At 39.5% G+C, this 70013-nt stretch overlaps 3 protein-coding genes, 1 non-coding gene and 1 pseudogene across 4 annotated transcripts; 1 reads left to right on the top strand and 4 right to left on the bottom strand.

Annotated features, from left to right (window-relative positions):
• Nucleotides 1–1374: 1374 nt before the first annotated feature.
• On the bottom strand, nucleotides 1375–1481 carry LOC142441927 (U6 spliceosomal RNA). Its single transcript, XR_012783205.1, has one exon. It is a non-coding gene; the product is annotated as a U6 spliceosomal RNA (small nuclear RNA).
• Nucleotides 1482–10768: 9287 nt separating this feature from the next.
• HMMR (hyaluronan mediated motility receptor) lies at nucleotides 10769–46622 on the bottom strand. Its single transcript, XM_075541927.1, has 17 exons — nucleotides 46489–46622; nucleotides 40585–40683; nucleotides 36939–37018; nucleotides 31882–31929; nucleotides 28236–28424; nucleotides 23899–23985; nucleotides 23706–23806; nucleotides 18964–19038; nucleotides 18667–18845; nucleotides 17615–17763; nucleotides 16279–16493; nucleotides 15050–15193; nucleotides 14172–14318; nucleotides 13977–14076; nucleotides 13175–13351; nucleotides 12280–12442; nucleotides 10769–11580 (listed from the first exon to the last, which is right to left on the bottom strand). The coding sequence occupies exons 1-17, from the start codon at nucleotides 46532–46534 to the stop codon at nucleotides 11561–11563; spliced, it is 2019 nt and encodes a 672-aa protein (XP_075398042.1). The 5' UTR covers nucleotides 46535–46622; the 3' UTR covers nucleotides 10769–11560.
• On the bottom strand, nucleotides 42947–43512 carry LOC142441107 (non-histone chromosomal protein HMG-17 pseudogene; annotated as a pseudogene).
• Nucleotides 46623–47083: 461 nt separating the features above from the next.
• On the top strand, nucleotides 47084–58037 carry NUDCD2 (NudC domain containing 2). The gene is made up of 4 exons (XM_075541926.1): nucleotides 47084–47313; nucleotides 49226–49274; nucleotides 49892–50043; nucleotides 54038–58037. The coding sequence occupies exons 1-4, from the start codon at nucleotides 47125–47127 to the stop codon at nucleotides 54119–54121; spliced, it is 474 nt and encodes a 157-aa protein (XP_075398041.1). The 5' UTR covers nucleotides 47084–47124; the 3' UTR covers nucleotides 54122–58037.
• Nucleotides 58038–58713: 676 nt separating this feature from the next.
• On the bottom strand, nucleotides 58714–66727 carry CCNG1 (cyclin G1). Its single transcript, XM_075541925.1, has 6 exons — nucleotides 66495–66727; nucleotides 65201–65461; nucleotides 61806–62059; nucleotides 60512–60590; nucleotides 60326–60421; nucleotides 58714–60107 (listed from the first exon to the last, which is right to left on the bottom strand). Exons 2-6 carry the CDS (start codon nucleotides 65459–65461, stop codon nucleotides 59916–59918), a joined length of 882 nt encoding a protein of 293 aa, XP_075398040.1. The 5' UTR covers nucleotides 66495–66727; the 3' UTR covers nucleotides 58714–59915.
• Between the last annotated feature and the right edge of the window lie 3286 nt (nucleotides 66728–70013).

Raw genomic sequence — 70013 nt, 5'->3', positions numbered from 1 at the left:
AAGGCCAGTCACTGAAAAAGAACATGCTTGGCAAAGTAGAAGGGCACGGACAAAGAGGGACACTCTCAATGAGATGGATTGGCATGGTGGCTCCAATAACGGGCTCAAACCTAACAATACTTGTGAAGTTGGCACAGTAGCAGTGTTTCATTCTATGGTACCTATGGTCACTATGATTTAGATCAACATGACACACCTAACGAGAACATGTTTAGTCAAGGGAAAAGAAACTATATATACCCAAACACATAAGAATATTCATATCAGATTAATTAAAAAATAGCCTAAGAACTGGAAACAATTCAAACACCCATCAACAAGTATATTTATATTCAATTTTACTCAACTGTAAAAGAGCCCTGTACTGGTGGCATAGTGGTTATCTGTTGGATTACCAACCACAGGGTCAACAGTTTGAAACCACCAGCCACTCCATGGGAGATGAGGCTTTCCACTCCTGAGGGTTACTGTCTCAGAAACTCACAGAGGCAGTTCTACTTTGCCCTATAAGGTCACATTATGGGTCAAAATCAACTCAATGGCAGTTAGTTTTGAATAAGAGCTATAACATAATACTATAAATGGATAGCTTAACAAATAGGAATTTATTTTATCTCAGCATAGGCCAGAAGTCTGAATTCAGAGAGCCAGTTCTTGAGTAAGGCTTTCTATTTTGGCAATAAGAGAGTCTTTGCCTCCTTTCAGCAGCAGTGGGCCCACCATTCCATAGATCTTTCACGTGTCTGGGCATCACACTTCCCCTGAGTATAAGGGGTTTCCAGCAAAGGGGTCCAGGTCTAAAGACAGTATATTAGTCTGGGTAGACTAGAGAAACAAATTCATAGACACTTATTGGATATTGAGAAAACATCCTAGCCCAGTCCAGATTAAGTCCATAAATCCACTATTAGCCCCTATGTCCAATGTTAATCTATAAATTGCTCTTCAGACTCATGCAACACATGGCAATGAAACCAAATGCAGGAAGATGACAGGCCAGTGGGTGGAAAGTCTTGTGGCTCCAGTAATGGTAGAGGCATCTCAGCTCTGGCAGGGGTCTCCATATGACTCTTTCAGCTCCAGGGCTCTAGGATATGTCCATGTGTCTTGTCAGCAAGCATGTCTCACAGGGAGTGAGTGTGTGTCCCGCCTCCAGCGAGCTAGAGCTATTTATCTCCTTTGCGTCTCCAAATGAGGTCATCAGGGTGTGACCTGATTGACAGGCTAACCCCACCCCTTCACTCTTAAGTCTCAAATTGACAACAGATTATGTAACCACTACAGACACATTCCATTCCTGGTTCTTCTTTCTTTCTTTCTTTCTTTCTTTCTTTCTTTCTTTCTTTCTTTTTTTTTTAATATGGAACGCTTCAAAAAAATATGGAACGCTTCATGAATCACCATGTCATCCTTGCGCAGGGGCCATGCTAATCTTCTCTGTATCGTTCCAATTTTAGTATATGTGCTGCTGAAGCAAGTACCCTAGTTCTTCTTTCTTGGGAATAGTAAGTTCCTTGATATCTGCTCAATTGTTTATATTATATATCAAAAAAAGCTTGACTCGCTAGGGTGTATTATAGCACCAACGAAACACACATTTCTCTAATTGTTTAATACTTCCTCCCATCTGACTATTATGACCCCAGTTCTACCTTAAAAATCTGACTAGACCAGAGCATGTACACTGGTACAAATAAAAGCTCTCCATATATATAATCCAAGAGAGATAAACCCCTCAGGAACAACAATGTGAGTAGCCATACCATTAGGGTTTGGGGATTGTGGGGGAAAAGGGGGAACCAATTGCAAGGATCAATGTATAACACTCCACACCCACCCCAAGGGGGACGAACAACAGAAATGTGAGTGAAGGGAGACAGTAGATGATGTAAGATATGAAAATAATAATAATTTACCAAGGGGTCACGATTGTGGGAGGGTGGTGGAGGGAGGGAAAAAGGAGGAGCTAATACCAAGGGCTCAAGTAGAAAGAAAATGTTTTTAAAATGATGATGACAACAAATGTAGAAATATGCTTGACACAAATGATGTATGGATTGTTATAAGAGTTGTAAGAAACCCCAATAAAATGAATTTTTAAAAATTTCACTAAAGGTATAGCATAATCCTATCGATTATATTTTGCCTTATTATCCTAGGTGATTACATCAGATTACAAAATGGAGGATATCAATTACATAATTCAGAGTATCGTGGCCTCGCCCAATTGATACATAGTTTCGGCAAACATAATTTAATCCATAGCATTACCCGTGCCTCAAAAAAATAAAAAATAGCTGAATGTTATTTTAAGACAGGGAAAGTATTAAAGCCACCTTCTCTCCTGTAATAGAGTGCAGTGCACCTAGCTGAGCAAATTAGACTTGTGATGGAAAATCAGGTGATTCTCAGAGGACTATTGAAAGAGACGTCAATCTCAACGCTGACCTTCGTCACAAAGGTCAGTTCCTCATAGCAGAGACCCACACCGGGTCAATGCTGGATCATTCTCTTACACAGTCGCCAATTAGGGGCTGGGGGCATCCTCTGTTTTAGTTATTGAGTATTCAGCAGCGAGAAGATAACTTTAAGGGAAGGGCTCCAGGAATCATGAAGAAAGTAGAGAATTTTACGCTCTGGCTCATCATTTCACCAGCATTAAAGACAGGCACCCTCTCGAGATTGAGGGTGTTGTCAATTGATAGGGCTGCACTGGGCTCGAGATGGTCTTCGGAGCCTAAGCCTCTGAACACTGAGGCCTTTACTTCCTAGTCTTGACACAAAAGCTAACCTTGCATATTTCCTTGGGAGCTGGCATGCCAAAACCTGGGAGAGTTAATAAACAGTTCAAAATTCTGTTCATTCCTTCCAGAGTTGTTCCATATCCACCTCCAATACCTCAGAGCTCAGAATTCTCTTAGAAGTATATCTCATTCATACCAGGGCTGAATTTTGAATGGTCTCAATTTTCTCACACATATCTTTCTTTTTTTATATATAATTGATGTGTGGATTGTTATAAGAGATGTAACAGACCCAGTAAAATGATTTATTATTATTTTTTAAAGAGAGTCTCAGGAACTCACACAGGCATTGTACCCTGTTCCATACGGTCACTATGAGACGGCATCACCTTGGTGGCAATGAATTTAGTTTGGGGTTTGAGGTTGCAGAAACACAGCTGGGTCTCAGGTTTGGGAGGGGAAGGGACACTTCAGTCCCTGCACAGGTGTCCCTGAGGCCCCCGTGCCCTGAAGAATGCAACTGAATAGGGACTCTGAGTTGAAAGATATCTTTCCAAAATCTCCATCTTGAATGGGGGTACCTCTGCAGGGGCCAGGCGACCTGGGGCACGAGCCCCCAGACACCAAAACCAAAGACTTCAAGTGGGACAAGACCAGGGGCGCATGTTGGCTGGAGTGGTGGGGTCGGAGACCTCATCTCCAAGCTTAGCAGCCCGAGTTCCTGCTAGGCCTGGGGTGTTGGGGAGGTGGTAGGTGAGATTCAGATACAATGGGGACACTTCGCATTCTCGGAGACGCTCGCTGGCTCCACTTGGCGGAGGCGAGGAGCAGTGTGGACCCCTCGGGCGAGATGCGCCTTGGCTTCCAAGAAAAGCAGCCCTTCCCCAGCAGGAGTCCCCTGAACGCAAAGTCAGGCAGTACCATGCCTGTTACACACGTGGGTAAATCGAGGCCCAGGACACCTACAGTCAGTTAGCTGTAGGACACTTAACCCCTCACATCTTGGAGAACTTCGAGGGCGTTTCGAAAGAGCCTAAAGAGAAAGTGAAGCCCCAGCCCAGGCCCCTCTCCCAGAGTGGTTCACCCACTCACCCTGAGACAGGCGCTGCCGGGGATGCGCGCGGCGGGACCCACGCGCCGTCCTCTCAGTCCAGGAAGCCCCAGTGGTCCTTTCCAGCGCATTTGGGCGCCCAGAAGGGATTGCACGCTGGCTCTCCTAGGGGAGGACAAGAGGTCCCCCGGGTCGCCTGCATGGGAAGGATGGAGCCGGGCGCGGCATGCACACCGGAGGAGCTGGGCAGAGTCGGAGAAGGAAGCAGCAGGAATGGAGAGGAGGCCAGTCGCCGGGCACGCCGCCAGGAAATGGTTCCACATATTTTTCTTTTAGAGAAAGTCAGAACATCATCTTCTTCTTCTGATTTTATGGGAAATGAACTGCACTGACTACTCACCCATGTTGTGCTTGGCATATACCTTTGCCCGTCTTTGTTTAAATCTGATGTACTTTCATCCCTGTATTACTCACAGAGCTATCAGCTTCGAAATCCATGATTATGTTTCTTGCTAGACTATAAACTGTATGAGAGTAAGGAGTGCCTTGTATGGTGAAGTGAAATTTCTTAATATCTATCCATATCTCGGGAATCCTGGTGGCATAATAGTAACACATTGGGCTTCTAATCGCAAGGTCAGCAGTTTGAAACCAGCTGATCTGAGGGAGAAAAACAGGGCTTTCTACTCCCATGGAGTCTCAGACACTCACAGGGGCATTTCTGTCCTCTCCTATACGGTCACTATGAATTAACATCAACTCGATGGCAGGAAGTTTGTTTTTTTATCCATTTCTTTGCAAATTCAACCAAGTGATTGGGTGGGGCTATGAAAATAGGGTGTGTGAAACACAAATAGAAGGGATTGGTCAGTTTCAGTTGTGACTCCCCTTGCTTTAAGAATAAGCCATCTCACCTTTCTACACGATTACTGAAGTCGAAATGAGTACATGAGCAAACGTGAAGAGAACTGATGATGCCCTGCTATTGAAAGATATAGTGTCTGGGGTCTTCAAGACTTGAAGTTAAACAAGTGGTAATCTAGCAGGGAAGTAACAGAGCCCATCTAGGAGAAGTACAGCAGCCCATGATCAGGTATCAGGAATCAGAAGACCCAAAACAAACCCAATATCGATAAATGATGGGGGTCAGAGTAGAAACCTAAAGCCCATTTGTAGACAATTAGACATTCCCTCACAGAAGTGTCACAAGAAAGGGACAAGTCAGTAAAGGTGAAGTATAGCACTTATGAAATACACAATATTCCTCTTTCTTTAACGCTTCCTCCCCTTCCACTATCAGGGTCCCAGTCCTACCTCACAAATCCAACTAGAGCAGAGCATGTATATTGGTATAGATAAGAGCTTGGGACACACAGATAAACCCTTCAGGAACAATAATGGGAGTAACGATAGCATTAGGGTAGGGGGAAAGTGATATTGAACCGATACCCTCCACCCATACTCCCCCCCCCCCCACACACAAGGGGATAAACAACAAAAACATGGGTGAAGGGAGAGAGCAGACAATGTAAGATATGAAAATAATAACAATAATTTATAATTTATCAAGGGTTCATGAGAATGGGAGGGTGGAGAGGGAGAGAAAAAAACAGGAGCTGATACCAAGGGCTTAAGTAGAAAGAAAATGTTTTGAAAATCATGATGGCAACATATGAAATGTGATTGATGCAATTGATATATGGATTGTTGTAAGAGCCCCCAGCAAAATGATTAAAACCTTTAAAAAGGAAAAAGAAGAGCTACCTCAGAAACAGGGATAGAAAACTCTCCGTATCAGCAGAAAGAAGAGTCACTAACAGAGCATTTTTGAAGATCTCTCCTTGCCTGTGTGGTAGCAGTCGTAGGGGTCATGCCATCCCCAAACCAAAGGCAATCGCCATAACCTTCTGAGCTGACCTCTTTACCTTGGATTTAACTGGCCCAACAGAGTTCCTTAAGCCACTGATTTGATTGAATTTTCTTCTTCTTTCTTTTCAAGACACCTTAAGGAGACTAAGACACTTGTATGACTAAGAACATGTTATCAAGGAGGGGCTGGTCATGGAAAAAGGACATTCTACTTGGTAAAGTTGAGAGTCAGCATAAGAGGTGTATTGATACATTGCTACAAAAATAGGCTTCAACATGAGAGTTGTAAGGATGATACAGGGTGAGGTAGCATTTCATTCTGTTGTACATAGATGACTTTTGATTGGATGGCCCCTCAGAAAACGAACTAAAGCAAGAAAATGATATAGACATTCCAATACGCAGAAGAAGCAACTGCCACAATCCAACACCCATTCCAAAACTCTTTAGAGTAGAAGTAGAAGGAAACTTCCTTTATCTATACAGGGAATGTCTATAAAACATCTATAAGTAACATTATATTTAATGGCTTACACAAAGGCTTTCTATTCAGATGTGGAACAATACAGGGTTGTTTGTTTCCATTATTTCTATTCAACATGGTAATGAACTTGCAGCCAGGCCAAACAGACGGAATATAAAACTGGGCATTCAAACTGGGAAGAAGTAAAACTGCCTTTATTCACAAATGATTAGAAAATCTGATGGATCTGATGGATATCGACACAAAAGAGCTACTAGAATAAAATTCATTCAGCAGTGTTGTAGGATACAAGATCAATGTGCACAAATGAGTTGTCCATTTCATATTTCTTCTTAAATTTGAAGACATAGCTGTTCATATTTTATTATTTTCATATTTACACTGTAGTGTCATCTTTCTGGTTCCTAATTTTGGTATCATGTCTTTCCTCATCAAACTGGAGATTTATCAGACTTATTGACTTAAAGAACTATTTTGATTTTTTCTCTTATTTTTTAAAGAGTTCATATTTTTTTCCCACTTGTTAGGTGCCATTGAGTGAGTTTCAACTCAGCGACCCCATGTGCAACAGAATGAAGCTCTCCTAGTTTGTGTCATCCTCACAATTGTTCTTATGCTTGAGCCACGCTGTCAAGTCATCTTGTCAAAAATCTTCCTCATTTGTGTTGCCCTGTTCCTTTATCAAGGATATCCTTCTGCAGAGTCTAGTCTTTTTGGACATGTCCAAGGGACACGAGGCGAAGTCCTCCCATCCTCTAAGGAACTCTGGCTGCACAGCTTCCGACAGACTTGTTTTCCATAGATTTAATTTCCACTTTGCTCTTTATTTCTGAGTTTGAATTTGACCTTTTTCCTTTTTTAAAATCATTTTATTGGTGCTCATACCACTCTCATCACAATCCATACATACATCAATTGTGTAAAGCACATCTGTACATTCATAGCCCTCATCATCTCAAAACATTTGCTCTCCACTTAAGCCCAGGCATCAGGTCCTCATTTTCCCCTCCCTCCCCACTCCCCCTTCCCTCATGAACGTTTGATAATTTATAAATTATTATTTTGTCATATCTTGCCCTGTCTAATGTCTCCCTTTACCCACTTTTCTGTTGTTTATCCCCCACGGAGGAGGTCACATGTAGATCTTTGTAATCAGTTCTCCCTTTCCAACCCACCCTCTCTCTACCCTCCCAGTATTGCTGCTCACACCACTGGTCCTGAAGGGATCATCCACCTGGATTCCCTGTGTTCCAGTTCCTATCTGTACCAGTGTACTCTGGTGTAGCCAGACTTGCAAGGTAGAATTGAGATCATGAGAGTGGTGGGGAGTGGGATGAGGGGGAGAAAGCAATCAGGAACTAGAGGTAAGTTGTATTTTTCATCTTTGCTACATCGTACCCTGACTGGCTCGTCTCCTCTTGGAGACCTTTCTGTAAGGGGATGTCCAGTGGCCTACAAATGGGCTTTGGGTCTCCACTCTGCACTGCCCTCCTCATTCACTATGGTAAGATTTTTTGTTCAGATGAAGCCTAATACCTTCGACACCTCGTGATTGCACAGGCTGATGTGCTTCTTCCATGTGGGCTTTGATGCTTTTGAGCAAGATGGCCACTTGTATACCTTTAAACCTTTAAGACTCCAGACACTATATCTTTTGATAGCCAGGCACCATCAGTTTTCTTCACATTTGCTTATTCACCCGCTTTGTCTTCAGTGGTTGGGTCGTGAAGGTGAGCATCATAGAATGCCAAATTTAATAGAAGAAAGTATTCTTGCATTGAGGGAGTACTTGAATGGAGGCCCAATGTCCTTCTGCTACCTTAATACTAAACCTATAAATACATGCACATAGATCTATTTCCCCATCCTCATATATATACTTGCATATGTACATGTGTTTATCTAGACCTCTATAAATGCCCTTTGCCTCTCAGCTCTTTCCTCTATTTCCTTTGACTTTCCTCCTGTCCCACTATCATGCTCAGTCCCCACCTGGGTTTCAGCAATTCCTTTTGGTTACATTACTCTTGATCATGCCCTACCAGGCCTCCCACACGCTCCTCACCACCGATTTGGATCACTTGTTGTTTCCTTGTCCCTGGGTTTGTTAATACCACTATCTCCCCTCCCCCCCCCCCCTGCCCACCTCTGTCTCCCTGGAACTGTTGGTTCTATTATTTTGTCTTCAAGATTGTTCATCCAGCCTATCTTTAGACAGACCTGCGGAGATAATAACATGTACAGAAACAAGATAGAGAAACACCAAGCAACAATATACAAAATAACGAAAACAAAACAATATACAAAACAATGAAAACAAAACAAAACACAAGAAAGAAAAGCTTGTAGTTAGTTCAAGGACTGTTTGTTGGCCTTTAGGAGTGTTTTCCAGTCCAGTCTGTTGGGCACCATGCCCTGGCCCTAAAGTCCACCTTCAGCATTCCCTGGGGACCTTGCTGCTCCATTGTACTCCCTTAGTGTTTGCCTTGGTGTGGCGGGATCAGATCAGGTGCAGTTCCCACACTGTGTCTCTGGTGTTGTCCCCTCTAGGGCTATGGATCAGTGAGGGGTGTGATGTCTCATAGTGGGGCTGGCCATGTGGTCCTCAACCTTTTTCTTTTTCTGAGGTGAAATTTAAATCTTTCATAAAAATGAGTATTTATTGTGGTATATTTCCCCTAAATATGCTTCATTATTCCATGCATTTTGATATGTTGTATATGCATAAATCATTCTGTAAAGAATACTAATTTCCTATCAAATAAAAACAACATTGGCTTATTTAGAAGGGCACTAATTTTCAACCTGTTGATTTTCTTAAGCTGTTAATGATTTCTGATTTAACTTCATGTGAGCAGGTAACACACATGGCCTGACTGGAATCCTTTTAGAGGCTAGAATGTAACCAACCTTTATAAATTCTATGTATGTACTTGTAAAGAATGTTAATTCTGACATACTTGCCTGGGATGTACTGTCAATGTCAATGTAATCAAGTTGGTGCACATGGTGTTCAAATCTTGCATATTCTGATTTCCTTTATTTTTACCTATTATTTATTTTGGAAGGCTGATATCTTTAATTATAATTACAGATTTATCCATTTCTTCTGACAAGTATATCAATTCCTGATTCACGTATTTTGAAGCTATTGTTATGTGCAAGAATGTTTGGATTTTGTTCTCCTAATGACCTCTTTATCATTAAAATAGAAGTGTATTTTGTTACCGATATTCTAAGTCTTTTGCTCTGATATCTCTTTTGTCTGGTATAAATATAGCTACTCTAGTTTTGTTAGTGTTAGTATATCTTTTCCATCTTTTTATTTTTAATCTACTTGTGTCTTTATACTCTGACTAGTGTTATAAGATATATAATAGTCTTGCTTTTTAAATCTAATTTGGTAATTAGGGGTATTCAGACAATTTACAATGAACATTGACAGTTGCTATATTTTATGTCCACCATCTTGCTATTTATTTTCTTTTGGCACCAAATTTGTTTTAATTCTGCTTTGTTTCATATTAAATGTTTTATGATTCATTTTTATTAGCATAACTCTTAACAGTTGCTTTTAGTATACTATAGTGCTTGTTTTGGGATGGTTGTAGTATATTTACTTATCACAGTGAAATAAAATTATAAAGCTTTACATACAAATTGTTGTTGGTGACATTCCTCAGTGTGGACATTCTCATTGTTTCCACTGTGGTTGTTCTGTTTCCATTAATCTAGTTTCCTTGCTCTATTAGCTTCTCACTTTGTTTTAAAGTATTGACCAGTTGGTCTCATAGATATACTTTAAAAAAAAAAATGATCCACAGTATTCACAGATGATTTTCTTTATTTTGTGAACCAATCTGTTATATAGCAAAAAAGTGACCGCTGGGCTGATTTCAGTTGTAGATCTCAGTATTTTGATGAATACTCGTGAGGGACTCTCTGCAGAGCTCCGGAGTCACTTCTCTGTACAATTCTCTAGTTTCTGTACTTGTCCTACCAACTCTAGTCCTCTTAATGACTCCTGATCTCAGCAGAAACTACCTATTTCCCTCTTCCTTGCAACTGCCTGGGATTTCTCTTAAAGTAATCAACTGGGGAAACTGGTGCTTACCTACGTGGTTTCCCATCTCTCATGGTTATTAAGTGTCAGTGCTAATGTACAGTGTCTTGAAAGTCATTGTTTTACATATTCTGTGTAGTTACCAGTTGTTTTAGACATGTTTGTAGCAGCAGCAGTAGCAATACATTTTTTCCTTGTTACTCCATCTTAGCTAAAATAATGTCCTTAGCGATTTAATTTTACCAGACAAGTTTTCAATTTTCACATTCCTGCTGAACTTGAATGCTCACATCTTAAAAATCAACCATATATTAAAATTTAATAAAAAATAATAATCTATTGTGTTGTGATGGTGTTTGCTAGGCCATGAATAGAGAAGCATTGTAAAATAAGATGGCTTATTAATATTCTAACCAACTGTGCAAACCAGACATTTCAAAGGGAGGACTATCACATTCTTTATGCTATCAGTTGTTATTCTGGGATGAGTAATGGTGGAGAACACATAGACAATAAGAACATCTTAAACACAAAATGAAAACTCATGTAACACAAGGTGAAGAATTGGTTCAATGGCTTACTGTGTGCTTTATTTCACACTATGCAAATACTAAACACCCAGGAGGCAGATGAAAAAGTAACAGGAAAAAAAATCTCTCCAAAGAAGTTACAATCGGAATTTCTCAGATACTAGTGGTATCCAAAAATTAACTTCAGTTTGTTAAGTCAAAATTTATAGGCCAAACCCGAGAATTTAATTTAGTTAATTTGTGATGGGGCCTAGTGAACTTCAGTATATTATTAAACACCCCCATGACTTTTGTAAGCGAAAGAGATGACTGTAGAGTTAAGCTTGTTCTTATTTCTTATTTGACTGAGCAGATAGATGACTTTTAGGACAGAATGATAATTATTAGCAGTCAAAGTAGATCCAAGAATAAGGCAATTTCTTTTGCTGAACTAAAAAAGTAGATTCAAAAAGAAGCTTCCAGAATCCATCAAAAAACCCTAGGAGATTAGAAGCTTGAAACCATCTAAGGTATAAGATAATGACAGTGTATTTTAAATGAAGTTGATTTCATGGGATGAGTTATAAGCCAGAAGTCCAGTTAGAAAATTTAAGATGAATTAATAAATATGAGCAAAAAGGAGGCAGTCACAACAGAAAATAAAATGTCAGAAGGAATATTGATAAAAATGTTGACTCTCTTTCCCCATACTAAATGATGGGCAGTTAAAATTATATACAACAGTATAAAAAACATAATAAACATCATAATAACAATAAAAATAGAATAAAATCATCTTCAACAGGATTTTCACTTGTTTACATGCATGATTCTTGGACTTCAGTAGCAGTTTGTATTACCTAGAATTATCAAAAAGAAGGATCAATATTTTATTTCTCATCATTCATTTTATTGGGGGCTCTTACAGTTCTTTTAAGAATTCACATATCAATTGTATCAAACATATTTGTACATAGGTTGTCATTATCGATTCCAAAATATTTTTTTCTAGAGCCCCTTTTTATATCAGATATCCGCTCTTCCTTTTCCCCCTCCTTCCTCTAGTATCAATACTTTAAATTGAAATGAATTTAATGATCTTTATATACTTAAAACCGATTTCCTGACTGCTTTCACAAAGGTGAAGTGATGTTTGTGTTCTGCAGCAAGATTTTACTCGTTAACTATTCTGATTAACAAAAATACAGATTTGGTTAACAAAGAGAGAATTTCCTTCCCCAAACCTACAAATTAGAAAATGCTTAAGGATCTACCAGGCACTTAAGCTAATGTAACAAAGACACAAAGAAGACACTAATTTGGGCTAGTATGTTAAGAATAAAAACAGCCAGGGCAGGTCGCTGTAGTTTGAAAGAAGCGTGAAGAACAAGCAGGGTCTGGACACAGGAAGAGCAGTGAAGAGTGAAAGCAGCGCGCACACAGAGCCCCTCCCATCCGAGCTCTTGCAGCAGAAGTTGTCAAGGTATACCAGTGCACAGAGTGCGATGACAGCAAAGCTAAAGGGACCATATACGTCCAGACATCTATTCACGCCTTACCTTCCTTTAATGGGGTTTTCACGGCAAAATTTTCTTTACTTTCATGATGAAAAGCCTTTGAAGGATCAAAGTGCTTGATACCCAGAACTTTATTCAATTCCTCCTGCAGTCGTGTCTCACTTTGTTTTTTCTTAGCAAGCTGGGAGCGGAGCTTAGACACTTCCTAGCCAAGGAAAAGGTGTACATAAACAATTATGAACAATTATTCCCATGCTGGTGATATGTGTAGTCACCGTTATTGACAGGCTTTAATGTGATGAATTCCAAAATAACTTTGAAGCGCCGTGTCAACAATGATGAGTCATTTACAGTTAGCTTCTCATCTGCCGAGGAGCTCTGGTGCTGCAGTGGTTAAAGCGCTATGCTGCCAAACACAAGTTGACAATTCAATCTACCAGCCACTCCATGGGAAAAAGATATGGCAGCGTGCTCTGCAAAGATTTCCAGACCTGGGACCCTACGGGCAGTTGTATTCTGCATCATAGGGTCACTACGAGCCACAATCAATTCGATGACAGCTGGTTTGGTGTTAGGGGTTCCACTCAAGATGTAAGTCTGTTTCTGATAAAAGTGAATTCAAAGCACACAGCTACTTTTGAACACTACCGTTATATCTCTATCGATATCTTTGTTACCTTGCAAATAGAATTAGATGTATAATGCCTTATGAAGTTTTCTAATTAAACCGTAACTTTCAACAAACTGAAAAGTAGTCCAAAACCTGAGACCATCATTCAGCCACCTGGTCAACACGATAAAATAAATTCACAACTCTGAGATGAATTCTCCCTTAAAATGTTAGTTTTTTCTAATTCCAAAGATCTTGGTTGTACTATGAGTATTAGAATATAGTCCCAGACCAAGTATTAATGAAGGTAATTTTTCTTTAACAAACCGATTTGAGCTGGCTGTTTTCATCTTTTAATTTCACAACATGCTTGATTTTTTGCTTTAGATTCTGATGACCCAGTAACTTGGCATAGGAATCACTTAGTTTATTCAGCTGGTCCTGCGCTGCACCGTGCTCATTCAACAAAGCCTGTCTCTCCGCTTCAAAGGCATCCAGTTGCAGCTGAAAAAGATTTTTTTCACAAGGTTAAGATTTAAAACTCTTAAATCTTTATTCTTTCACATAAGCCATAAAGGAGCTAAGCAAAAAACAAACAGAAACAAAATGTATTGATATATTCTCAAGACCATCTAAATTCCCTATGGAAATATTTTAAACTTTGTTGTTTCAGAGATCATTAAAATGGAAAAGAAAGTCTGTCAACTAGTCTACTCTGTATCAGCTAGGGGTACATTGTAACTGAATACTGTACTTCTAGTGCCCCAATTGGTATTATATAGTTTTTTCTTTGAAAAGATCAGCATGTTAATCTGAGAAACACTGAGAGAGATCCAACATATGTGCAAATATACACTGATTAATTTATATTAGGAAAGCTCGTTTCAGGAGTGCTTTCTAAGCTATTAACTTTAAATCCCTCATTAGAAGATTTTTATTAATCTATAAAGGTTACATTGAGATTTATTACCAATAATAATTTAATATTATAGATAGGCTCCTTTAATGACATTACATTGAATTATAAATGACCTGTAGAACAATCTTTTAGAAAAACCAGGTCATTGTTGTGACCGTAATGGAACACAATGAATTCCTAAAGCAACCACCACTGTTTTCATTTACAAACCTGAAAAGGCTTTGTCTTATTATATAATTCTTCATAAAGGAGACGCCATTTATTAATTTCCTCAGTTAGCTCTACCACTGTATTTTCATTTTCAGCTTTTCTGTTTGGAAAAATTAAAATGAACTATTAGGAAATGTAATTTTAGAAAAAAATAAAATTGAGTTACATTCCACTCAGGTGATAAATCTAGAATACCTTGCTTCTTCCATTTGTTTTTTAAAATCTTCATCTTGTTTCTTCAGCTGGTTCTGCAAATCAGTTATTTTTTTAAGAGACGTAACAGTCACTTCTTTAATTTCTGCTTCTTTGAGTGCTGATTTGGTCTGCAGATCTAGAAGCATCCTTGGGTTTGAGAAAGAGTCCATTAAACACTTATAACCATTTCAGTTACTTTTGTTCCCTCGCTTCCCCCCGCCCACTTTTCCCCCCCAGTTAATGGATTTACATTATCCCAAAATGGGCTTTGAAATCCTGTCCCTTAAACCTGTAACATGCTGGTGGTGCTGCATGTCAGGCCTTAGGCTACTAACTGACAGGTCAGTGGTTCTAATCTACCAGCCACTCGCAGGAGTCCTCAAACATGCGGCCCGCCGGGTGTTTTACTGTTTGTTTTTTACTTCAAAATAAGATATGTGCAGTGTGCATAGGAATTTGTTCATAGTTATTTTTAAACTATAGTCCAGCCCTCCAACGGTCTGAGGGACAGTGAACTGGCCCCCTGTTTAAACAGTGTGAGGATCTTGCTCCCATAATGTTTCCAGTCAGAAACCAGTGGCTTTGGTTGGTGAAACCTGTAAAGATCCTGTGTGGAAAGAGGGGGTGCTCGGCTGTTAATCAGGTCATATTTGAGCAGCATGGGTTGTAAAGCTAATGACTTCCCAGTTTTAACAACCCCAAGGTGAGGATCTTTTAAAAGCCAAAGACAATGCCCAGCGCTTCATACAAGAAAGGAATCTACAGGCCTATCATTTTCGTCTGTACAGCTGTTAAAAAGTAAAATTTCTGTTCTTGAATATAAGTTGTAGTACTGCCTCAGCCTACCAGTGTGATTTTGCTTCATTTCATCTACAAACCTTGCATATTCTTGATTTGTGTTCTCAGTTGCCAAGATCTGATGTTGAGCTTCCTCTGTACATTTTTCAGCCTTGGCCACTTTTTCCTGCAGTGAGGAGTTCTTCAGCTTAAGGTCCTCTAGCTCACTAGTTAATGCTTTATAGCTAATTAGAAAAAAAAATCAAAATGGCTTTCTAAATACAGTGTAAATGATAGATTTTAGTTTATCCACTTTCAGTTGAAGTATAAATATCCTCATTATAAGTTTATTATTTATTACAGATAAGAATTTGGTGTGCCAAGGTCAGTACTGATGAGCTTAAATACCATATATTTACTGTTCATTCAAAAAACAAACAAAAAAACCCCCAAGGCCGACAATGTCCAAGAAGCATGCAAAATATAAAAAACCAGCTTTCGAAACATGAAAATAATTCTTAAAAAACAATTTCTGCACTTATTGTCCAAGAGTTTATGATCTTGTGATTAAGATAAGAAAATACTTCCTATCAGTCTACATAAAACTAGATAATAATGTATTGAATTCCTGGTAAGTGCTACAGAGGTAGGGGAAGGAACCTTAAGGAAGAAAAAATGATCATGAATGACTCTAAGATTTACAGAACAAAAAATTGGGAAAGTGAGGAAATTATTGGCAGATATTAAAAAAAAAGAGCAACACAAGTGAAAAAGAGAGGGAGGAGTGGAAAGAAGACCAAGCGTTGTCTTGGGAAGGTGGGAGCGCTGCTTGAGTCCACGGGGACTGCAGCCAACACATCTGGCGAGGCAATTAAAACTTCGGTCAGTGTGGCCAGATAATGACCTTATCAATATCCAATTAAGACGTTGGCAGAAAAATAGGCTTCTCACCCACTTTAGAGGCATGAGATCTAAAGGCACAAGATACACACTGGGACCTGACTTACAGAAGGACAACCAAATGGAAGCAACGACCGGCTAGGTTCACTGGGATCCTTGGTTTTGTGTTTCTTAAATTCAGTATCGTGATATCTCTGGCCTTACGAGAAAGGTCATGGATAATAATTTTGGCTTTCCTACTTGTGTGTCTCAAATCCTGGAATTTATTTCTGTTTATTCCTAAACTGTAACGTCATTCCAACCTAACTCACTCCCATAAGTGATCAAAACATTCAGAGAGAGAATATACTGGAAAAAAGTTTCTGGGGAACTTATATCTAAACAGAATGTATAACATTTTAAACCATATAACACAAATCTTAATACAAACCCTTGTATCTTCTCTTGTAGGCATTTTAGTTCTTCGGCTTTAGACTTTGTTTCCTCTTCCAGTTGCTTTACTAGTCTTTCAGCTTGTTCCTCTTTTTGCTGTAATTTATCTAACTCACTCAATGCTTGCTTTAATTCTTCCTCAAATAAATTTCTTTCTTTAATCATTTCCTCTTGAAAAGAACACAGTTTCTGTCGAAGACTTGAAGATAATTCCTATAACCAAACAGACAGCCATCAAAATAATTTTAAATGGCATTTTGAACTTTAACTGAGTAACAAAAAGCAGTAGCTAATGAAGCATGAATACTAGATTAGACTGAACTACTGAACTGTATGATATGTGACTCATATAAAAAACCTAGATTAAGAGCCTCATTTTTTCATGAACTATATCTTACACCTATTAACACTATGATAAATATCATTCTAGTCTTTGCTCTGTGCAGAAACTTTTTAAAAATTAAAATTATACTTTATATCTGTTTTTCAATAGATTGTTATGTACTTTTCTCACAAAATAGTATAAAAATTATTCTGTAATATCAATGCTGTAAACAAATATTTGTAGGTCATATAACATGCAAATTCCCAGGTTTTTTTTAAAAAGCATTAAAATAAAGTGGAAAATTTTTTGACTACTTCTTCCTTAAGCCAGTTCTCCCATTCCAGAGAGCATGCACTGGTCTAGTACACACCACACATTCTGGTTCTTTCTAGAGTTTATAAATATACACCTTTTTGCAGAGTGGGGGAAGAGAGAAATACATGCTATTTCTTTTTGTATGTAAAAGTTACTTGTAAAAATTTATAAAAATAGGTACCAACATCTGTGTAGATCCACTTCATTCTTTTAAATTGTTGCAGTGTCCCCAGCAATACGCTTCACATCAGTGTTTGAAAGGACTTGTTAGCCCAGCTCTCACGAGTGTGTTATAGTATCAAGTGCTTTAATTTATGCCACTCATAAGTGAAACAGAGTTATTTCCATTTCCTCAATTCCCATTCCTGTATATACGCTACTGTCTAGATTCTAACGTCTAAGACGTCCCTATTTTTAATCCATACCCCTAGGCTCGTTTATTTTAGTGGACTCATTTTTCTTCTTGGTTCTTTGTAAAATATTTTTTATATCATTTTGATTTTAAAAATCTGTTTTGTTTCTTGTATCATCGGACATTTTTCTACAATACAATTACTAATAGGCAGAATCGACTTTATGGCAGTGAGCTATCATAAGCATGAGTCTTGAAATCATTCAACTCAGAGGTTTGGGGCTATATGTAGAGAAATTTGTGACCCAAAAGAGGTACAATTTTTTGTTTGTATTAAACTACCTTCTCTTGTTGCAGGAGTGAATCAGTTTGCAATTTGTTTTGTTGTAGCTTTTCATGTTCTTGTTTTTCAATGATAAGCTTCTCTTTTAGGTTTTTTACCTCAGCATTTAGAATTTCAACTTGTTCACAATGCCTGATTGCAAGATCTTCTATAAAAGGGAAAAAAAAAAGGGAAATCATTAAAAATACTGTGACTTGATACTGTTATCAACAATGAGAAACCCAGACTCTTACAGTACTCCATTACCTTGCTTTTAGTGTATTATCAAATGTTTGGGAGTAGGGGTGGCACTAACTCTAAGATTTTTATTAAAATAAATATTAAAATGAATACTAAAATGAATATGAACAGATTTGCATTAAAACTGAGTCCACCAACATCACTGTTAAAAGTTATTAATTTAACCAAAGTGGGATGAATTAAAGAATCTTTTAAATTGCTATTTAATACATAAAGAAGAACCAAAAGAGGATGTATTGATAAAAATCATTTGGTGAAGGGCTAAGTTTAGAAACTCTTTTATGTACACGTATACTTAAAGTGTGAAATGTGAACAATCCTAACTAGGGTGAGCTGCTTTCATATTTCAATTTCATTAGTAGTTTCATTTAATCACTACAATTTCCTTACTACTGTTTTGCTGTAGGGTTCTTTTTTATATCCTTTTCAAGTGTTTGATTTTTATACTCGTTAAGAGAGAATAAAAGTGAACATAGTTCAGAATCTCAGTTATACTGAGTTACATTATAGAATGGTGATTTGGGGGAAAAAATGAACAAGTTTGGCAGGCTCTAAAATCTAATAAAAACCTATTTCAAGTATCTAACAGTTACAATTGGTTACTCAAAAGCTGAGAACTTCAAAATTTCATATATTTCCATCAAGACAAGCTATATATTCACATAAACAGAGAAGCATATAGTCAAAAACTCTCACATAGGGAACAGAATTTTTTTTAGGATAATTATTAAAAGTGTGTTTTGACATCGTAGAAGATGTTTTTTCTCAAAATCTATATCTATTTCAAGACAAGAGGAGAATATTGTGATACCTTTTTCTTGGTCCAGGCGCTGACACCTGGCACTCAGATCTTCTGCTTCTTTAGTCATCCTATCAGCATTTTCTTCCAGAGACTGCTTAAGGCTTAAAATTTCATGATTCTTCTCTTTTAAATCGTGTTCTAACTGGGCAATATCTACCTTGTACTTTTCCACTTGTTCTGATGCACAACTATATTAAAACAAATTATTATGAATATTGCAGCTGTGTGGAAAATTAACCAATATTGATCAAAGTAATACATTCGTGATTCAACAAAATAAAGTCCAACTTAAAACTACTACAGTACCTGATTTCTTCAATGTATTCTAAGAGTTTCACTGTTTCAGATTTTTCATCAATCTTTTCTTTCTCTATAGAAACACTAAAAATAAAAACAAAACACACAAATGTACATATTATACTAATTTATTTACTAATCACAGATAGTGTTTACTATATAACAGACCCTGTTGTATCAGGCAGACTGGCTGTCCAGCGAAACTCTTAACCATTATTTTGTAAATCCTTACATGATTTACATGTAAATAGGAGACATGAAAAATCTTGTTAAACATATTTTGTTACAGGGATAGTGATGGTGAGCATCATCATCTTGAATCCTGTAAGCATTAGAATCCTTTTGATAACTTCCTAGTTTTTTCCCATAATGCATACAAAATAGAATTTTGCCTCAGAGTTAAAAGTCTGTGTTCTAAACCACATTTTATTTAGTAGTTTATGTGTTCATCTCCTCCAGTAGGTAACGGTCTCTTGGAAAACAAAGGCCACTCATAGACTTCATCTTTGTATTCACAACACTTACATAAAACATGGCCCTGAAGAAGCACACCAGCCTGTGTGATCACGAGGTGCTGAAGGGATCAGGTATTAGGCATCAAAGAACAAAAAAGCATATCATGTGCGCTCACCTCCCCGATACAATCGCTGAAGACAAATGGGTGCATAAGCAAATGTGGTGAAGAAAGCTGATAGGGCCCGGCTATCAAAAGATATAGCGTCTGGGGTCTTAAAAGGCTTGAAGATAAACAAGCAGCCATCTAGCTCAGAAGCAACAAAGCCCACATGGAAGAAGCACACCAGCCTGTGTGATCACAATGTGTCTAAGGGAGCAGGTATCAGGCATCAAATAACAAAAATTCAAATCATTGTGAATGAGGGGTACAGATGGGGACCCAAGGCCCATCTATAGGCAACTGGACATCGCTTTACAGAAGGATCACCGAGGAGATCAGGCAGTCAGAGTGCAATGTAGCAATGATGAAATGTACAACTTTCCTCTAGTTCCTAAATGTTTCCGCCCCTCTCACTATCATGATCCCAAACCTACCTTGTAAGTCTGGCTAGACCAGAGAATGTACACTGGTACAGATAGGAACTGGAAACACAGGGAATCCAGGTCAGATGATCCCTTCAGGACGAGTGGTGAGCGTGGCGATACTAGGAGGGCGGAGGATGGATGAGGTGGAAATGGGGAACAAATTACAAGGATTTTCATATAACCCCCTCCTTGGGGAATGGGCAACAGAAAAGTGGGTGAAGGGAGACGTTGGGCAGTGTAAGACAAGACAAAATAATAATTTATAAGTTATCAAGGGTTCATGAGGGAGGAGGAGGGGGAGGGAGGGAGAAAATGAGGAGCTGATACCAAGGGCTCAAGCAAAAAGCAAATGAAAGATGACGGCAACAAATGTACAAATGTGCTTGACACAGTGGATGTATATATGGATTGAGTTGTATGTATGATAAGAGTTGTATGAGCCCCCAACGAAATGATTAAAAAAATAAAATATGGCACATGGAAGAAAAATTGAACAGATAGAAGATAAACCCAGGAAGTGAACATGTTTACCAATATAAGACGAAAGTTTTGAGAAAAATACTGAGCAGAAGGATTGGTTTCAGGTGTCTTGTCAGCAGTGTGTCCGTGAAGCATGGTGCTTGTACATAGAAAACTCACTGCCATTGAGTCGATGCCCATCATAGTGACTATAGGACAAGGTAGAGCTGCCCTTGTGAGCTTCAGAGACTAACTGTTTACGTGAGGAGAAAGTCTCCTCTATCTCCCGTGGAGCGTCTGGTGCTTTTGAACTGCCAACCTTGCGGATTCCAGCCCAATTTGTAGCCACTGCTCCACCAGGGCTCCCTTGTATATAGAAAAGGAAGCTTCAAAATGTCTCTGGGAAAATGGAATTAATAGATAATGGAATTTTCCCATGGTCCTTTTGAAATTCCTTCTATCTAGTCCAGCCTAGGCTCCATTCAAAGCCTTAAGCCCTTCTAAAGGAGATGTACAATAAGTTTAAAACAGCAATGGAATAAACAAAGAAGATTAAAAGCGTCAAAGTTGGAATGAAAGAAGTAAACCTTGCCAATTAGAGATAGCCCAACTTTATCTGGAGAAAAGTCCTTGACAGTTACAAAAATAAAAATTCAGTGTGGGTCTTTTTAGAAGCGGAACTAAGACACCTAGACTCTTGTGGATAAACTAACCCCTGATCCCTGCACCACACTGAGAAAAATAATGACTGAAAAGAGATCACAGACCTAAGTACGAAATGCTCACGCCTGAGGTTCTGGGAAGCAAACCAAGGAAGGGATTTTTCACTACCTCGAGGCTATAGAAAGATTTGTAAAGAACAAACATAATAACTATATAAAAAAGATTTTGAGAAATACTGGACAGAAAGGGATTGGTTTTTGTATTCTGTGAGCATTGAGTCTAGAAGTCACGGTCCTTGTGTATACAAGGAGGCTTTAAAAATATGAAATAATGACAATAATAACATAAGAGAACCAATCAAATTTATGAAAATTAAAAAAACCTGCTTATCAAAAGATATCATTAAGGAAAAAGAAATAGCCTATAGAAATAGTTAGGATATACCAGGGGTCTTCAAAATGTTAATAGAAAAAGGGAAGTAAAATTAATTTTTCCCACAAACTTTCTGAAGTTCTCTCGTATGGATCAATGTAGCTGGGTCTCTTTTTACCTGTTCTTTGTCCTTGTTTTATGTTTTTCTGCATAGGGAAACCAGGATTTATGAAGACAGTAACTGAAATAGTAATAGCCTAGGGGTATCGAAGGAGAATGGGAAGCCAACATTAATGGGTATAAGAAGGCAGAAAATGTTCCAAAGTTGATTGTGGTGATCGCACAATCCTTCTTAATGACTGAGCTATTGAATTGTATGATGTGTTAATTATAGTTCAATAAAACTAAGGAAACACTGGGTCGGGGGATTCATAGGCACATATTTGACAAAGTACATATCTAGGATCCCCAAAGTCAATAATTGATCAACAAACAATCCAATCATTAAGGACTATTGGGTTTGGACCCCTGACGTTCTGGCTAATAATCCAATGGTTGGCCCACTGGACATCCAGGACTCCTATTACATCCACTCAACTCACTGCCATTGAGTTGAGTCTGACTCGTAGTGACGCTAGAAGCCAGGGGAGCATTGCCACTAGAGGTTTCCAAGACTATGGGAGTAGAAAGCCTCATCATCTCCCAGCAAGAGCTGGCGGTTTCAGTCTGCTGCTCTTGCAGTCAGTGGCCCAGTGCATAACCACTACCCCACCAGGCTCCTATTGTTAGGTCCTGAGACGTCGGTTCGAGCCCACAGCGAGCCTGTGCGCAACAGAGAAAATCACTACTCATTTCTGCACGATACTCACACTGGTTGTTAGGTTTGATATCTAACTTTTTCTTTTTCAAATTATGCAGTAAACACCTCAGAACACATTTCAATATATAGAAATCAATGGATACTTCATGTCAAATGTTTCAGAGGTACAGTTGACTCTAGACTTCTTTAAAAGAAAAATTCTAACTTTTCTTTTAAGAGTTTTTGTGCACTGGTGAAAAAGTTGTGTCATCTATTTTATAATAAGACCAGAACATTTTAATTTTAATAAAGAAATTTGAACTCAGACACATTTTGGGTTTTAGAATGTGAATCTCTATTTAACGAACTCATTACCAGTTGATTATAACCCATAGTGACCCTGTAGGACAGAGTAGACCTTTCCTTAGCCTTATAAGGCCTGAATTCTTAATTTCAGGGAAAAAAATTTTTTTATTCTTTACTTTCATAGTTATCAATATATATTAATATATACATTTAATTAAATGTTACGAAAACGTCGTGCTCGGCGTTATAGGGTTAGGGTTTCGAGGCTGTAAATTTTTATGAGAGCGTAATGTTTCATCTTTAACAGAGTGGCTGGTGGGCTCGAATACCTGGCCTTGAAGTTATTGGTCAAACACATAGCCCAGTCCACACTCAGAGCTCATTACTGATTGTATAGTAATACTTATTTCTGGCCCCTTTTTAAGATAACAAATTGAGATTGCCTGCTATTCAGTTCCTAATAAAGGTGAAGTGACATTTGGGGAAAATTCTAAGTTCATATAATTGGCACTGTTCAAATATATCTTTGCATCAATGGACACCATGTGTAACTTGACCTATTTAGCACAACACAAACTATTTTAAATAAAGCCAGCAGGCATTTTCTCTCTCAGGCTAGCTAACACTACATTACAATATCCTGATTTTTTTACAGGTAGGCAGAGTGAAGAGTAGCATATATGGTATATGTTCTACATCTCAAGAACTAGGATTGATCGGGGAAAACTGGTTCCATTTTCAGAACCAACGCATCAGATATACCCCCAAACAAGTCTGAAAGCTGAGGTACTAAATGTGTGCAGGTCCATGTGATGAAAAATTTCCAAACTTCCCGAAGAACCCCTCGTACACTCAAACAACTGCCCAGCATGGCATGTTTGGGAGTGATTAGGACTAGACTGTCACTTATTGTCACTGTTAGGTGCCTTAGTCAGCTCTGACCACTGCAACACTGTGCACAACCATGGAACCCTGCACTGTTCTTTGGGAAGAGAAATAGGGCAATGGAAGGGAGGCAATGCGGGAGGTACCACAGGAGGCAAGGTCTAGCCAAGAAAGGCAAATTGAGAATTAGCTACACCGAAGTTTTCCTTTCATCTTAGCTACTTACAGTTTCCCCTCAAGTTGTGCTATTTTCTCCTGAGATTCTTGAAGGTTTCTCTGGGAGGTCTGCAGCTTCATCTCCGCACCTTCTTGTTTAGCCTTCAGACTCTACCCAACAGAGATAGACGTCTTAGAAAATGAGGAACTGTTCAGATCCCTAGACGCTCAGAGAAAGCAAACACAACCAAAGATTTGCTCACCTTCAATTTTGTTTCTCTTTGGTTTCTTAGTTTCATCAGCTCCAAACTTAGAATTTTCATGTTCTTCTGGTTACCATCTTCAGAAAACTAGATACAACAAACAAGTTAAAAAACAAATCAAACTGAAATATCTTCTAAGTCATAGATCAATCGTTGACGAATATCACAATTACTGAGTGCAAACTCCTGTTCTTGTCCATCCTCTCCCTTAAGGGGACCTTTGCTTTTCCGTTTAAAAGAGACCCAGGGTCGTCACTGTCTCTGCATGGAAGACTCCATGGCAGGACTCCGAAACAAGATTTTTTTTATGTATGTTTGCTTAATAAAGTACATCTGCATCACATGATGCTATCTTTGCGATATGTAGATTTTAGGGTCCAGCCAAGGCCCTCTAAATCAGAATCTTCCTGATGGAGTGTAGGAATCCGTTCCCTTCCCTCTGTTTGGTCCTTCTACACCCTAACTTTTAACAAGATGACTGCATCCTCAGCACCGCATGCTTATCCCCATCCTAAGTGCGACACAAACCAGGAAGTGCTGGCAACAATATTTTAAGGCTCAAGGATTATCCTCCTTCTCACCCCAAAAGATGACTCGTAATTTTAGTTGCTAATATTTAGCACGTACTGCGCTCGGAACGCCCATGGATGGCCTCATTTTTATCTTTATAATAATCCTTTAAAAATTCCTGCCCACGCAAATGAGAAAATTGAAGCAGAAAGGTAAAAACTTGGCCCATATTCACTCCATTATAAGCGGCAGAGGCAGGAATCCACACTCCCAAAAAAGACCTGTAATATGTCTGTAAAGCAGGCAGTCCTACTAAATATAAACACGAACCCCTCAAGCAAACTCATCCCAGAATCCACAATTCCTCAGAGAAAACGTTTACAGTGTGCAATAAAATTCAATTATTTCCTTAGAAAATTAAAAAAAAAACTACTCGTATTCTACCACCTTAACTCCTCTCTCAGGAAATAGGCTCAGAGCAAAAGAAATATTATGACAACTTTTACAAGTTATGGAATCTGAACAAGTTGTACTATAAATACAATTCACGTTTATCAGGGGTGGCAGTGGCAGATTCCATCTGGCTGACAGAGACACCACACTAATGACTGCATAAGATGGCTTTTACTAGTACACACTCCTTAGGTGGTGTCTGCATTTCCTGACTCTGGGTGCTCAACATCTATCTACACTCTACCTTAGGTGGCTTTGTATTTTTAACATCACAATGCAGAAGTGCTTACTCTGGGGTCTGTAGCTCACTAAATGGTATGGAGAAGGCTCATTTCTCTGACTTCTGGTTTACCTTGTCGCTTAAATTGTGACCACCCTGTTTGCAGAAGGCTATGGATGACAGTGTAAGCCCCAAATCCAATGCAGTGTCCCCCCATGGATCAAGCCAGTTGATTCCCTCAGACCATAGTCAAGGGATGTGAGCAGTCTTGCTATCAGAGAGCTTGTAAAGTTGATGGCAGATGTAGTTAGGTTAAAATGTAATACCTTATCATTTGAACTCCATTTTGACCTATTTAAATGTTGTTTTTGGTTTTTGTATTTCCTGCTTTCTTTTCAACTAGGTTTTTTTCCTAATTTATTTGGTTATTGTTTTAATTTTACTGATATGTTTTTTAGTATATGAAAACTATCCCACCAGAAGAATTTACTTCAGAGGACAGCACTCAATCTGCAGCTCAGGGAGAGAGACATGTCTGATCAGAACACACGGGAGCAAATAAAGGGAGAGGAAAAGAGAGTGAAGCACATCTAGCCCACCAAGCCTTGATGACAATATTCCAGGACCCACTATGAGACATGACATCCCTCACTGAACCATAGCCCTACAGGGGACAACACTGGAGGGAGACACAGTGTGGGAATTCCGCCCGATCTGATCCCACCACACTGAGGCAAAACATTAAGGACGTGCAACCAAACAGCAAGGGGAACAGCAACGAAGTCCCCAGGGAATACCAAAAATAGACTTTGGGGCCAGGGCTTGGTACACCATCAGACCCTACTGGAAAACATTCCTAAAGGCCACCAAACAGTGCTTGAAATAACTATAGGCTTTACTTTTTTGTCATTGGCTTTTTGTTGTTTTCTTTTCTTTTGTTGCTTTGTTTTGCTCCGTCTTGTTTTTGCGCATGTTATCATCTCCGCAGGTCTGTCTACATAAGATAGGCTGGATGAACAATAAGGGGGAGAAAAGAACGGGACTGACGGTTCCGGGGGGACATGGGAGAGAGGGAAGCGGGGTTAAGAAGTGGGTAGAAGAAAGAGCTAGGAGGCAAAGGGTATTTATAGAGGTCTAAATAAAGGCATGCACATATGTAAATATATTTATGTATATGAGGATGGAGAAATCGATCTATATATTTATAGCTTTAGTATTAAGGTAGCAGATGAACATTGGGACTCCACTCAAGTACTCCCTCAATGCAAGAATACTTTATTTTATTAAGCTGGCATTCCATGATGCTCACCTTCCTGACACAATTGCTGAAGAGAAAGTGGGTGAATAAGCAAGAGTGCAGAAGAAAGCTGCTATGAAAAGATATAGCATCTGGGGTCTTAAAGACTTGAAGGTAAACAGACGGCCATCTAGCTCAGAAGCAACAAAGTCCACAGGAAGAAGCACACCAGCCTGTGTGATCACAAGGTGTCTAAGGGAGCAGGTATCAGACATCAAAGAACAAAAAACCATATCATTGTATGCTCACCTCCCCGATATAATTGCTGAAGACAAATGGGTCCACAAGCAAATGTGGTGAAGAAAGCTGCTGGTGCCTGGCTATCAAAAGATATAGCATCTGGGGTCTTAAAGGCTTGAAGATAAACAAGCGGCCATCTAGGTCTGAAGCGACAAAGCCCACATAGAAGAAGCACACCAGCCTGTATGATCACGAGGTGTCGATGGGATCAGGTATCATCAAAGAACAAAAACTCATATTATTGTAAATGAGGGGGAGTGTGGAGTGGTGACCCAAAGCCCATCTGCAGGCCACTGGACATCCCCTTACAGAAGGGTCGTGGGGAGACGAGCTAGTCAGGGTGCAGGGTATCAACGATGAAACATACAACTTTCCTCTAGTTCCTAAATGCTTCCTCCACACCCACTATCATGATCCCAATTCTACCTTACAAACCTGGTGAGACCAGAGGATGGACACTGGTACAGATAGGAACTGGAAACATAGGGAACCCAGGACAGATGATCCCTACTGGACCAGTGGCGAGAGTGGTGAATCCAGGAGAGTAGAGGGAGAGTGGAGTGGAAAGGGAGAACTGATTACAAGGTTCTACAATATAACCTTCTCCCTGGGCGACGGACAACAGAAAAGTGGGTGAAGGGAGACGTCGGATAGGGCAAGATATAACAAAACAATAACTTATAAATTATCAAGGATTCATGAGAGAAGAGGGAGCGGGAAAAATGAGGAGCTGATGCCAGGGTCTTAAGTAGAGATCAAATGCTTTGAGAATGATGAGGGCAACAAATGTACAAATGTGCTTTACACGATTAATGTATGTGTGGATTGTGATAGGAGTTGTATGAGCCCCCAATAAAATTATTTTTAAAAAAACAACTACGATGGAAGGATATATAGAGATAGTAAGTGGATTAATGATTTACTGGGGGTGTGGGGAGGGTGGTTGAGGAAAATGGAGAGCTGGAAGTCGTGGGTACAGGAAGGAAGAAAATGTTCCAGCACTGAATATGGTGATGATTCTGCAACCTTTCATGATATGACATGACTATTGAAGAGCATGTTATATGAATTATATGTAAAAAAACCCCATTATTAAAAAATATGTCTGAGAAAAAAATATATAAAAGATAATGGAATTTTCCCACCAAATTTGTGAAACCCCTCCTACTAGGCTATTACTATTGATAGTCACAGCCTATCTATGGAGCACATTTAGCCTATTAATTTATTCATTTCACACTTTATTACCAATAAATCTGAGATGAAAGCCTGCTGATACGCTACTATTTATTTCAGATAAATATTTTTAAAGTGACGTCTAGGTACAAGTTCTGTGACTTCATTAATGGTCCTAGTAATTGAGGGAGGATCTTGAGGAAAGATAGCAAACATCAGACATTAAAGCAAAGGGTCACTTGTTTGTTTATAACCGCTTATATTCTAGGCATCAAAATTAAAAAGTTGAACTAATACTTCATATGTGAAGCAGCTTAACATGTAAGGTACATTTAGAGATGAAAGAGTCAAATGAGAGCTTAAAATTCCAAAATTACTAAAATGAAGAAATACACACTTATTATTTATGTAAGTGTAAATGTAATTGTGCGGTTCAAGTACCTTAGATTTTAGAAGTTCATTAGTCCTGGTTAATTCAATTAGCTGTTTTTCCAGAGACGCATTACTTGCAGAGAGAGACGTTTTCTCCCTTAGTGCAGCATTTAGCTTTGCTTCTATCTTCTCAAACTCAGCTTCCAGATCCTGGATCCGCTTGTCCTGTACACCCCGTTCTTGCACAAGAACACGAATCTGAAGGAAAACAAGGTGATAAATAAGTGATTGACAGCACAAATATTTGTTATTGATATTTAAAATATGAAGCTTCTAAAAATATTCTCTGGCTTTTATCTTATGCCCTTAGACACTGTGATATTTAGATTTTATGTCAACTTTCACTTGTGGACAAGTAGAGTCCAACCTGTCAATCATCCCAGCCATAAGATGCCTCCTGGGAAGTGTAGCCTTTGTATAAGAGAGAAACTAGGAACAGCTCTGGGTCCAGCAATAAATAATATGCATGAGTAAGTAAGAGGAGTCAGGTGGGGCAAGAAGGTAAATGTAGCACAGTTCTAGTAGATCATTGTCCTGAAGCATAATGTGGAATCAAGTTTTGTCCGATTTCATGCTGAAATGTGCCATCAAATCTGGACCTTTTTAGTGTGGCTTTTCAATTTTAAATAGGCAACTAATTTAAATAGATAAGCAAACAACAGATGTTGTACAGCTTAATTAAGAGTTCTATATTGTCAGAATGTTCTACTTTAAAAGAAAGATTATGCCATTAACCCATATTCTCAGTTCTAATCCTGTTGCTAAATTTACAAGCTGAATAGGAGACTTGTTATTACATCGTAGATGCTGATCATGGGTGAAATAGCCCATAATGTTGAAATAAATACAAAAAGCATCAGGACTTTGCAGAGTCACACTTTAACATATTCTTTTTCCCATGCCCACAATTGACTCTAAGAGAATGAAAAGCTTTATAGTTTCAATGTATCAAAAGACTATGCCTACCGGAAAAATAGTTGCTCAGCAATGTAGAGACCAACAGAGACTGTGAGAGCACCGTTGGCAGGGACCAGTTTGGTACTGCTGCTTAGGAAAGTGGATGTTTAATTAAAAACGTCAACTTGGTTGGCTTACAGCTACCAGTAGTTTCACCAAATATTGGACTGCTGTTGTGTGTGTGTGATATCACATAATGCAATTAATGCACTGCAACAACACAGCTTGATGCAATATAGTCACCGTCCATACTGTGAGCTTATTTGATTATCCAATCAGTTGAATGGAGTCTTGGGGGTGGCCTGTCCCAGTACATACATGGATACTTTGGCCAAGTTTACATGGTCTCTCTCTACTCTGCCTTCTCATTGCTTCACAGTTAGTCCTTAGAATATAAGCCTGTAGAATCCTCTAGTTGGCCACCTACCTTGTAAATTTTCATTCACCAGCCCCTGCACTCCTATGAGCCAGCAGCTGTCTCCAGCCTACTGTGTGATCTACAGACCTGGGATTCGATACTTGACTGCCTGCACAATTGCAAGGGCTATTTCTTGATGTGAATCAAACAATCTCTCAATCTCGATCCTGGAGGCAGTTCTACCCTGTGCTATATGGTCACTATGAGTCAGAAGCAACTCGATGGTAGTTTATATTTTTACAGAGATATGTGTGTGTATAAATAGATGTATACACAAGCATACACACACACACATAACCCACTCTTGTTGAGTTGATTCCAACCCGTAATAACCAGCTACAGTGTTTCCAAGGCTGTAAATCTTTATGGAGGTAGAAAGCTTCATCTTTCTACCATGGAGCAGCTGGTGCATAAGAACCACTTACCTGGCAATTAGCAGCACTCCAGTGTGTAGCCCACCGCATGCCCCACGACTTCATAAATACACATACTTATCTATCCACATATAAGTATAAACATGCTACTGGTTTTAGTTGTCTAGAGAATCCAACTAGACAGTGTTATTTAATAGACCTTCGTATTATGGTGACAGTGCACTACGTAGTGTGGCCGCCACTTGCCCAATGTGGCTACTGAGTACTAGGATGTACTAGTCCAACTGAGGAAGTCGTTCCTAATTTCCCATCATGTTAGCCAGCTACATGTGGCTCGAAGTACCATATTGCACGTGCTGACCTAGGTAATTTTCATTCTCGAAGAAAATATATCATTATGGTACAGGGGTATGCATATGGTTAGCATCACTTGATCATAAACCAACTAATTTTCTAAAATTTTATGCTAACTTAGAATTTTTTCAGTCATTGTTATAACATCTAGATCAGGGTTGCTCAATATGTCGATCGCCATCTACTTACTAGTCGATCGCATGGCATTAAAAATATAGTCGTCCGACTATCATCAATCCCGTCACTTAGTTGATATACAGCGCAGCCAATCAGATGCAATCTTAGGTGCCAAACACACGCGCAAACATCTGTGCTAAGTGCAGCAAAACTGACGAGCTAAAAATCGCCAAGTTTTAGACCTTGGATTTTTTCTCTTAAATGTAAGAAAGGGTATTAAAATGAGTGGGGGAGCTGGACCAAGTAAGAAGGCAAAATGTATTACTTTCACACGGAATGGGAGATTTTGACACTAAAACATTCAGCTGAAGTCCAGAGCGCATGAAGAGTTCTGGAATTTACTTGCAGAGGGAAAGTACCCAAACATGAGAAAACGTGCTACCTCCTTGACTGCATTCGTTGGCTCTACTTATTTATGAGTCGGTCTATTCCCACATAAAGATCATTAAGTTCAAGTACCGTTCTTCCACCATGACTGATGCGCATTTGGAAGTGTGCTTGAGGCTGGCTGTCAGCAGCTACTCTCCGGACTGTGCATCCCTGGCTCAGTCCATTCAGTTCAAGAATCAGAGTCAACTCAGGTAATGACAAAAAATGTGCATAGTGAATTGTGTTGTGCAGTATGGACTCATGCGGTTATGCAAGGCACATAAACATACATTGTACATATAAAGAATTCTCACTGAATTTATGAATGTAATAATGAATTAAAAATATGTTCTGCATTTTTGTAGTTAGTAGATCATTTTGAATTGATCATTTTATATGTAGCTCACATGCTGAAAAAGTGTGAGCACGCCTGATCTAGATTAACTTACCAAAATCCAAACTTGTTTCCAATTCATAGTGACCCTCTAGGAGGATAAAGTCATACCGTGTTTCCCAGACAGGAACTCTTTCATGGGAGCAGCTGGTGGTTTTGAACTGCTGACATTTGCTTCTCAGCTCAATACATAACCAAAGTGCTACCAGGTCTCCTATAGATTAGCCCCCAGAAGTGTATACGATCCATGTATCTAATTCTAATAACACCTACACAATGATTTTCATTTCTTAGGAAATGCGTTGTCGTGAATTCATTCTTTAGCATGCTATCAATCTTGACTCTGCCAAAGAAGCTCTGACTATGGGAACCTTGTCAAGGCACTGCAGCACTGGTCCAGGTGATGGAAGACAAGGTTCTGCTCCCATGAAGGTTTACAGCCTTGGAAACCCTAACCAGAGTGACCATGTGCCCGGATCCACTCCATAGCAGTGGGTTTTGTGATATAGTACAGCTCCTAAAACTGAGACTGAAATTGTTTTTTTTAACTCTATGCAATTCTCTTTCTATTGTACAGCACATTTGTTTTCATTGAGTTGAAATATTTCTTACCTCCTTTTCCAATACCTTCAAATCTTTCCCATTCTTTTGAGGTTCTTTCTATGTAAAAAAAATTCAAAGAAAAAATGATAAATGCACTTAAATTAAAGCAAATATCAGAGGAAGGTTTGATTTTTTGGTATCAAACAGCTACTGGTGCAAAGAAGTCATTTCTATTTTAAAAATAGCACTGAGTATACCAAACATATTGTGGGTCCCTCACTGGCAGATAAAAAAGATTGTCAATACATCAAAATATTTCAGCTTTCAATATTTTCACCCAGATAGAGCTGACTTTTTCTAACAATCCCATGAAAAAAGAGATGAAGATTTAGGGGGGAAAGAGGTACAGAATGCCAGGCTAATGTTAAACAGCGATACATTTTATTTATGTAGTTATTTTAAAAAGAAAATTTTTAAGTTATCAACTTAAACTTTGATATCTAAAGGGAGAAAAATAAAAGATGCAAAGAAAATAAAGAAATGCCTAAATAGTATAAAAAGCTGATTAAAGCGTACCCATTACTTCCATTCTAAATGAGACACACAATTTTCACACCACATCTTTTTATATCTAACAGCTTTGATAACACAATGACTAGAAACAGAACATCTTTTCCATTTAAAAATGGAAGAGGATACATGTGCATTTTGAACAAAATGTCTTCTCTTTCTAAGTTGGAGAAGTGTCACAGCAGTTTATGTTATTAATGGCATCTTCTGTTGACGTCATCTTATTATATTGTGGTGTTACATGGTCTTGTATGAAATTCTGTTTCCTAAGACAATTTGTGGATGCTATAATTAATTCAAGTTTCAAAATGGCTTCTTCAAGAAATTCAAGCCTTTTATAATATTATCCAAGAAAAAAGGTCCTACAGACATAGGATACAGGTCACACATAAGAACCACAACGAAATCCCATTCCCTCGTGTTCGTTCTGACTGACAGCAACCCTACTGGACAGGGAAGAATTGCCCCAGATGGTTTCCAGTGCTGTAAGTTTTGCGAAGCCGACTGCCACATCTTTCTGAGTATCTGGTGCGTTTGGACCACCAATCTTTGGCTTGCAGATAAAGCAAAAAATTTAGTTTTAACAATAGATTTTATTAATCCAATATATTAAACTATTATTTTAATGAATCATTAATAACACAAGGATAAGTAATAAGCATTGTATCTAAGTTTCCAATTCATACATGTGTCAGCTTATTCCACACAAAATGTTTACACATGTCCCTGTGATCAGTAGATGGCTGCAGACAAGTTCTCTCCATGCTACACTTGTCTTAGTATTGCTAACGTGTCTTCAGCATACAAGTACAAATGGCACAGCAGGTTCTGTGGATACTGCAGGGTTTGTTAAATTCAAGGCTAGAGAATTATGGAGACTGTTTTCAGGACCCAAAGGATAATCTTGATAGATTTTCTCAAAAGGACACAGCACAATGATGGGGACTTATTAATGAAGGAGATGTAGAAAATGGAAAAAGGCATTGGTGAGAAAGGGCCGGAATCTGTGCTGAGGAATCTTTCTCAGTCAGACACTGCACCTGCTCATTTCTCTAAGGTCGCAGGGCTTCCCCATGAGATAGACGTAGGGCTCTGTCCTAGAGCCCGAGGCCTTGCCTTATAAGATTTTGTTGTTCCTCAAACTCAAAGAGCAACAGTCCCAAAAGGATGCCAAAAGTGTCTTTTGGCATGGTGTAAATATAAGAACCTAAAATTCTTTAGAAAGAGTTAGAGATGGGTGCCTTCAGAAGTGTATAGATCTAAATTGAGGTTATCTCAAGAAACAATAACTTTGCACTTTTGTGTTGTTTTTCAGAAGCGGTTTCTATTAATTTTAGCAACATTTCTTGTTTTACACTTATAATAATTAGAAATTTCATATTTTTGCACTAAGTATTCAGAAGTTGATCGTATTTTATAGTCTAAATATATCTCCATTAAGATGCTAAATTTTCTTCAGAAACATTTAGTTATATTTAGATCTCACAAAATGTATACATGAAAAACTAGAAATACCCAAGTTGTTCCCAAAATATTCAAGTTTTATAAGAGCATCAGTTTAGTATCCATTTTTAGGTTTAAATGATTTAAAATGAAATATACTCGTGTATAAGCTGAGTTTTTTAAAAAATGTGTGAAAAACTGGGGTTCAGCTTATACACGGGTCAGTGGTACCCCAGCGAGGTGTAACATCTTGCTGCCCCCTAACCTTAACGCCGCCCCCCCACCCCCAACAGGTAATGGGACGAGCGCCCTATCTTGCAGGAGATTGGCATTTCTCCGCTGTTCATTCAAAGCCCCACTGACACTGCAGGGCTTTGAACGTTTGTTTACTCACATCTAACCAATCAGAGGCGTCCTACGATGTGTATCTTTGAATAAGCCTTTTAAAGACTGTGTGCGAAGGATGTGGCATGAATGGATGTCATCTGGTCAAGCCTGACTAACAAAAGGAGGAAATCTCATGAAGCCCGATATAGAGTTAATAGCAAAGTGGGTTCAAGATGCATGGGAATCATTCCAGAAGACATGGTGCGACATGCCTTCCAGAAATGTAGTATTAGTAATGCTATGGATGGCAGTGAAGACTGCGCTTTGTATGAAAATGACAGCAGTGATGGTGATGTCGGTGATCTCAGTGAGGACAGCATCTTTGATGACCTCACACCAGCTGAAGCTCTGCATTGGGATACGGATGATGATGATGAGGAATCCAGTTTTGAAGGATTTTAACTCTACATTTTAGCTTGGTTGCTGATTGAGCTCAGGGAATAGTAATCTTAAGGTATCATTGTTGATACCTTATTGTTTTTGTTGAACCTATTTTCCACTTACTGTGTTGGTTTACTGATGTTAAATGACTTGTCCTTTTATTTTAAATAAATATTTAAATACAGTACCCCATGGATGTCTCAATTTTTAGTAATTTTATTTTCATTTGTTTTGATTACTGAAACTCACCAATAGCTTCTGCATTCTTCACCCTAGGCTTATACTCGAGTCCATCAGTTTTTCTGGTTTCCCAGGTAATGATTAGGAACCTCGGCTTATATTTGGGTCGGCTTCTATTCGAGTATATACGGTAGTTAAAAATGTCACTCGTCAGCCATGCTAGTAAGTGTGGCTTGGTAGCCACATTCCCACAGCTCAGCAGCCATGTGTGGCTCGTGGCTTCTGCATTGGACAGCAACATAACCGCAAAGGACAGAACAAGAGACTTGGGCAGTACCTAAATACATGAGCAGGTAAGAGTAACTAGTAGTTTTAGCTGCTTATCTTAATATCTTTCACATTAAAATGTATATTAATTTTTATCGCCCCTTATTTATTAAGGAATAAAATATGTAGGCTTTATTAGGCATTTAACCTCCTATCTTCTGTCCATAGTTTCTGAATAACAAACCTGTTAACCATTAGACTATTTTTTCTTTCTTTTTTTTTTAGACTATTTTTTCTTAATCAACACCTCTCCTTTCTCACAAAAACAAAATAAGAACACACCAATTTCCGAGCATGTACATGGGTACAGATGAGCTGAAAACACAGGGAACATAGGACAGATAAATTCCTTGGGACCAATATTGAGAGTAGCCATACCAGGAGGGGAAGAAGAAGGTAGGGGGAGAAAGGGGTAACCGATCACAATGACTTACCTGTAACCCCCTCCCAGGGGGATGGAAAACAAACAAGGGATAGGGGGGAGACATTGGACAGTGCAAGACATGAAAAAATAATAATTTGTAAATTATCAAGGGTTCATGAGTGAGGGAGGGAGGTGTCGGGAGGGGAAAAAATAAGGAGCTGAAACCAAGGGCTCAAGTGGAGAGAAAATGCTTTGAAAATGATGATGGCAACATATGTACAAGTATACTTGAAACAATAGATCTATGTATGGATTGTGATAAGAGTTGTATGTGCCACCAATAAAATGATTTAAAAAAACAAACACCAATTTTTATGTTGTTAGCTACCAAATCAAAATATGACATCATTTAAAAAGGTCTATTAAATAAGGTGAAAATCATGCAGAGAGAGAAGTGACTAAAGAATGAAGGTCATTTTGTAATACTTAAATTTGTTATTCTAAATTGCCACGGAATCAATTCTGTTGTTGTTCAAGGCTATGCAGTCAGTTCCATCTTCAGTTACTTTTAAACAGAAGACAACACTGTTACTGGGTTCAACCCCATCCGCACAGCTTGAGTCCATTGTGGCAACCATTGTGAGAATCCATTTCCTGGAAGGCCTTCCTTTCTGTGTTGTGGCTGACTCTCAACTCTGCCAAACGTGATGCAGTTCTCCAGGAACTGTCCTTTCTGGTAACATGTCAACAATACTTGAGATGAAGTCTTGCCATTTTTGCTTCAAGGATGTTCTTGAAGCCAGTTCTGGTTGCACATTTCACCACAGACTGCTTTTTTATTGGCAATCCAGAGTATATAATACAAAGGCACTGATTCTTCTCCAATTTCCATATGCATGAGGTCATTGAAAATACCATGCCTACGTCAGTTGAACCACAGTCTTCCAAGTGACATCTTGGCTTTTTAACTCTGGAGATTTGCCCAATACATTGATTTCCTGATTGTTGCTTCTAAGGCACTGATTGGGGATCCAACTAAAATGTAATCGTTGACAACATGCACATCTTCTCTCTCTATTGCTAGTGCTACGTTGTTTACTGGTCTAGTTGTAATGATTTGTTTCCTTTGTGCTATGGTGGAATCTACACTGCAAGTTATAATCTTTGATCTTCATGACTGAGTGCTTCCAATCCTTTTGGCAAGCAGGTCATATCATTGCATAATGTTATTGAGTCTTTCTCCCACCTTAATGCTGTGTTCTTTATAATCTATACCATTTTGGATTAGTTTGAATTAATTCTGCACATATTTAAATGTAATGCAGTTAGTAAAACATGGACAGAATTGTTAAATATGATAGAGCTCTAATGATAATGTTTCAATACTTTATGGATTGACTTAAAAATACCCTATCTTAGTGAACACTGTTCAATGATACATTGATAAATCATCTAGCATATAAAAAATCCTCACCTTTAATCCCAAAGTCTTCACTTTTTTCGTTGAAGCTGGCAAGGTAGCATCTTTTTCAAAATGAAGATTTTGTTGTGTTTCTGCAAAAGCAGCAGAAAAAATCAAATATACAGGTCATGGCTAGTGCTTACCTGTTTTTAACTACAAGTCAAACCCCCAATATACGTTATTGCAAGTATTACTGTAATAGTAGAAAGTTATTCCTTTCACTGTACATTTACAATAGTTGGTTTATACTATTTTCTATATATCACACATATTTCTGATATTCCTAATAGAAAGGAAAAAGAAATTACTAAAGATAATATAAATTATCTACGTGACTGTTTTACTGAATTTTGTTGCTTATGTAGTCATTAGTGTGTTATACTACCATCGAATCAATTCTGATTCATAGCAACCCTATAGGGCAGGGTAGAACTAAGTCTTTATGGGAGTAGAAAGTCTTTGCTTATATAGCTGTATAATAATGAAAATATTCTGTACTTGATCCTTCCATAAATCCATTAAATAGTAAAGTTTACATATAGTTGTAACTTCTAATTTGTAGAAACCTTGTATGTTTTAATAATATTGTTTGTGAAATTTCTCCCAAGTTGTCTCCCCTAAATATATGCCAAACCCAAGATGCCGCTTGCTGCACATGGCAGATGACTGTACAGTAGGAGGTCAATGAAGGCAGACATCAAGAATTACACAATTACGGTGCCAGCCTAAGAGATAAATACCATCTAACATGGGCACAGGCCACGTAGATTGTCAGAGAATGTCCTCACTGCCAGTGCGCCTCACTCAGAGTAAACCCTGACAATGTAAACCCACAAGGTGACTAATCGAATGCAATGTGGCCAAAGGATGTCACTCACGTACCCTCATTTGGACGCCTAGGAGCTGTGCATGTTTCCATAGACACATTTTCAGGATTTTTAGGGGCATCTGCCATGACTGGTGAGTCCACAAACTATGTCATCAGCCACTTGCTAGCCTGTTTTGCCATGATGGGCACTCCCACACACTTAAAGACAGACAATAACCCTGCCTACACTAGCAAAATGTTGAACAATTTTTGTCACGATTCAAATATTCATTACATTACAGATATTCCTTACAATCCACAAGGCCAAGCCCTCATTGAACAGGCACATGGCACATTAACAACTCAGTTATTTAAAAGGAGGGGAATGAAAGGTGATACAAGCTACAATAATCTCCATTTAGTGCCACAGACTAATTTTTCCAACTTCCATACGGTTCTAACATAATCAGGGCAGAGAAACATTGTCTACCCCAGAGAAAGCGGATCCAGAAAAATTCTGGTGGAAAACAACGACGTGGTGTGGAAATCAGGTTTGGCGATGATTAGGGGTAGAGGTTATGCTTACATTCTGTCGGATGGCGGAGAAAATAGATGGGTCCCTCTTAGAAGACTCCAACCACGGACTGAGAGACAAAGAAAAGGAAGGGCCCGCCTAGCCACTCTGACCCTGACTCAGTCCCAGTCAAGGAAATGACGGCCCTATCCATCAAGAAGAAACCCCATCTTGATGAAAAACGTTCCAGGCACCTGCCAACTACACCCCCCAGCTGGGGACAGGTGAAACTGATGAAGCACCAAGCGTAGGCAACACTGGCGAATACAGGCAGACTGATGACCTATGAAAGGATGTTTTGACAGTGATCGCAGTTGTATCTTGTCCCACCACGGTAGGTGCTAACCACTTTTATTGGGCTTATGCCCCTCATCCCCCTCTACTAGAAATCATGAAGTGAACCCACACTGGCCCTGTCATATTTGTAAGTGATTACGTATGGACACCAGGGTCATGGGGAAATGGAATAGCCAGACATCCCAATGAGGAAGACAAAACTTTTCATTTCTCTCTGGGTTTTGAAACTCTACCTTTGTCGCTGGGTGAAGAGAGCCAGTCAGGGTGCAGGGTAGGAACGATGAAACATACAACTGTCCTCTAGGTCCTAAATGCCCCCCACCCCATACACACTATCATGATCTCAATTCTGCCTTACAAATCTAGCTAGACCAGAGGATGTACACTGGTACAGATAAGAACTGGAAACACAGGGAATCCAGGACAAATGAATCCCTCAAGACCAGTGGTGTGAGTGGTGATACTGGGAGGGTGGAGGGAGAGTGGGTTGGAAAGTGAGAACCGATTACAAGGTCCTGCATGTGACCTCCTCCCTGGAGGACGGACAACAGAAATGTGGGTGAAGGAAGACGTCGGAGAGTGTAAGATATGACAAAATAATAATTTATAAATTATCAAGGGTTCATGAGGGAGCAGGGAGTGGGGAGAGGGTAAAAATGAGGAGCTAATGCCAGGGGCTTACATGGAGAGCAAATGTTTTGAGGATGATGAGGGAAATAAATATACAAATGTGCTTTACACAATTGATGACTGTATGGATTGTGGTAAGAGTTGTATGAGTCCTCAATAAAATAATAAAAAAAACTAAACTAAAAAACTACAGAAAAAGAAACTCTGCCTTCATGTGTGGACGCCAGCCCCAGCTGCTTAGCCATTAATTCTCAAGCATGGATAACTGGCTGATCTTTAATGAAACCAGCCATATTTCCTAAATGATAAAGGGTGAGGCATTTAAAACCTGGAAACCTGTAAAATTATGAGTTACCCGCATATTGTTGCCAACAGTCTCATGTGGTTCCAATGTCAGGGGCCACACTGAAAGGTGCTAAGAGATGACACTGTGATTATTATTGATAGGGGGCCCCATGGAAAACTGCTCTATCTATTCCTGCGGTGGCGTCCAACACCTTTCCTACTTTCTCCCAATAGTAGTTGGGCATAGGGGGGCTTTGTGCCCCGTGCCTGGATTAAAAATGCTTGCCATAAGCCTGCATTTTTGGCTTGGCTACTGTAATATTGCCATCAATTTTGTCTTGATAGCTTTCAGTGTATAGAAAATAACCATATAGCCCCTGTAGCTCTTTTGAATTTAATGCATAAAAAAGGGGGGATTGTGGGATTTCTCCCACGGTGTCTCCCCCAAGGAAAGTAGGTCAGAGATTATTCTCCCTAAGGGTTATGAACCATCTAGAACAGACTGTAAATTCTGGCCCACCCGACGTAGGGCCCACTCCCTTCTGATAAGGATAGTAGATTGTTTCCCTGGAGAGTCCAGGGAGGTCAAGCCCACTCAAGGGTGACCAATTTTAGGCTGCCATATTTTGTCTAGGATCTGCCACAGGGTACCCCTAGCCCCTCCCCTTCCCATTATGTGTACATCCCTAGCTCATCCCCTTCCTGTTACATGTATGCCTATTGTACAGCCCCTTCCTGTGACATGTATGGTTATCAATAATCACACCCTAGTATATATGGGCCTTGGTGAGAAATAAAGAGCTCCCTCCTGCCCTCTGTCTCCCACCTCTGCATGTACCACCAAGAGGAGCTGAGGTGAGCATGCTACCATGAAATGTATCTGACTTCTTTGTTTCTCACCTATTCTCTATGACTTTGTTATAAACTTTATATATCTTTAACTGTACGATTGCTCCTGCTGAACCCATAATTAGTTGGGGGGGCTGGTTACCCCCACAATTTTTATTCATAATTTTAAAATATTTGAGCTCATAAATATATATTTTTATTTGGGGTTCCATTACCTTTTTGTTTTTGAAATCGTTGTGATTTCTGAAAAGAAACAGGTCCTTTTGATGCTTCTGAAGTTGTAATATCATAAGCACCTGGTGATGGCGCACAACCTAAAGGACATACAACACATGGTCATTGAGCATTAATTATGATCTTGCCATGTCGTAAAAAAAGTCACATTAATAAAGTTAATTCTTTCTTCGTTTTATCGAAAATAGCATAAAGCAGAGAGGCTACTTATTTCATTATCTTTCCAAATACTCTTTATTTCAGCTGGATCAAATGAACATGTACAACTGAATCAAAGAGTAGTATTGGGATATAATATAGTGACAATCACTATGGCTTTATTACTAAGGATTGAATATGAGAAACAATAAAATATTTGGTATCAACTCTACTCAGTCATTGAAATATCTAACCTCAAATTCTAGAAGTGAAACAAACAATATCTAGTCCTTAGGATTTAGTCTGAAAACACACGATAATCTTTCTCTGATTACTGCCGGGACAGCAGACTCATGGATGATGCCATTAAAGAATGAAATAATAAAAGCAACCGGGCTAAGAGCAATTCAAAATTCTGGGACACTTATCAAATGCCAGTCATTAGTTTATGTATTTTAAGCATATAACCTAACGTCAAAATCACAAAAGTTCTACAATGGATTAATTCTTATTTACATATAAGGAAGCTTAGTTAGGTGTGGAGAATTTATAAAGTCAGGTTACACAAAGTATTGACTATACAAAGATATCTTTTGATTTTCCAGAAATTTACACATTATCTCACTTAGATGAAGTCTCAAATTGAGGCAACTCCACATAATTTATTCTCAGCAGAATTGAGATCAGGCCCTCAAGACTTTCCATTAAAAATGTCCTTAGTATAAAGCTTTAGATGATTAGGAACCAGTAGATTTGTATGAGTCTCTGAAAAACTCTGTTATATACTTTATTATGGACTTTCTTACAAATAAATAGAAATAGCAAGGAGCCTCCCCTATCCCAAGCAAGGCAAGAACTGCTGTCATAAACGTTTTTTAATGACATGTAGGGATATTAGTATGCCTGGTTAGCATTACACACACACACACACACACACACACACACACACACACACATCAGTGTTAGCAACTTTCAGCATAATTTTGTGAAACGTTTCAATGATGTAGAAGTATAAAAAATACACACTTGCTGTCGTATTGCTAGGTGCTGGCTGTCAGGTTGATTTTTTAAAACAGTTTTATTGACATTTAGTTCACATACCATACACTTGAACAGTTTGAGCAGCTCAAAAGGAGTTGTACAATTATCACCACAATCGTTTCTAGAACCTTCTCTTCTTTCTTGTACGCATCGCTACCGCTCCCCATTTCCCTCCAGCCGCCTCCCACACTCCAAAGAAGCCATTAATCCAGTTACTGTCTTTGTAGATTGACCTATCCTAGACGTCATATACTGGAAAACATACAAAATAAGCAACAAACCAGAGAAGCACCTCAACTGAAAAGTGGGAGATATTAAAAACCAGAACTTAAAATGGGTCAAAAGGAAGGTAGATTTTTAATCTAACGGTTCTGCAATGATCCATTTTCCACTGCATACTGCACCATAGCAAAGTTATTTAAAAGAGGAAACTCAGTGGAGGCTCAACTGCCTTTATTTCCTCTTCCTTTTTTTTTTAATCTGTGAAACAATCTAAAATGGGACAAAAGGGACATCCAATGATCTTATTACTTTTTTTCCCCAAATTGTATCCAGCTTTATTAAAGATACTTTTCATAAACAATCATGGTATTCAGGCAGGACATGGGCAGACGACCGTTAACAGCATATAACAACTTTTAAACTCCCTTCTTCAATGGACTACCACAATCAGAAAGCCACTGTAAAACCCATTGAAGTCTTCAGCTGGTGCTCTGAGAGGGGAAGGTTTAGAGCGAGGGTGACATTTCACATTGAGCATGTTGTTTTAACAACTTTTCACGAGCCGACCCTGACGTTCAGAAAATGAAATGGACACGGCAGAATTGCCATCTGAACAAAGGTGGCACTGCTCTTTTGAGGGATGCCATGAGGATGGTGTCACTGGAAAGTCCAGATCGCCGATAAACTAACAGTCAATGTTTTGAGGTCAGGTCCCAACAGGTGTCTGTTTGTGGAGTCAAGTCTGTGCTGAAGGCAGAGGGGAAAGAGAAGAAGGGGTGGAGGATGTCAAAACGCAGCTGTATTTCCCCCCTCACAAGGTGTGTGTGCCAAGGTGGCGAACGTGGGTCATGTCAGGGAATCCCTCCTCCTCCTGGAACCCCAGAGGGAGTCTCTCAAAACTAGCGGGGCAAAGTGTTGTTTTTCACTCCATCCAGCTTTGGAGACAGCGTATTGACATTTGTCCCCCTTCCAAAAGACAACAATGAAGTGTTCTGTGTGCTAACAACATAGCTTAAAAAAAAAAAAGTAAAACAAAATTCTGCATTTTTATAAAACTTGATAAAAAATAGTATTTCAAACTGTACAGTCACCAGAAGTACACAGTTATCAAAAGTGCACACACTTCATTTAGCATCTCCAGCACCTTCAGCTCTCTGTGCCTGGTCTGTTTTGGCATCTCCATTTTCTGCAGGATTGTTCCCGTCCTTGCCAGCATCAGCTTTCCCCTTTTTCCCTTTAGGTACCTTCTCTCCTTTCTTCACAGGGGCCTTTTTCGACTTAGGCTCTGGTTTTGGAGGAGCAGGTTTAGCAGATAACCTTGCTGATCTCCTCAGGTTCATCCTTCACCTTGGCTTTATCTCCCTTAGCACCCCCTTCAGCCTTTCTCTTGGGCATGGTGACGAAGGCGGCGGGGCACAGGCGCTGGACGAGGGGATGCGGCGGCGCGCAGGCTCTGGTCGATCCGGGGGTCGTTCTCGCCTCTTCTTCACACTGCTCGGGCTCCGGGGGGTTTATTGATGTTATTACATTTTAACCTAACCTCATCTGCCATCTTCAAGGTAACCATGCTGTTGGAAAGCAAAGTGATTACATCCCTCCACTATGTTCGGGGGGGGGGGGGGGGGGGGAGGTTACACCAGAGGCTTAATCCAAGTAGGGACCCTGCAAATGGACTTTGGAGTTATACTGTCATTCACAGCCTTCTGCAAACCAAGTATTCACCACTTAAGTCTCTCAATCTCCAGACACTATTCTTTCTGATAGCCAGGCACCATCTTTCTTTACCACACTTTGCTGTAGCAACCATATTTTCAGCGGTTTTGGGGAGGGTAAATATGGAGCAGGGCCATGTGTTAAGAACAAATTGTTTTAAAATTGAGGCTAGAATTAAGTGTGGGCTTAAAATTCACACACATATCTATGGCTTACATATGTTTCTGGTTTACTTTAGAGGTTTCATTATTTTATGATTGTCAGCCATCCCTAAGGCATAAGATAATCCTTTTGACAGTATCATTAATCTATCTATTAATTTATCTATTGGCATAGAAACACAAGTATAGGCTGCTTCTGAACCGCACACATGAATTATTAATTTGTACAGATTAAATTCTTAAGTGAAGGGGCACTACTATTACAGGAACAATGGGGGCTGGTGATAGAGGGGAAATTTTCCAGTAAGATTCATTCACAAAAGCAAGATCATGTCCATCCGAAGCAGGCAAGGCATTAAAATAATAAGTATATGGCATTTCTGGGGCAACTTTCATTGGGCACCCTAAAAGTAAGGGATCTAAATGCTACGTTGGTTTTTGACTCATAATGACCCCATGTGAAACAGAAGAGCTGCCCCATTAGTTTTCCCAGGCAGCAATATTTTTTTTCCATTTCCTGGTTTATAGACATATAAAATCTATACATTTCAAGGTTTAAACATATTTAACAAGTTATGCAATCATCACCACAATCAATTTTAGAATGCTTCATTCTTGTACTGCCCTGCTTCCAGGACTATAACTTTTTTTTTTTTTTGACTATAACTTTTTATGGGAGTAGAAAGTAGTCTTTCTCTTCCAGTGGCTGCTGCTTTAGAACTGCTGATCTTGTAGATCGGATCCTGAGGAGCCCCTACATCATCAGAGCCTCTCATGGCAAAGATAGACTTAACAAAAAATACTAATTTTAGCATGCTCAGATTTTCCAAACCCTGTAAACTGGTTATATACTACAGTGAGGAGTAGGGCTTACTGAGGTTTTTGAAAATCAGGCAAGTAAGATAAATCTTCCTAGAGCATTCAGTTTACTCATCTGGGCTAAGAGTCAGGAAGCAGTGTTGTTGTTGGTGATGGTTGCTGTTCACTTATCTAGGACTCATGCTGACCTCCAACGTGTAGAGTAGAATCAATCCACATGGTTGTCAGAAGAAGCTTCCAGGCCTGTATCCTGTGGTGCCTCTGGGTGGGTTCAAGCCAACATCCAGTTAACAGTCTAGCACTTGACTATTTATACCACCTGGGAACTCCTGAAATCATGTTACGTATGGCATTTCTTCCAAGAACAATCATTTTATTGTTTTGGATATGGAGTAGAGAGGGAAGAATTTAAGCTGCACAAATGGACAATTCATGTAATGCGGTTCAGAGCCAGCCTATCCTACAATTTCCTTTTCTCAACAACGTGTTACATTCTATGCCAATGGTTAAATTAATGACACTGTCAAAAGGCTTACCTTATACCTCAGAGGTAAGGATTGACAATCATAAAATAATGAAGCCTCTAAAGTGAACCAGAAACATATTTAAACAATAGATATGTGAATGAATTCGAGCCCACACTTAATTCTACATCCTTTATCTTTGATTTTCCCCACAAGCTTTTTAATGCCCCCTCACACCTTGACTCTTCCATGTAAGAAAGTAAGCTTGTGCTGCTTTGGTCTTCCTTTATGAGCAGAGGGGGCACAGCGTTTCACATTCACAAGTTAACTGAGAGAAATTACAGATACAAGAGATCATCAAATAGAGTCTAATACATACTGTTCACCTTTATCACCTATTGACTGATAATAACAAGACCCCTGTTTTCCCAACTGTAAAATGAGGACAATAATTAGTACCAGTATATGCAAGAAATAAACAAAATTATGAGAGAAAGACCTTAGCCACAGTCCCAGTGCCATAGTTAAGAGCATAGGCCAGGCAGGCGGTGGCCTGGAGTCATACCTCAGCTAAGCCAAGGGTTGTCTGTGTACTACTGGGAAAATAATTTAACTTCACTTCAGCCATTTAGTCCACTCAAAAAATATTATCTCTTACAGTATCTGTTCAGGACTTTAAGAAAAGGATAACCCAAGTAAAGATTTCGTATGATGCCTGACATCAGTCGATGCTAACTCATAGCGACCCTATAGCACAGGGTAAAATTGCCCCTTGGGTTTCCAAGATTCTAGCTCTTTACGGGAGTAGAAAGCCCCATCTTTCTTCCTCAAAGAGGCTGGTGGTTTCAAACTGCTGACCTCTCAGGCCCAACTCATAGCCACACCACCATCAGGTCTCTAATATATGGATAAATAGTCAATCCTGGCTGTCTTTAGGTCAGCTATATTGTACAAGTACCTGCCTTTACCAATATTCATTTATGCCCGGATGGAATATCCCAAAGCACCCCACATCAGAGGCCTTCACAGCCTGCCTTACTTTCACACCACCACTCACAGCTGATAGACTAATCCTCACTTACAGGGGCAGGAACTGGTTTCATTCCCTGCAGTATCTTTAGTAACCAGAACAGGATATGTAGTGTTGTAGTTAATTATTGTGGAGTACATTTCAACACAGCGAGCCCATAACAAGCAGTAAAAGCTTAATACGCTTGAGAAAATAAATCAATTCAAACAACCCTTCCCAGTCTCCTTTCAGCCTCTGATGAGGGGAACTCAGGAGCAAAGAGCGTCTCCCGTCCCCCAGCTCCTTCCCCGTACGCACCAGAAGGGTCATTGAATCGTTTCAGGGGCGCTTTAGGAAAGGACATGTTGAAGACGAACGCCACTAACAGAAGATGACAGGATTTAGGCGAAAGCACCCGCAGGTAATCTCAATCTAGTCTGTTCAAATTCAAACTACCCGCACATTCCCTGCCCACAAGAGCCTCCGCCAATTGGAAGACGATATCCCTGGTGTAAACCAACCACACACAGGAACACTAAGTGAGCATGCGCACACCGATCTAGCTCGCCCAATGAAATGCACCGAGAGTCAAACCTATTAGCCAATGGGAGTCTAACTTCCACTGGCGCTCCCGCCCCCCGACAATTTCTGACTTCTCCATTTGACCACAGCAGATCTGAAGGGTTGCGTTTATGACAATCATGTAGCGTTTCCATTTAATTTCTCCCCACTCTTCTTGGGATGCAGAATACTCTGAGTTTCAATTTCTCTCTATTGGTCCAAAATGATTATAGAGAGGGACAAACGACACACGCCTAAACGCCGGGTCCCTTGCGCAGCGAGGGCGGGGCATAGCTACGCCAGGGCGGGATTCTGCGCACGGCGTTCTGCGCACGGCGTTCTGCGCCTGCGCCCTGCTCGCCAGGCTGAGCGGCGCCGGTCGGCGAGAGGAGTATGTCGGCCCCGTTCGAGGAGCGCAGTGGGGTGGTTCCTTGCGGGACGCCGTGGGGTCAGTGGTACCAGACTCTGGAGGAGGTGTTCATTGAAGTCCAAGTGCCCCCGGGCACTCGCGCCCAGGATATCCAGTGCGGCCTGCAGAGCCGGCATGTGGCGCTGGCCGTGGGCGGCCGCGAGATTCTCAAGGTAGCGGCCGGTGGTGCCCTGTGCTGTCTTCCTGGCCCCTCTTCAGTCCCGAACCCGATGCTTCTATTCTCTTCCCGAATGGACCGGCCTTAGGCAAGTCCTGCGACGCCTCTGGCCGCACAAGAGTGCTAACGTTGGCCCGGTTTTCATCTGGTCGGAACTCCCGCATTTTCCCCTTATTTTCAAACCAGACTAGGTGTTTCTCTGAGTAAAGAACAGTAATTAGCTCATGAAAGCACTTGATCTTCACTGAACTAGATCCTGGTGGCACAACAGGGAATGTGGCTGAGGTGCGTGCTAAAGCAACTAATATATAGGTCGGGCGATAGAAAATCAAGGAGCGCTGGTGTGCTTTTGCGCCCGCTGTTCTGCGATCTGCAGTGCGGAACCAAGCAGCCGCTGAGGGAGAAAGACCAGGTTTTCTACTCCCCGGAAGGGCAGTTCTACACCGTCCTATAGGGTCGCCGTGAGTCGGCATGGACTTGATAGCCGTGAATTTGGTTGGGGTTTCTCATTAGAAAATTACTTTGTTGTACAACATATAATAAAACAAATGTACATACTCTAATACTGTAAGAACAGGGTAAGATTTCAGAGATGACATAAGGTGATTTATTTTCTTGGTGGACATTCTAAAACTTCTGCATGCTTCTGAAGTGGTTCCCCCACGGACGCGAAGGATGTGAAGACAATCAAACCAGTTATGTCTTTTCATTCATGCCCCCCCCCTTTTCTTTGATAAGCTTGTGGCTACATTTAATTCGCCCAATTGTACTTGGTAGTCTTTCTCAGATTAGGTGTCTGATGACTGTGTAGTCTGAAGGTGAAGGGAGGAGACCCTTGGATGCATCTGCCTCTGCCGGTTTTTAAATTTTCTAGGCTTGGCAAGAATCTGTTTCAGTGTCTCCCAAGCTATTTTTTTCATCTTAAGAGGCGGGTACGTTGGTAGTTTTCTCATGGGTTATTGAGTGATCTTGTGCAAGTGATAAGCACATACGTCAGCTACTAATGTTGTATATGGAAGTGTTGTCAGTGAGTACGAGAGGAAAGGTAAAATTGCATTGCACCAACTTGGAGCTTAGACGCCTTTCTGAATAGCATTTTATTGTTTCCCGAACAATGGATTAAGATTACAGTTCAAATTTCTTTTAATAATTCTAATAACTGTAGCAATTTAGATGTCCTTGCAAATCAATAAGGTATGTGTTCTCACTGGTCAAGTTGACATACCCCTGAAATTAGTTTTGCATTTTGTGCTGATTTCATTTTATTTCCTAGAATGTAAATTTCACAAGTAGCAGCAAATTAAAATGGATTTTACCCTATGCATCCTCTCTTTTATTTTTTTTTGTTTGCATCCTCTCTTTTAAACACACATTTTACGTATTTCTTTTTTTAGAACAAGTATTTCAGAAAAAGTTCACAAGGAACCAGGTAGCACATCTAAAGCAGTATGTGCTATGAAAAACATTTAGTAAATGCCTAATTACCCATAAGAGATTGAAACCGTCTTCCAAGATTGACTTCAAAGGCAGCATTTCAGCAGGCGATCTCTTTTGATAGTTCAAGTGATAAAATTAAAGATTTCTAGGTGTTTATTTCCCGCTTGACTAGTGAGTGACCAGAGTGTTTCTACTTATTCAAGAACGGAAGGCGCCATGATCTTTCTGACAGCGCCGCGTACACTTTGCCAGAGCATCCCAAGTGCTGTGAAGTAGGCTCCGCTTCGCGTGATGAGAGGAATCTTTCGACAGCATATATATAAGTGTAAAATAGCATGACATTTGTTCTTCCTATTCTTACAAAATTAAACAATTATATGTGGATCAGGTAGGTCTGAAACCTTGAAAGCTTTATTATAAAATTTAGTGAGATGTTCTAATTTTACTAGTGTTTTGTATGTATTTTTCAGGGCAAACTCTTTGATTCTACAATCGCTGATGAAGGCACATGGACATTGGGTGAGCATAATTGGTAATATTCATTTCATAGAAACCCTTTAAATTTTTTATTTTAACTTAGTATCCTTCATCCTGTTTTATAAGGACCTTTTGTCTTTATAAGGGTGCCCTGGTAGCGTAACGGTTATGTTTGGGCTATATTCTGCATGGTTGGCAGTTCACAACCACCAGAAGCTTCTAGGGAGAACGACTGGGCTTTCTAGGTCGATAATCAGTTAGTTTAGGAAACTCAGAGGGTTGCTATGAATCAGCATTGATTCCATGGCAGTGAGTTTGATTTTGGTTTTGTCTTTATAAGGAGCCCTGGTGGTGAGTGGTTACACGGGTTGGGCTGCTAACTACAATGTCATCAGTTCAAATCTACCAGCTTCAGGAGAAAGATGAGGCTTTCTACTTACATAAAGAGTTAGTCTCAGAAATACTCTTGAGTTCTGCCCTGTACTGTAGGTTCGCTGTGAGTTAGAATTGACTCCATTGCAGTGAATTTTGGGGTCTTTTCCTTTATAGCTTTGAAAGTTACTGTAGTTGAAAGTTACACATTTAAAAACAGCTATATATTGAGTACCAAATGATTTTAAAAATGTATGTAACCTCTAATATTTTTACTTTTTGTTTAGAGGACAGAAAGATGGTCCGAATTGTTCTTACAAAGACAAAAAGAGATGCAGCAAATTGCTGGACTTCTCTTCTAGAATCGGAATATGCAGCCGATCCTTGGGTCCAAGACCAAATGCAGAGAAAACTTACATTGGAGAGATTCCAGAAAGAAGTGAGTCAAATAAGTGTGTAGGAACTCAAAGTAATCACTACTATACTTACTCTTCACTTAACTATCTTACTGGCACTTTTGTACTCACAATAATAGTTTAAAAAAAAAACAACAAAAAAACCCCACCTATTTTACCCAGAAGTGCCATACATCTGGTATTCGTGAATGCCAAAGTCCAAGTGAAGTAAGATCAGCCCTGGATGTGAAGGTTATGTGTCAGTTTGGGTCTTGACATGATGTATATAATTGACAATTATACACTGATTATACTTATGACAGATAATGACAATTATGTAACATCATGTAATGATTAATTTGGCAGTTATATAAAGATGTAGTCATCCTCTAGTTTCTGGATATTTTGTGATCATTCATTTTTCCAGCAGGCCAGTTTCTGTCTAATGACATAGTCTTTGGAACCTAACCTTGAAAACACAATGTGGTTATGAAAAGTTACAAAAATTCTTCAGAGGAGTTTCTTTAAAGTTAAATGTTTAGAAAAGTAACTGGCGTTTTTACGTATAGATATGATTAATTTCTCTTGAGATGAACTGTGCTTTTTTTGTACTGCTAAGTTGTTATTCATTGAGTATACCTAAGTAATTCTTGAATAGACGGAAAAATTGAATGATTGTCTTATATGGTCTAAAAAGTGAAAGGCCCCTTTACCAACATCCCCGCATTCCATGCCCTTATCTCATTCTTAGATGTTGTTGTTTTTATTTATTAACACAATTGAGGGGGTTACTGTATTCTTTGACTTTTATTCTTTACTTGACTTTTCCTTTAATATAGTACATCTTGGGTCTATTTTCATGTAAGTACAGATACATAAAGCTTTTTAACTGCTTCTAAGTATTTTATATTTTGTATCTTAAGAATTTAACTATTTATACTCTTTTATAGAATTTAGATTTGCTTTTCTCTATTTCAAGCCAGACTTGTACTTTCCTTTTTGTGAAACCGTTCAAATGTTCCCACAAGACCGATATCTATAAGTTTCAGTGAATAATTTTCATGTGTGTGCTGCTATTTCCCAAATATATGTCTCTAGCTTGATCTTTTCCTCTCAGCTTTGGACCCAAATGCAAATTGTCTAGTCAGCATCTCGACTGGATCCCAAGTATATCTCAACATGTCTAAAGTGAACTTTATCAATCCCTTCTAAAATATGTTCTATCTCTTGCCATCAGTATCTTACTTGATGGAAACTATTTTCTCAGGCCAAAAAGAACTTGGGAATCATCCTTGATTCCTGTTTTTCTGTCAAACCCATTCAGTTTTTTTAGGAAATCATGCTGGCACTAAATCCCACATTTACCCAGAATGTTGCCACTTCTCACGAGCAACACTGCTGCCACACTTATCTAAGTGCTTAGACTCAGTGTCTCTGTGTAGGCTTTCAAAGACTATCACTCTGTACAGGAGCAGACAGACTCATCTTTCTTGGGAGTGAAGCAGCTGGTGGTTTTGAACCACCAGCCTGCCAACAGTTCGATTAGCACCCCAATGCATATTAACCCACATCACCACCAGGGATCCTCCTAGATCTCCTCACCCCTACGTTACCTAGCTATATTCTAAACAAAGCAATTGGAAAATACTTTATCTTTTAAAGCCAGATCACTTCACTATTCAGAACTCTGAGATTCGTTCCCCATTCATTCTAGTAAAACACAAGCAGTTTTTCTCTCCTATTGCTGTTCCTCAGCATTCTACTTTAGCCTTCCAGACAAGGCAGGTCTGTTTGCTGTTCCTGAAACAACCAGACCATTTCTTTCCTTCTGATTGGCTAGCATGTTCATTACTTGCAATTCATTGTTCACTGAATCTTATCTGATCATTCTGTTTAATACTAGAATCTTTTCCCCATTTCTTATGACCCCCCCCCCGCCCCTTGTGAAATAAAGCTTTCCTGGAACACAGCTATGCTCATCCTCTTCTGTATTGTCTATGGCTGTTTTCACAAAATGCCGCTCAAAACCTAAAATACTTAATACCTGGTTCTTTTATTTTAAAAAAAGTTTGATGACCCTTGAACTGGATAGTTTATGTTTCATTGTTTTTTAATGCTACGATGTTCTTGTTACTCCCATGAAAGATGAGTCTGTCTGCTCCTGTAAAGATTTATAGTATGAGAGCAGGGATTTTTGTTTCCTGATTAGAATTGTGAGTGCCTTGAGCTTGATCAAGGGCGATATAGCAGAGAGGAATTACTGAAGCCTGAATGAAGGCTGAACCTGATAGTGGACAAGAGGAAAGTAAAAGGAAGTAGAGGAAAGAGCTAGGAGGCAAAGGACATTTATAGAGGTCTAAATACAGGCATATACATATGTAAATGTATATATGATGATGATGGGGAAGTAGATCTATGTACATATATTTAGATGTTAAGTATTAAGGTAGCAAGCAGATGGACATTGGGCTTCTTTCTCAAGTACTCCCTCAACGCAAGAACATTTTGTTCTAATAACCCAGCATTCTGTGATGCTCACTTTCCCAATAGGGTCACTGAAGACAAAATGGGTGCATAAGCCAATGTGAAGAATGCTGAGGGTGCCCAGCTGGGTCTTAAAGCCTTGAATATAAACAGGTGGCCATCTAACGGAGAAGCTACAAAGCTCACATGGAAGAAGCACACCAGCCTGTGTGACCATGAGATGTCGATGCGATAACGTATCAGGCATCAAAGACCCAGAACCAAAAAAATCATGTTAATGTGAATGAGTGGGGAGTGTGGAGTGGAGACCCAAAGCCCATCTGTAGACAATTGGGCATCCATCCCCTTACAGAAGGGTCACAAGGAAGAGACAAGCCAGTCAGGGTGAAGTATAGCACCAGTGAAACATACAACTTTCCTCTATTTCTTTAAGGCTTCACCCCCCCCCGGCCCCCCTTATCATGACCACATTTCTACCTTCCAAATCCGGCTAGACCAGAGCATGTACAGTGCTATAGAAAAGAGCTGGAAACACAGGGAATCCAGGACAGATTAAAGCCGTCGGGACCAATAAGTAATGAGAATAGCAGCGATACCAGGAGGGTCAGGGTAAGGTAGGGGAACCAATTACAATGATCTACATATAACCCCCTCCATGGGAGACAGAACAGAAAAATGGGTAAGGGGAGACAGCAGTCGGTATAAGACATGAAAAATAATTTTTAAATTATCAAGGGTTCATAAGGGAGAGAGATTAGGGGAGGGGGAAAATGAGCTGACATCAAGGGCTCAAGTAGAAAGAAAGTATGAAAATGACGATAGCAACATATGTACAAGTGTGCTTGACACAATGGATTGTGATAAGAGCTCTACGAGCCCTCAGGAAAATGATTAAAAAAACAAAAACAATCATCGCTGCCATTGAGTTGATGCCGACTCAGCACCTTCTAGGGCCTGGTAGAAGGAGCCCTGTGAGTGCCGAGCACTGGAACTCATTGCAGGCGTGGGCAGTCCCTGCCGTCCTCCCACACACACACAGTAGGAGCGCAGTAAACATTGGTTGACTAAATTACTCAAGAAGGACTGAAACCTGAGATGACAGCATAGCCTGACAGTCAAGACATCACGATCTGGCTACATGTTGCCCAAATCCAAGTTTCTCAGTAGAAAAATGACCTTGGGCAGATTCCCTAACTTCAAGTACATTGAGATCGTTCATAAGATTTTTAGACTACATGTGTTATATATATATATATATATATATATATATATATCTTACAACCCTGCCTGGGAAACAGTCTGTATTAAAAAATATTCTCAAGTAAAGCCTGCGTACACATTAATAATGAAATTTGTTTTCCACTCCATGCTTATCAACACTGTAAAACATCAATTTTTAAATACTTGTCTAAAACGTTATCGTTACATGTGCTTATTGGCCATTTAGATTTTCTTTTTTTGATCATTTGCATCTTTAATAATTTTGGGGGGGTTATTTATATTTTCCTTATAAGGTTTAGTTTATTATAATTTTTATTGTTTTGTGTCTTTCAGAATCCTGGTTTTGATTTCAGTGGAGCAGAAATCTCAGGAAACTACTCCAAGGGTGGACCAGATTTCTCAAATCTTGAGAAATAGCTGCAATACGCGTTGTTTTTATTTTCTGCATTCCATGGATCCTTGCAGATGTTGCCAACCTAATCAAAGAAACTGATTATATGAAAGAAGAAACTGGATGCCTAGTTAACCTCAAAGTACATTTCAAAAGTTTTAAATATTGCACTCAAATATGATTTTTATAGGAAACATCTAAATTATGAGAACTCTTTTATGGATATTAGATTGCCTTTTTCCCCTTGTTTTTGCTTAGCACTAAGTTTTATATGTTGCATTTTACTAATTTCATATTTGACTTGTCTTTTTAATATAAAAAAATCATAAAACATGCGGATATAGATGACAAGAAATGGCAGGGTTCTTTCAAAAAAATTGTTTTTGCTTAGATAAGTGTGGTACAGCAATAATATTCAATAAACTTGTAATAGGAATTGTGTAACCCTTTGACTATGTCAGTTCATAAAGGAAATGATTTTACTGAAGAAAAAGAATTTAGGAACAAAACAATTCACAAATTTATTTTGCGATGTTAAAATAGACATAGATTTATAAATTCATTGCTAGTGACAGAAAGCAAACTACAGTCATTGATTCTAAGTCACCTGTATCATTTTGATCCTGGGTCATCCTGACATCTTGGTAGGAAATGTCTAATGACACGTTATTTCATTTACTTTCTTGTTTTTGTTTTTAAATTAAACATTCTGAAATTGGTAGAAAAACTACAAGGGTAATTTTTATTTTAACTTTTTAACTTACTTGTGACTAGTGGATGATATAATGCCCTCATCATCTTTGATGTAGGTGTCTGTGTCCCTCACAGGACATACACAGTAATTAGGAAGTGAACACTGACATGTTACCATCTAATCCTCAGATCCTTAACCCCACTCACGTTTAACCAGTTGCCCCAGTAATGCCCATTTCAGGAAAAGAGTCCAGTCATCATATCATGCCTTGCCTTTGGATGCCAGATGTCTTTACATCACTTTGAAGGAAGTCCTCTTTTTCCTTTTCCTGACTTGCACTTTGAAGATTATTGGCTTGTTTTATAGGATATCCCTCATTTTTAGTTTCTCTGATATTTTCCAATCATTGGGATTCATGTTTTTTGGCAGGAGCACTATAGATGTGATGTGTTGTTAGTGCATCCCAGCATGAGTTAATAATTTTAATGTGTCCCTTTTCTGATGGCTTTACTTAGATGGTATCTGCTAGACTTCTCCAGGTGTAAAGCTGTACTTTTCTGTTTGTAAGTGATTTGGGGGAAGATAGTTTCAGAGCAGGACTTCAAACCGACTCAGTCCTGGTTGGCACAGTGAAAGCAGAACAGACACACCTGCATTTGTAAACTGAGGGTGTCAGAATAACTGGAACAAGGAAAATTGCGGGTTAGCGCCTTGGAGCGGGAGACTTGCACGAGGAGGAATAATCCTTTTCAGGAGTGTGACTCGGGAGATTGCATTATTACTGGAACGGGAGAGCAACACACACCGTCTCTGTGCACTGTGATTTCCAACTGCTGATCAAGACATCGAACATGTGCAGTCTGCACCTGCCCTTGTTTTCTAGGACGAGATAACTTTATAGGATATTGTCAACTCTTAGTATTTCCCATTCCAGTTGTTCCAGTACACTCAGTTTACCTCTGGTCCAGTCCAGTTTGGCATTGGCCTTGCCTGAATTGGAAAGAACCAGTTCAAAGCATTTTTGAAGTACTGTTATTTTTCATCAAATTTTTCATTTACTATGTCAGTATTTTCTCATGCTACCTATTTTATTCAGTGAGGTAAAAGCTATTATTAATTTGGTGCTCTCAAAATTACTCCAGATTTGACCAATGAAAACCCATTTATATGTGCCCTTTTGACGTGACCCCATCTTTCATACTTTCTGACACTGATGAATTAGATTCACTATGCTTTCCCGTCGCTAGCTCAAGAATCAGTCATTTTTGCAAGGAGCTTTGGCTCTCTAGTGGAGAAGTATTTAGAAGCCAAGATCTGTGTGAGATTTGCTCATTGCTGTTGGTGTATATGCATAATGTGTATGTTTACATCCACTATTTATTTCTGTATGCACATTTAAAACTGAGTTCACTTTGATACTTTCATTCCAGGTCCATGAGGTTCATTTTAATTTCATCTCCATATTTGTAGTTCACTGCTACAATAGTGGGAAACCTGGTTCTAATTTTCTTGTGCATATGAAGTCATGCCAAGTTTTTTACTCACTTTTAAAAATCAAGTTATTTTCTTACTGTTGAGGTATGAGTTCATTGTGTAACTCTAGATCAGTGGTTCTCAACCTGGGGGTTGAATGATTCATAACAGTAATGAAGTAGCAATGAAAATAATTTTATGGCTGGGGGGTCACCACCACATGAGGAACTGTATTGAAGGGTCACGGACGGCATTAGGAAGGTTGAGAAGCCCCTGCTGTAGATGCACCTTTGTTGGATGCAATTTGCAACTTCCTACCCTAACTCCTGGAATCCTGGTGGTGGAGTGGTTATAAATTGGGCTGTGAACCACAAGGTCCTCAGTTTGCAGCATCAGGTGCTCCCCATGGGAGAAAGATGGAGCTTTTTATTCCAGGAAAGAATTAGTCTTGGAAAGCCGCAGGGGCAGGAGACCCTAATCTATTGGGTTGCCATGAGTCAGCATTGGCGTGATGGCAATGAGTTTGGTTTTTTCCCTACTCTTAGAAGTTGGGCTGCTAACCGTAAGGTCAGCAGTTTGAACCACCAGCCACTCTGCAGTTAAAAATTAATCTTGGAACCTCACAGGGACAGTTCTGCCCTGTCCTATAGGTTTGCTATGTGTCAGAAATGACTCGATGGCAGTGAGCTTGAGTTTTTTAATATCCTGAGTCCCCAGCCTGTAGTGTATTTTTTGCAAATCAGGGTTTGTTTGTTTTTTTAATTTGAAGAGGCACAATTTGCCCCACTATAGTTAAGAACCCTTTCCCTAACATGCCTTTTTTTGCTTGCTCTGGTTTTACTTTTAGATAAGATGTGTAGAGTTTAGGTAGATGTTTATGTTTTTATATAACTCGGGTACTGCTATTTCAAAAGCATATGTTGAAAATACTACCCTTCTTCTATTGAATTGTTTTTATACTTAGTAAAAAAAATCAATAGTTTGTTTTGAATTTAAGGTTTAATGACCCAGTTCTACTTTGCAACACATGGGGTTACCATGAATATGAGACAACTCTATTGTATTTTAAGCAACTAATAACAACAAAAGCCCAAATCCACTGCCATCAAATCTATTCTGACTCTTAGCAACCTTATCTAGGGTTTCTCAGGCTGTGCTCCATTCTTTATGGGAGAAGACCGTCTCTTCTTTCTCCTGAGTGGTTGGTAGGTTCGAATACACCCTGAGATTTAGCAGTCCAGCTCTGCAGGGCTCCTTTCCTTTGGAAAGATCATCATTAGGTAAGAGCCATACTATATAGGTTTTATTTTTTCTGCCACCATGCAATACATTTAAATATGGATATCCTTTACTGTAGTTCTATCAAATTCCCAATATAATTAAATAAAAACAAAACCACCCAACAAAGCAGTGCATTTCAGTAACTTTATTGAAAGGTATCCCTTAGTACCAAAACATAAATGGCAGTTAAGGTTACCTGTCAACTGAAAATTACCACTGATGTATTGAAATATTGAAATGTTATCAGCTGTACAGGAAATGGAAAAGTTGTTTACAAAAAGTAATTTGAAGAGATACTGTGGTTCTTTGGCTTATTTATTTAGTGTATATTTACTCATAAACACCTGTAACATGATGTCCAAAGTAAATCTGAATTTGTTACAACCAGTCTGGATGGTCTCAGTAACTGTTTACAATGCTTTACACACTGTGGCCTCCTTACATTCCCTGATGTACATGGAACATCCAAAACTCGATCCCAGATACTTTGTTGTTATCAAGATTTTATTTTGGCACAGTATGGGCACTTAATGAGATTTTGTTAAAAAATGACAGGCAATGATAGTTTTACAAAAAACAGGCCTTAAAACTAGAGTGTGAAATCTAACTTGAACTTGTATTAGTGGAGTAAACCAAATTTCCAGCATTCAATCAATTTGTGTTTCTAGTAAGTGAAATTAATTTCTCAGTGAAGCTAGATTGAGGCAATAGGTTCTGCATAAAAGATTTTTATCCTGGATACAAATACCTGGTTTTCGAGGAAAAAACAAACAAACATTATAGATGATGAGTATATCAAACCTGAGAGGTCTCTAGTGCTGCTTTCAGCAAAATGACTGCAAAGGTAAGTTTCTCCAGGTAGCAGTGCTGCCCACGTGCATGGGTTGTGTATCTTCATGGTGGGTGCCAAGAAGCCATTTACAGCGCCTCCCCCAGTAATCCTTGTTGTGACTTAACACACGGTTTTAATTGCTTTTGATGTAAGCCTCACAGTAAGCACAACTAGAATTACTTGAGTTTAATGGGGGGAGAGAGGGAAGAAAGTTAAAGCAAAAGGCTAGCGTTAACCTAGGTGAAATGAAAGATAGTAAAATGACTTAGTTTAAATACATTTATCCAGTAGAGAAATTGTGACCAATGTTTAAAATGAAAATTCACAGTTTACTTCCCACTACAATTTCACATTTATGTGTGTAGCTTCGATTTGTATGCATCACAGATGAATTCAAGCCCAAGTAGAATTTCACTATAGCATACTGTTGAGTAACATTTGCCCAGGTCAGCACACCAATGCTAACCTAATGTTCTGAGGTTTCACAGTTTAAATCCATCACAACAGTATGGACTCCATAGCTTAGGGTTGTAGAGCAGCAGTTCTCAACCTGTGGGCCGCGACCCCTTTGCGGGGTGGGGGTGGAGGGGGGGGTCAAACAACCCTTTCAGAGAGTCGCCCGATTCATAACTAGCAAAATGACAGTTATGAAGTAGCAACAAAAATAATTTTATGGTTGGGGGCACCACAACCTGAGGAACTGTATTAAAGGTTCGCGGCATTCGGAAGGTTGAGAACCCCTGTTGTAGAAAAAGGCCTCAGAGAAGAGTTTTTGGTGCTGCTGTAATAACCCTATTTAAACAAACACAAAAACCAAGTTATCAAAAGTCTGTAAAACAAACTGTTAAGATGAACCATTTCTATCTACCGTTCAAAAGCATATGGACATGACATAAATGTTAGCATTTAGTTCTGAAGAGGAAAAGGTAAGTCACCACTATGAGTTAAGTAATTTAGATTGGAAGCGTGACCGACAAAAGTGCAGTGGCCAGGTTTACATTCTTTCTGCATGTTTTCTACTGTAGTGATCCTGCTGTAACAATTACATGCAGCTCCAGGGTTGAGATTTCCAAGGACCTAATTTGGAAACCATCTGCCATAATTTGCTTTGCCTCTAAGACTAATATTTAAGTTCCACTGACTAATAAGTCAGTGATTTCAGATTAGCATGGTTCATACATTTGACCTTATTACTCAACAAAGGTGTATTTCTTTAAATGATATATATTTTGAGCCAGAGCTTGTGTAAGGCAAAATGATGTGTGACGAAAAAGAAAATACTGTTTTAGCATTCTAGGATTTTAAGGCGCATGCTATGAGTTCAATGTAGATAGTTTAAATACACATATCAGAGGCTGGAAACTTCCTTATTCTTAGGATGTTACACCTTGTACGTAGTAACTCTGTTATTCCACCTTCATTTTGTTTACTTTGTAAAATTTTAGACTTTAATTTTCCAATTTTAGAAGAAAGCAAAGAGAAAGTTTTTAGGGATTTTCCCCTATGCGGAGAATAAAATAACGATGACCAGCTTTGTGGATCAAGGACCTGTCTCAGGAATTGTTGGAAGGTGGGCAATCCTGTAGTAACTGTGCTTCAGTTGCCTTGCCGTTCGCCCAGAAACAATCCATTTCAACTTCTGAACATTTGGCTTGGAACACTTGTTTGATGAATATTCAGTTAAACACTTGGATACAAGTTCTTGCCAGATGGTCAAATCTCTCCCATTTATCTGTAAATAAATACTTGAAATTACTCGAAATTATAAGCCTATATTATTAGAGTAATAAATGCCTTTCTTTAACATGTGTCCCCTTGTTAAAAAGAAAGTAGATAAGCTATTTGAGTTTCAAACCCACATGACTTCTCATTTTACTTCAGGAAATAGTTCAAGCGATTTCATTTCTTATTTAAAACGTTAATAGGATTTAGGATATGACCTTGGCATACCTTGGAATGTTTCTGAAGACATTCTACTGCTGTCAATCGTATACACTTCTGTGCTTGGATTTCCAGTGCAATGATAGATAATGCCAACACAGAAGGCTAAAAGAGATCAATTTTTAATTAAATGTCAAATATTAAAAAAAGGTATAACTTAAGTATAAGCAGGTTTAATCCTTACAAAATATTTACCTTTGCTTTAGAAAATACGATCCTACAGTGGCATGCCTTAAGTTGAGCCGCTAGTCTTTCAAAATTAAGGCAGTTTCTCCTTTAAAAGGAAAATTAAGTTAATTTTATGCAGGTAATTGTACATCTAGCCAAAACAAATTTATGAGAATCACTGAAGTAATTTTCAAAGATTATGTACACTTATCAAGTTATTAGACATTGACTTCTAAGAGCAACATACAGAATGGTAGATTGGCATAAGCTGACTACTTCATTTACGTCACAAGAAGAAAGTTATCACAGCAGGAGCCCAATGCGGATTTGGCTGATGAAGCATTGGTCTGACAGACATCATCTTTGTTTACACCAGTTCTGACACCAGTGGTCCCATTCATGGCACTCCACGCTGGATTTGATTATGTGTTGCAATGGTCACGCACTACTTACAAGACTCAGCATAAGAGGATCAGAAATGCCCCAACATGGAGTTCTTCAATCAGGGCAGCCTCCCCTCAGACCAGGCAGGGGTATCTTAGGTCCCTCGTCCTGGTCTCTGCTCTGGCCAAATGTTACACAGCTCTTTAGCTCCACCAATAAGCCCCAGGCCAAAGAACTCTGCTTTGTGAGAAGGCAAGCCTAGCTCTACCAACAAGCATGCAATCCCTCCATTCCTCCTGGAAGTCTCCTGCCTGAAGGCTAGTTCCATGAATTGGCATGCCAATTACAACTGCTTTGCTTTGTGGGCTGGGGAGCCATTTCTCTGCCACTGCTTTGTGCCATCTTGCACATCACCATCTTTTGTGTTACAACCCTGTTTCCTGGGTTTAGGTTCTCGACACAGGTAGCTGGATCCAAAGGACCTGCACTGCTCCAGTCTCTTGGTGGTAGTGAGGCACACCCTGGTGTGGAACTGGAATTTTTTTAATGCCTGGTGAACGGCCACGCTAACTACTTCTCTCAATAGGATTCCATTTATAATGTATATTTGCACGGTGCCACCACCATTTGAGTATTCCATGGTATACACCATTTGAGTATGCACCTTATTTACATTATAGGCCAGGAATACCATATGTACGTAGTCCCACTCAGTCACCTGGTCAGAGTTACAAGATTATATATATATATATATATATATATATATATATATATATATATATATATATATATATATATATATATATATATACGCTAGAAGTAATCTGCAGTCTCAGCTGTCATTTTACTTGATTGGAATCCTACTAAGAGATTGATTCTATGAAGCATCCAGAAACACCATTCTGATAATGAAACCTTTGTTGAGAATATGACATACCTTTCAGATGGTAAGTTCTCTTGAATGAGTGAATAGTAGAGCTGCAGAAACTGAAAGGCAGTCGCAGCTCTAACTTTCCCACACACTTTCTCCAATACAATCTTTTCCATTCTCATCAAGTCGGACACCGTGAACCTATACTGACTTAGACGGATCAAGTCACTTGCCAATGGGACATTCCTCTCCTCTTCTACTGATTTCACAGCCAAATAGAAGCAGCTCAGTCCAACACACCCAAGGTGCTTGGGTTGTACCTAAAAATATATGTCATTATTTTCCCAGGTCTTCAATTAAAAACCACACAGGATAATATATCACTGAAACCCATCATTAGGACAAGGTATACCTCTTCAACTGTCAGGGATTTCAGATCTATTCACACTTCAGCTGCAGTCTGCCCACCCTAAGCATCCCATTTGGAACCCATTTTTGAGTAGTGACCGAAAATTCAGTATGTTCGGCCTCCCTGTAGAACAATTTTTAAGGGTAGAACTGTAGGACCCTGAACACTTGCAACTTCACCAACTCTGTTAACTGATCAAAAGACTATGTGAGGCAGGTACCAGGGAATCCAGGACAGACAACCCCTCAAGACTGATATTGAGAGTAGCGCTACCAGGAGGGGAAGGAGAAGGTAGGCAGAGAAAGTGGGAACAGATCACAATGATGTACATATAACTCCCTCCCAGGGAAATGGATAAGAGAAAAGTGGGTGAAAGGAGACATTGGTCAGTGTAAGACAGGAAAAAATAATTTATAAATTATCAAGGGTTCATGAAGGAGGGGAAGAGGGAGGAAATGAGTTGATACCAAGGGCTCAAGTAGAAAAAATGTTTTGGAAATGATGGTAACAAATGTGCTTGACACAATGGATGGGTATATGGATTGTAATAAGATCTGTAGGAGCCCCCAATAAAATGATTTAAAAAAAATGTGAGGAACTGAAACATACAAGGGGGAGAACCCAAAAAACCCCCAGGATTGTGCAGGGCAGGTGGGCATTTTTCCTTCTAGGCAAGCAGTTAGTGCACTCAGTGGCGTTGCCTGGGAAGGTTCTCTCTGGTCACAGTGAATGTTTTCATAAAAGCAGTTTCTCTGGAACCTCATTTTTATGATGGCAGACTTAAGAGAACAGTGTGCAGTTATATGAAAGTTTTTTTTCCCTGCTTGGGAAAAATGCCACAGAAACTTGTGACGTTGAACACAGCTTACAAAGACAGCACTATGGGAAAAACTCAAGTGTTCAAATGGTTTTCTTATTTCAAAAAAAAGTGAAATGTCGATTGATGACAAACCTCTATCTGGATATCTATCAACTTTCTGAGTGCACCATGCTACATTTGGAGTTTGTTTCAACAGATCAGACTGTTAATCAAACTTCCTATTAAAATGTTCTCAAAAGATTGCGTAACAGTGTGCAACAAAAAGGTCTCATTTGTGGCAGACGGGGGACTGGTTCTGTAACCACAACAATGTACCTGCTCATGCAGCCATCTCAGTGTGCTAGTCTTTGGCACAAAAAAACCCAGCATGCCTCTCTTGCCTCACTCACCCTACTCATCTGACCTCACTCTGTGCCACTTCTTTTTGTTTCCACGAATAAAGAGGTACGTGAAAGGACAGCAATTTGACATTGTAAAAGAGGTGAAGAAAAAAAACGAGGGAGGTGCTGTCAGCCATCCAAACAGATGAGTTTGAATAATGTGATTCCATGATTCCAAGAATGGAATCACAGATTTGACAACTGTAATAAGTGTAAGGGAGAGTATTTTGAGAGTGATAGGGTTGTTTTGTAAAACTTTAAATATATTGTTTTGAAAAAAAATTGTTTTTGGAGGGTACCCCCTTGTGTCACATAGGTTAAATAATCTCCAGGCTGTTATATATTATCCAGGCTATTTTTATTGTAATAACACAAAGAAAACAGTTGTTAAGTGCAATAACAGTTTACTCTGCCTAAAGCACTATCCATTACTAATCTCTCTCATATATATATATATGTATATATATATATATATATATATATATGGCAAAGTCAACATTTTATCAATATATAATTCTTTGGAGACACGATTTTTGTCGTTTTCTGTCAATTCTAACTCAGTGACCCTATAGGACAGAGCAGAACTGCCCCTTTGGGTTTCCCCAGGCTACAAATCTTTTTGGAAGCAGAAAGCCTCCTCTTTCTCTTGAGGACCAGCTGGCGGTTTCTAACTGCAGATGTTGTGGTTAGCGGCCCATCACACATCCACTACGCCACCAAGACTCCTAATTTTGTCTTTCTATTTCTGACCATGCCTTGTATTTTTATAGTCACCAGTTTAACTCTTATTCTCACACAACCCGTATAATCTGGTGTCAGTGAATCAATTCCAACCCACAGTGACACTGCGGGGCAACGTAGGGCTGCTGCCCCACAGGACTTGGCACAGTCGTCATTTTGCAGAAGCAGACTGCTACTTCTATTTCTCAGGGAGCGGCTGTTGGGTTCCCACCACTGTTAGCAGCAGAGCACTTAATCACCGCGCCTCCAGGAATCCTAGGATTGGTTGTGGGAGGGGCATCTGTATATTATTAGTGTAACGTTTGTAGATCCATGTGCAGGTATGGATAAGAGTCTGTATAAAGAATTGCTAGGCCATAATGTTGAGCAAAATGCTAATATAAAGGGAAAATGGAATTAAATGATAATGGGATTTTAACAGGATTATTTTTGAAATTCCTTCATATAGGGGTATTTAAAAATATTGAGTTATTTCTGTGATGCACTGTCTTTGGTACTGAAAACTAAAAGATGTGTTTCATTCTAACTGTTGCACTATCTCATTATCCACCAGTGACCATGGTGTACATAGACAGATGTTATTTTTAACAGATAAATTCTGAGAGTTATACAGATATCCTGCTTATCCAATAAAGGGAAACTATGATATGCTCCTCCTTCAGAAGATAATCTTGTTTACTGTATGCAAATTGATGCTGGAAATGTTAAGCCTAAATATGGCTTGATTAAGACACCTAGAACTTTATATATACAATAGATATTCCCCAAATTTTAAACCACAATCTAGCATTCTGTCTAACAAATTGCTTTGAATCTATAACAAATAAATGAAAACACTTAACCTCTGTTTTAGAAACAGCCAATTCTCCTACTGGGAAAGAAGACATATTTTACACTAGCCTTACTTTTAATTTCAAAAATGTGTCTAACAAATGATGCAATACTTTGACTTATCACAATATTTTGACTTATCATCAATGTTGTACCACACAAGATTATCATGTTTCAGCTACTTGCTGAAAAGTGTCACACTGTGTGTGAATAACGGTCAAAAGCATATAAAAGGTAAAAATACATAATGGGCAAAAGTAAATATCCACAGGAGACATACCTTCAATTTGGACAGAAATCTGTCCAGTAAATTCACAGCAAGAGAAAACGTTTCTGTGTCAAAGCCAAAGAACTGAGTAAGACTAAGAAGATCTTTTACTTCAAAGTCCCGCAGTCTTGCAGTCATTCTGAGGCCATTATCGTGGGCAGATTCGATGAGTCTCAAGCCACAGAGCTTTGGCTGGCATCTAGACTCCACTTCCAACAAGGCATTCAGCTGTGGTAGCAGTTTTTGAGCGGCAGTTGTCAGTACCTCTATCATCTATTTATAGAGCAAATGCCAGAAAAGGGTGTAAGAATAGCCTTCTTGCTCTCCTAGTATCATGCCAAAGCGTACTATAAATCTCCCCACCACGCTGCTGGTGACCCTTGTGCATACCAGACTTCACTCACTGGAAACTGAAAAATCCTGGGTGAAATAATGTCTTTAAAAAAATATTGTTCTGAATTGTAAATCTTTCAAGAAAGACGTGTTCAAACCATTCATTGCCGATACATAACTATTACAGACTTTTGTAAAACAAGATACCAGGAACTCTGAAATCCAATGGCAGTATATACTTTGATAACCTGAACTGCTTAAGTTCTTTTCTGAGCTGTAGAATAGACTTGTGTGCATTACACAAAACTCAGGTAAATAACTCACTGTATGTAACTACAAGTGACTGCCATTAGGTTGATTGTCTCGTGACGCTAAAGAGCAGAGAACCGCTCTACGAGCTGTGGGCTTCTGAGCGTGTACATCTTTACAGGAGTAGAGATCTTCATCTTTTTTAACAGCCCAGGGCGTAACATAACTCAACCAGTGTTTTAGAAACACTGGATGATACAAATGAGCTTACCTTTACATCTGCGAAATGAGGGCAATGATCCCTACTTTTTTGCTTGTTTAGAGAGGCTGATTCCTACACTGTTTCAAGCTCAGTTCACTTTCACTAGTGCTTCATGAAGTTTAAAGGGTGGTAGCCCGTGGTAGGGAATTTCGCTGGTTTAGGAACATGCCTTCCACAGTTACATGTGTCTGGCACCGGCTAGGCGCCGGGTTCGAGTAGGACCCGCCCCTCACCATCAGGAAGGCGGAGTTGAGCATGCAGGTGGGTACAGCTACAGCACCAACCACAAAGTAACTTTGGGAGCAAAACCAGTAGCCGGCGGGCTGGGCGGGCTCTGTCGCGACGGTCCCGCCCCCCGCTCGGGCTAGCCCGGGCTTGTGCTCCCCACGAGTCCCCCTCGCCTCACGCCCGCCACCCTGCTCTCTGCCGCACCCCGAAACTGACTCCGCACTTGAACCTCACCGTGATCGCGACTGCGGCTCCTCAGCGGAACTACCCTCCCCGGGCCTGCTCGCGCCTCACCCTACGGTACCCAGTCCGAAGGGCCCACGAGGCCAGCGGACTAGCGGGCCCGAGGGGAGCGGCCCGGGGAGGGGGAGCGGTCCTGAGCCCAGGTTTCCGCAGCGTCGCCGGGAAGAACCTGCCCTGGGTCCGGCTCGCTCGGCGCTGGTGCGGCCACGCCTCACCCCCGGAGTGATAGATTGAAGGGCGGGGCGGTCCCGCGGGTGGGCCTCGCCTTGCTGCTGATTGGCGTACTCCTTGTGATGGATGGCCCCCAAGTTACCCAGACGATTGGTCCGTCTCCCTGGAGTCTGACCAATCAGAATGCACCTCCCACTAGCCGGCCGCCTTTGCCCTCCTGCAGGTCACGCCCTCTCAACCCTCAGCGACCCTCATTGGAGAATAAAGTGTCTCCATTCACAAGGGAGGCGAACACAACGCTGTCAAGTCCCTTCTGTGCCACAAACGGGATTGGCTGAGATTTCATTCCTGATCGTTCTGGGAGGTTTGGGACCGCACAGCTTAGTTTTACAGTGATTCTGTCCCCGCTTTTTAAAAAGAGTAATAGTTTTTTAAAAGTCGTCTTGATTTCACAAAGATGCAGAATTGAAGTATTTTTCGGTGACGTCTCGTAAAGATTTCTGTGATCAATTGATCCTGCGCTCAATGTTGGTGTGCTAAATTAATTTATAAATGAGCTGAGTTACATTGGTTCTCTCCTAATTTTCTCACTTATTTTTAAACAAGTTTTTAAAAAGCTGGTGTGTTCCCCCTACCCTGCCCCCAGTGGGTTGAAACTAAAGGTGTGTGTGTTAAAAGGAATTCATGGAAACATACAAAAATAATACACATACATACAACATGTATGTGCAGAATATATGCAAAAGGAGTATTTACAGAATCGAAAGTACAAATCTCAAGACTACAGAGCAGTTTGGAAGCAGTCTTTTGGTTAACCTCATCTAAATGTGAGCCTCTCCTGTGCTCACTACGCACTGCCATCAAGTAAGTCTATGCTGACTCGCAGCAACCTTAAAAGAGGGGGTAGACCTGCCCTAGAGTGTTGCCGAGACTGTACTTCAGTGGGAGTAAAAAGCCAAAGAGTTCTCCTGCTAGGTTAGTGAAAAAATAGCCTGAACCTGCTGTACAACTGAAAGTTATCTGGGAGAGCCCGTCACTGTAGCCAAAAAACAGAGACCAGATTGATTCGAGATTTTTTCGAAGTTTATTCTTTCAAGCACTTGCAGAAGGAAAATTGTCAGGTTTCTCCTCTGAGCTGCTTCACAGTTCAGTCCTGACCCTACAAGACTGCATGCAAGCAACAGGCTGTTAAAATTTTTACAGTGTCACAAAATGCTATTGAAACTCTAAGAAGGCAGGTTCTACAGTGATCATTTATACCTACCTTTTGTCAGGGGCCATTAGATCACCATCCCCTGAAGCTTCCTGTGCCTTTCTTTATCCAAATTGGGATGTTTCCTGTTTTTCTATTTATCCAACTGATCTTGTTAGCCTCCTTCTGAAATTGGAATATCCCTGTTGATTAAGCTTAAAAGGAATTTTTACTGAGAGGTAGAGGACTGTTAAATTTTGGATTTTTAACAAACTAAATCTTAAATTATATTTCATTTCCAGTACTGATTTTCCCTGTATCAAAACCTTCCTGAATTCTCTCTCACTCTCATTGTCAAGGGCCTAGACAAAAAACTGCCTGAAGAGGGCTCTGCCACAAGTCAGTTCATTCTTTCTCTTGCTTTTTAAATTATTTTAAAAAATTATTTTATTGGGAGATCTTACAGCTATCATAACATTCCATAGTTCAATCACATCAAGCATTGCTGTACAATTGCCACTATAATCAGTTTCAAAACATTTCTTCTTGAATTCCTTGATATCCCCTCCCTTCCCCCACCCTACTTGCCAGGGACCCTTATTAAATTATATAATTATTTTTACCATATCTTACACCATCCAAAATATCCATTCACATACAATTCTGTTGTTCATTCCCCTTAGGTGGGGTTACACAGTCATCGCTGCTATCAGCTCCCCGTTGCCCCTCATCCAGTACCCTCAGGGAACCATTACTCCTGTTACTGTCTCTGAAGGGTTATCTATATTGGCTTTCATATATCCAATGATTTTAATTATACAAATGAACATACACAAATCTAACAAGATTACTTAGGTAAAACAAAAACCATAATAGTAAGGGAAGAAAATATTAAGGAACTAGAGGATAGTTATGTAGCTCATCAGTGCTATACTACACCCCGGATTTATCATCATCCCTTCCATGTGGCCCTTCTGAGAGGGACTCTCCAGTTATATCCTGAGGTTTAATTCACGCTGGGACCCTGCAAATGGATTTTGGCTTCCACTGTCATCCATAGGCTTCTGAAAATGGGTGTTCACAATTTAGGCTTTGACAGCATTCCCTCCTTCAGATTTGGATAACGGATGGGTTTGGGGTCTCTACTATATCCACGCCCCTTCACATCGATTTGGTTGCTTGTTTTTGAGTTCTGATACCTCTTCTGATTGACACCTCATGATCACACAGGCTGGTGTGCTTCTTCCATAGGGGCTTTGTTGCTTCCCAGCTAGATGGCTGCTGAAAAATGGTAGCTGAATGTCTTAGTTCTCAGGGCCTCTTACCTTTAAGTAGCTAACTGTGCTTTGGAAAAGTGAAAATTCTTAAAAATTTTGTGGGCACCTCTTGAGGCAATTTTGAAATACCAAGTGAAGTAGGAGAAAAATATAATTCAACATAATACCCTAGTTGCAGAATCAGTAAATTTGAGAAACCAGAGCTCAAATTGGGAAGGAACCTTGGTACTTCTTGAAAATAAACTTACTAATTTAAATTGTAATTATAAATTAATTAAAAATACAAATTTGCAATTTAAAAAAACTTAATTTTTTAATTTTTATTTTTAAGAAACCGAAATAATACCTGGGTTTTAAAAAGTACATGATTCTCCTGTTGGCTTTCTCCAAGAAAATTAGGAATATATATTATTTATTAGTAATCTAACTCATAATTAAAATTGTCTGTATTTACAATTTTTAAAAACAAACATTTTATCGGTGGCTCTTACAGCTTATAACAATCCATACATCAATTGAATCAAGCACATTTGTACATATGTTGTCATCATTATTTTCAAAAGTAGTTACAATATTTTAAAGACTTAGAAACCTAGCTTTACTGCAAAGAAATGATGCTCTAGTTCACAAATCTATATTAAGCACATTCTAAGTGCTAGTGAAGAACAAATGAATTGATCCCAGCCTTTATGAACATGTTGTCTTATACGAAATATAAACATCTAACCTTTGGATTGACCACTACTAACAAGAGTGTCGTAGGAGAAAAAAAGGCCCTAAAATAACATAAAATTTATAGACATTTATTGTCTTAAAGAGGACAAGGAAAAGACAAATCATCCAGACCAGGGAGACCATCAAGGTCATAAT

This window comes from Tenrec ecaudatus, chromosome 2 (assembly GCF_050624435.1).
Source record: "Tenrec ecaudatus isolate mTenEca1 chromosome 2, mTenEca1.hap1, whole genome shotgun sequence".
Taxonomy (NCBI): domain Eukaryota; kingdom Metazoa; phylum Chordata; class Mammalia; order Afrosoricida; family Tenrecidae; genus Tenrec; species Tenrec ecaudatus.
This window is presented reverse-complemented; position numbering and strand designations above follow the sequence as displayed.

What these genes read in the sequence shown, in the direction of transcription:
- HMMR (XM_075541927.1), bottom strand. Translation starts at nt 46,534, where the DNA reads ATGTCCTTTCCTAAAGCGCCCCTGAAACGATTCAATGACCCTTCTG. An exon ending in CACTCCTGCAACAAGAGAAG is followed by an intron (nt 16,494 to 17,614) that starts GTAGTTTAATAC and finishes GTTTGGTTATAG; the next exon opens with GAATTATCTTCAAGTCTTCG. An exon ending in ATAAGACAAAGCCTTTTCAG is followed by an intron (nt 13,352 to 13,976) that starts GTTTGTAAATGA and finishes AATCTTTTTCAG; the next exon opens with CTGCAACTGGATGCCTTTGA.
- NUDCD2 (XM_075541926.1), top strand. Translation starts at nt 47,125, where the DNA reads ATGTCGGCCCCGTTCGAGGAGCGCAGTGGGGTGGTTCCTTGCGGGACG. An exon ending in TGAAGGCACATGGACATTGG is followed by an intron (nt 49,275 to 49,891) that starts GTGAGCATAATT and finishes CTTTTTGTTTAG; the next exon opens with AGGACAGAAAGATGGTCCGA. An exon ending in TGGAGAGATTCCAGAAAGAA is followed by an intron (nt 50,044 to 54,037) that starts GTGAGTCAAATA and finishes TGTGTCTTTCAG; the next exon opens with AATCCTGGTTTTGATTTCAG.
- CCNG1 (XM_075541925.1), bottom strand. Translation starts at nt 65,461, where the DNA reads ATGATAGAGGTACTGACAACTGCCGCTCAAAAACTGCTACCACAGCTG. An exon ending in GAGAACTTACCATCTGAAAG is followed by an intron (nt 60,591 to 61,805) that starts GTATGTCATATT and finishes TTCCTTTTAAAG; the next exon opens with GAGAAACTGCCTTAATTTTG. An exon ending in TCGTATTTTCTAAAGCAAAG is followed by an intron (nt 60,422 to 60,511) that starts GTAAATATTTTG and finishes GATCTCTTTTAG; the next exon opens with CCTTCTGTGTTGGCATTATC.